Source organism: Rhamphochromis longiceps, linkage group LG2 (genome assembly GCF_057381845.1).
Source record: "Rhamphochromis longiceps isolate RC_006_pf linkage group LG2, R_longiceps_female_GT1.1, whole genome shotgun sequence".
NCBI lineage: Eukaryota > Metazoa > Chordata > Actinopteri > Cichliformes > Cichlidae > Rhamphochromis > Rhamphochromis longiceps.
Genome location: NC_140558.1, coordinates 14,692,528 through 14,753,475, shown reverse-complemented (window position 1 = coordinate 14,753,475; position 60,948 = coordinate 14,692,528). Strand labels below are relative to the sequence as shown.

The following is a 60,948-nucleotide window of genomic DNA, read 5'->3' as shown; positions in this document are numbered from 1 at the left end:
AAATAACACTGAATTGAGTTTGCAGGTAAAATACATTTTACCAAAAGATTCTCTACAATAGTGAGGAAAAATGCCGTTACGCAATAAGAGATGGGATTTAGTGGAGTATTTCACCAACAAACATCTGAAAACTTCTTGTGGTGGAGAATAAACCGGGTTTGAAGCATTTGTAAATCTCCTTGCTAAATTCTTTCCAGCCCACTAGAACAGTTCCTCTGTTGTTGAGGCTGGCTTCAAACTGATGTATAAAAGCAGCAGGATGTTGGATTTTGTGGCGGACGTATGTTAGTCAGATGCTTGTTAGATCACAATCCTTTAAGCTTGAAACGATGTAAAACATTTCCACTGATTCTCCTGGAAATGAAAAGAAAGTGTGCTCGAGGCCCAAGAAAGAAACTAGTGAGCAGGCAGACATCCGACAGATACTTTCTAGTACAAAGTCATCTACACACACACCCTGAAACACACACACATGCACACACACGCTGACACAGCTGTCATTCAGTAGGGAAATAGTCAGAAATCTTTACTAATGTCTGCAAACAAGCTGTTTCTCTTTTCTTCATTACAAAGTGAGCGTCGTTGGTGTGTGTGTGTGTGTGTGTGTGTGTGTGTGTGTGTGTGTGTGTGTGTGTGTGTGTGTGTGTGTGTGTGTGTGTGTGTGTGTGAGCAGTCAGTGTGCAGACACAGAAGTGATGCATGTTACATCCTGAACATGAATGCGACACAGGTGAGTGAGGGACGACTGAAAGGCTCCCATCACTGGGTCAGCTACAGGAAATGATGCAAAGAAAAGGCAGCAGCTTCTATTTTACAGCCTTCTAACGAATCACAGAGTTCTTATTGTGACTCTCTGACAGTGTGCACATGACCCGGGACACATTGTCAAAGCAAAATAATACAGAAATGGTTTCTGACATTTGATTCACAGGCTGGAAATATTGTTGTCACAGTCTTCAAGAGTATCCTGCGATGTTGGGCTCAGCTTAAGGGCCTTGCACTGTGATCCTGCACTAAACTGGCGGTAAATGTAAAAAACTGTGATTCCCACAAACAAATGAATGCAACAGGAAGCACAGAAGAGCGAATGAGACACATTTACAGCAGACCAAGGACATTTATGAAGCGACAGCTGCAGGAAACAAGTGTCCAAAGCAGGAAACGACCTCCCAGCGAAGTGGGTTCCTCAGGTGCGGCATGTCGAGCCAGCCCGGCAGGGTACCGCGAGCAGCTCTAGCTGAGAATGCACGTCTTTGACTGAGACTGGGCCGCGCTCGCTGCAGCAGGAAGGAAAGGAGAGAAGTTCAGTGTTCAGTCAGAGTTTGGAAAGCTGTGACGCCTGACCGCCTCCTACCTTGTCTGGCTGCCGCAGCTTTCTCAGCCTCCTCCTCCTTGGCTTTCTTAGCCGCCTCGATGGCAGCGACCTTGGCATCGTGCTCCTCCTTCAGGGCGTTCCACTCCTTCCTGTTGTTCATCAGCCGGTCCAGCATTGGGGTGATCTCCACGTGGAAGCGACTGAACTCCTGGGACGACACAAATCAGACACATCAGCGTTGCTCAATCCAAACCGCTAACGCTGCTTAAATGACACAGAGAGCCAGAGCAGCTCATGGGCCATATGCCGCTGCTCCACGCTTGCAGATGTTTATCTGGGTGGAAGCAGCAGCTGTGGGTGTCTGAGTGGGTGAGCTCTCACCTTGTACACAAAGGCGCAGACAAAGTCGATGAAGCCACACTGCAGCTTTGGAAGTTCCTCCGCTTTGTTCCTGTCCATCATGGGCTGAAGGAGAGAGAGAGAGAGAGAGACAGCTGATGGCCTCATCATCACTGTGGCCTCACACACCTGTGAGACTCCTACAGTGTCCAGCTCTGCTTCTGCAAATGACGTTTATCCACCTGCTGAACTCTCAGCGGTCAGCTCCTCACGTTTTCCTCCTTAATGACTGCCGAGTTACTGCACAGTCCTCAAACCATGTACAAAGCCCTGACTGTGGGCTGAAATGGAGACCAAGGTCTTGGATGCTTAGTATTTAAAAATACATTTAACCCTTTAAGACCTACCATAGAACCAAGTCCGCCAGAGCTTATATTATATTTTTACATGCTGTGGAGCCATTTTTGGGAGCATTTCAAGTTGCTATACATCAATACAACCATTATAGCCCAAACTTTAATAATATGTCTGCATTAGGTGCATAGTAATTACATAAATTGCAAAAAAGTGCAATAAACTACAAAAAAATTGAAAATCGTTTTTGTTTTTTTAACATATATTTCTAGTTAGAGAAATTTAAGAGGCTCATCCCTCAAAACTGTAAATACAAAAAAGTTGCACAAACTAGTTTCCCACCACAGGAAATTTATTTTGAGTGTCTTCATAGTTTTATTTTTGAAATACACCAATTTTTATACACTGCAGGAAAAACGAAAATAAATATTATAGTGCAAATTTGCAAAATAACAGCATATGCATCAAAATAAACTATTTCCAGCAGTGAAATATGAGTCCTAAGCATCCCAGAAACGACACAGAAAGTCATAAACTCAAACATAACTTTTTAAAACACAAGTATAGGCTCATAAGGCCCCGATCGTAAAAAAACTACATTTCCGCAAAATGACGTCACTTCCGGTTTCGGGCAGGTCATGCGGTCATGTGATAGTTCGCGCTGATGGACGTAGGAAGTGTTACAAACAGCTGATCGGATCGGCGAAGCGTGTTTCTGGAATATCATGTTTTTGTTGCTGCAAGTGATTTTTATGCAGTTTTTGCAAAGCTATATGTGGAAGGAAACTGTGACCTAGGACAAGCTGATGGCATAAGATGTAAGTACAACTCCTCCGGTTTCATATGCAAAAAAAATTATTGCGCTAGCTCACGTGGTTGCAGAGCTACCGGGATTTAAAAATAGTTACGCAAAATGGAGCGTGCCCGCTCCGATCGGCTGTAAAGGGTTAATAAAGGGCTAATTATACAAACATGAAATGATGCAAGCTTCTTTCAAACAGGCATCACCTTTAAAACAGAAGCTGCTACATTCAAACGTCATCTTTCGGGGAAATGCTGAGGCGAGCCCTGAAAAGGTCACGATGGCTGCTGGAAAAGCCTCTGCAGAGTCCTGTCAGACCACAGTGAGTCACATGACCTCTGTGGCACAGGAAGCTCTCCCAGCTGACACTGCTTAAGATTAACTCAGAGCACCGCCAGGTAAGCGTGGAGGGCGGTGCTTCAGGTGTCTGAAGGGCACGAGAGAGCAAGGCAGGGAAGAACAGGAAGGTCGGAAAGGATTTGGTCAGACACAGTCACGGCTCTCTCTGTATCAGCGCTCCACACGATGGCTCAGCACCGCCTGCTCAGCAGCGCCACAGGGATGCCAGTCTGTCCTTTCATATTTGCTCCCCATCACTAATGAAACCCCGTGGATTCGGTCCACCAAGTCCTCCCCAACTCCAACTTCAGAATAAACACATGGAAATAACTGAGTGGAAATGTGTTTGGAACGTTTCACTGTTCCTCCAAATGAGTCTTATTTTAAACTCCAGAAGAATCGAGTGAAGGTGGGGTGGTCCCATGCCCTGATGTGAGAGGAGATCCAATCCCTCCACTGGAGCCTTCAGGCACCATGTTTGCCATACATTTGAGGAACCGCGTACCTTCTTTCCTTTTATTCTAAATATTATTTTTTCTCACATTTCTGACAGGGAACAACAAAAACCCAACAGCTGTTTCTGTCTGTGACTGTGTCCATGTCTGTGGGCTGTGGTTAGTTTAGAGTGAGGACAGCAGAAGCTGCAAACATCTGAGCTCTTACGATAGGCTGCTGCTCGAGGACCGTCCTCTCCAAGTCTCCCTGCTCCCAGAACTCTGCAGCGACAGACAGCGCCACCTGGAGGAGGAACCACACAGGTCGGGTCAGAGCTGCTGCTTTGAAGGAGAACACACACACACACACACACACACACACACACACACACACACACACACACACACACACATGCTGGGACTGGAGGAAGGACAGCTGCTGCAGTTTACCACGGAGCTGATAGGAGGAAACATTTGATGGAGCAGGAAATGATCCTTTGTGTTTCACATCGGCTGCTAAATCTGAATCAGACTGCTACAGTGTCAGGCTGTGTCTCAGAGAGATGGAGGAGCGCTGATGAATAATATGGAAATTTTGTATTCAGCAGCGAGTTAGTCATCGAGCCAGTTTTGGGGAACAATTGTGGCAAAGCGAGCAAAGCCTGTAGACACAATCTGTGTGCGTGGGAAGCAGAGCGGAGTGAAACGTGGGAATTATCAGCCATAAAAATGTCAGCAGAATTTCACAGAGAATCAAGAAGCTATTGTCTGTGAAACATCTGAGCGAGAAGGCGTCCATCACTATCTATCTGCACCGGATTATCTGTTTAAATCACAAAGCAGGCTAAGAGAGTAACCAGGGTTAAATTACAGCGGGGTATCGAGCGTCTGCATGCCTCTGCTCACGATCGTCACGGATGTTTCCGTATGACAGCTGCTCAGCTCTGAGGGTAGATTCAGGTGATGAAGGAGCATCAGAATACACTGGGAACATCCTCAGTGCCAGCTCTCACTGTGTCCGTTACAGGATTTTTAAATAGCAGAAGGCTCTCAGGATCAGCGGGATGTTCCCCTCTAAAGGTCAGACGCTTGGTAAAAAGGGACACACCAGAGAGTGTCTGCTGATCCCGAGACCTCTGAGATCTGGACCCTGATTCTGATACGATCGGTTCAGTCTGCTGCACAGAACATGAACACCGCCCACGAGCACGTTTCGCAACACGAGCTGCATTAAGAATGTGACAGAAGAATCGAACCTGTTCTGAGCAGACGCCACATGGGCCTTTACCCAGAATGCACTTCTACTGCTCCTCCAAGTCACAGACATCAAACTGCTGCAGTTCATTCAGACCCCATCACTGATGCTCACAGAAACCAAGTTTAGTCTTTAGACTGTGCAGTACTTAGAAAGTTTGGCCCCGCCCCCTGCACGTCCACCTGAGCAGGAACGTTTCAATTAAAGTGTGTTTGTTTGGATTAGCTGATCTAAATAATTAATACACCTCATCCATGCAGTAAATCACCTGGAGGAGAGCCTGACAGCGTAAACACTACTCCACCTGCCACCTCAGAGGTGTTCGGCGAATCCTGGGGGGTCCCGGCTGGGAGCCACCGTCCCAGAAACTAAATGCATTATTAGTCCTGCTTTCTGTCAGTTCGTGCTGATATTACATACTTTACAGAAATGCTGAGCCTGCCAGGCGTGCCAAGCGAGCGAGAAGCAGCAGGTTGCTTTTGATGCACGAGGCCGTCAGGAACCGACGCCGAACGCTGCCTGGAAAAATGGCAGCGGTGACAAAACGTCTCTCTGCATCTACTTCATCATGGCTCGCCTCTCGCAGAGTGTGTGTGAGTGTGTGTCGAGTTACAGCAGAGGGCCCGTTTTACAACCAGAACTGAGACACTAGGGGGGCCTACCTTACTCTGGATCTCCCATGGTTTGGCGATGGCGGACAGGTCACAGGCTGTCATCATCATCGCCCTGCAAGCATAGCACGTGGATGGGTCAGAGCTGCGCGTCTGGGTCTCCTTGCTTGCCTGAGAGTGAGTGTGTGTGTGTGTGCGTGTGTGTGTGCGCTTCTGCATACATGACGATCTCTTTGCGCGTAGTCTCCAGCATCATGTATTTGGTCCAGTCATTCCAGTTCTCGTAGGTCTTGGACTGGTCTACAATCTTCTGGAACATGGTCCTCTTCCTGCACAGAGACAGACATTCCAATCAGCTCACAGGAACCATTCCGCTGTTACTGTAGTTATTCCAAAGCCTGGAGAAAGTGAATTAAGTCATTCTGTGGTCCCCTGCTGAATGTGGAAGTTTGCTCACTAACAAAGAAATAATCAGTCTCTAATTTTTATGGTAGTTTCATTTTAAATGAGAGCGACAGGGCATCAACCAAAAACCCAGAAAAGTCATTATATAAACTGATTTTCATAAGAATTTGGTCCAAGCAATTCTGGCTCCCACAGACAGGCTCTGTACCCGTGTCACATGCACTACATGATTATAATCAATCAGTTGAGTACTCCTGATCTCAGCTCATTGTGTGAACAAAGCACAGCTGAAAGCTGAAGCCAAGCTCCATGCAGGATCTCGCTTCATGGGGTGAGGATCATGAGAAAGGAGGTGGGTGGAGCTAGTTAATGATCTGAAGGCAGGCGGTTCCACAGGTATGTCTGAGATCTGCAGGGAACATCATAGAAGGCTTGGTGCTGATCAGATGAAGCCAAAATTTAGCTCCTTGGCATCAACTCAACCCACTGTGGTTGGAGGAAGAGACTTCATAAACATTAGAGACTGTTTGAATTCAGCAGGGATCAGGTAACTATCCCCCTGCTGTAGGTCAGGTTACTGAAGCCTTCACATTCCAAAGGTAACGTTGTGGAATGATGCTGCTAGCGTACTGACTTGAAGTACAGAGCCAGATCAGTGGCGATGATGGCGATGTCCATAAGGTGGATGACGAGGTCGTGCTGACGGCGGTTCAGATTCTGATAAATGTTCAGCGCCTGAAGCAGAAGAAAAAAAAAAAGACACTTCAAACAACAAGAAAGGATCCAAAGGTTGAGGTTCCTGCACCTGAGACTCAAAGAGCTCAAAGACGCCTCCTCTGATGAAGCAGAGGTAACGCTCAAACATCTCAGCCCCACTGCTGAAGATGTGATGGCAATCAAATCATCACTGCACACAAACAAAGCTTCACATCTTCATATTTAACGTGTGTGTATATACCTCATCTCTCAGCAAAGTCTTCCCAAACTCCAGATGGTGTCTTTCCAAGATGGAGGAGCCGTGAAGCTTCGCCAGAGGATTACCAGACCTGCACACAAAAACACACACACACGCACAATGGGAGGCTAGACTGTGATAAATCATGCATGTTGAGCCCAGGGTGGGCCTGGCTGCCTGTGTCCACTGCTAATGGTGGCTTTCATTAGCTCATCCATCAGCGGGAGGAGCAGAGCAGCTGGAGGCGTAGCTCGTCAATATCGACTCATTGATATTCTCTGTGTGTGACGTTGACTTCACTTAAAGAGCTGAGGTCAGCTCGGCAGCTCACGGGACAAGCGACTGTCGCTCGGAGTCGATAAACGCTCCTCAGAGTAAACAAAGGTCTGATTTCCAGAAAGTTTCAAAGAACGTGACTGATGCTCTTCAGCAAATCAGGACATGCCGCTCACAAAGGTGACACCTGCTCACTATTCAGGGTTCCCACTGCTGCCCCTGCACTTTGGCATCCTTACATGAGCAATGTGCAAGTACAGAGGGTCGCAGCAGTCTCACCTGCTCACCAAGACACAGATAAGGTGTAGCCACATGTATCAGCGTGGTGTTTGTTCTTAAACAGGCAAACTTTGATTTAGCTGTAAGTTTATATGTGCAGTGTTTTTCAATGTTAGGGTCTGCGTGTGACACCAGCCTTCAAAAACCTGTGGAGCAGCTTCAGAAGAATGTTCCTCACTGTGAATCATCTACAGAACATCATACCATCCACATACTCAACAGCTGGAGGAATCTCTGTGCGCAGGCTGATAAGGATAGATCAGGAACACTTCCAGCATCTATGAGTGGCTTGGCTACAGCTCAGTCATGGAGGGAAGACGGCACGTGTGACTACGATGGAGAAATGTGCTCCTTTAAAACTGATCTCAGGTCAGACCCAAACACGGATCCGCATGAAGAGGAACGGGAGCTTCCGGCTCGTTATCTGCAGTTTTCAGGCTCGCAGACCATCACAGACTCATGAACTGTCCAACTTTTACAGACACGTCACTACCTCCAAATCTTTCTGTTAAAAGGGAGTTTTTCCTTCCCACTGTCGCCAAAGTGCTTGCTCATTGGAGGTCATATGATTGTTGGGTTTTTCTCTGTATGTATTATTGTAGGGTCTACCTTACAATATAAAGCGCCTTGATCTGGCGCTGTATAAATAAAACTGAACTGAATCAAATTCATTATGATGTCGTCATGTTTTTCTTATAGTGTTTGATTTGAACATTTGATTGTTTTCTACGTCACAGCATCCTGACTTTTTGTAATTGTGGTTGTAGTTTTCTTTTAGTGGCTTATGTTTCATTAAGATTTGTTAATAAATGCCATATTTTCTGCACATGCTCCTGTCAGGAGATCTGCTTCTTAAACCAAACAGTAAAAGCTGCCTTCGTGCAGGGCCTCGAGTAGAAATCAGTGTTTGATTTGATCAAATCGAGCCAACAGACTGTACAGAAAATATGGATGTAATTTTAAGCCCAAAACATTGTTTCTTTGTAATGACCAGCAGAGGGAGACTCCTCTGTGAGAAAATAAGGCTCCTGATTGGCTGCTCTCTGAGCTCAGGAAACAGTCTCAGATGTTTTTAAGTCTTCTTTAATATAACGTGATTTTTTTCTGCAAATGACGGAAAACAAGCTAAATGCTCCACTGGTGACTACACCCATCTCATATATGCAGCATGCCAAACACCCCCACCCCTGCCTTCTTACTTCATCTGGTAGAGGTTGTTGGTTCCTCTGTGGTCGATATCGTGACAGAAGCCGGCGGTTACCATGGCCATGCACTCCAGGTCTGTGTAGTAACGCTTCAGATCACCTGTCTGAGAGTGTCAGCCACACAGAGCAGATGTTTATTCATGGAGTCGGCGTGCAGGTGTGCACTTGCACACAGACACACACACACAGATATGTACACACAGGGATTAACACCGATCCACACCCAGAATCATTGCATGTGTCTGCGCTATATGAATATAAACTATGACTCTGAGTGGTTTTCTTAATAACGACCCCTTCAGGCACACTCCATTATATCTGCCACAAACACACAACCTTGACTGAGAGAATGAAGAAGAAGAAGAACAGGGTGAGCAGAGGGGTGGGGCTGAGGGATACTGAGTGTGTGTGTGTGTGTGTGTGTGTGTGTGTGTGTGTGTGTGTGTGTGTGTGTGTGTGTGTGTGTGTGTGTGTGTGTGTGTGTGAGAGACCATCAGCAGGGTGAACATTGTCTGTCCAACGTTGAATCCGTGCCTCCAGTTGTGGTAGGTGATCTTCCTGTAGCCTTTACTCAGGGAGTACATGAATCTCACCAGGACCTGCAGAGGAAGCACAGCATGAGGTCCAGAGGTATTAATAACAATCCTTACATTTGAAATGATGCTAGTTTATCTAGTAGTCAGTCACTTTTAACCAATAAAAAGTGTAAGTGTGTGCATGGAAATGTCTGTTCTTAAACAGATCATGCTAAACTTAAAGCCCCTGAATTGACGTGCTGTGTGAACATTAGCCATCCAATTTTTCGTCATCTCTTATAATTTGATATCCCAAAACGCTCCTGTGGCGAGTATTGTGGTGATGACTTTAAACCATGTGCACGTCCAGCTGTTGCTGAGACAGAGTTCACATCACGTCTGTGGTCATGAAATCCTTTGAAGGACATTACAGACCACCAGTTGGATCCCCTGCAGTTTGCCTAACAGGTCGGTGGATGATGCAGTGAACATGGGACTTTATTACATCCTGCAACATCTCGACCGCCCGGGAACTTATGCCAGGGTCCTGTTTGTGGACTTTAGTTCGGCTTTTAATACCATTGTGCCTGAACTTCTCTCCTCCAAACTTTCCCAGCTCAGCGTGTAACCAGCTACCTGTCAGTGGATCACCAGCTTCCTGACAGACAGGAAGCAGCAAGTGAGGTTGGGGGAGATCACCTCTGAAACTCGGTCCCTCAGTATTGGTGCCCCTCAAAGATCTGTCCTCTCACCACTATTGTTCTCTCTCTATACTAATGACTGCACCTCCAAGAACTCGGCCGGTAAACTCCTAAAGTTTGCAGATGACACCACCATCATTGGCCTCATTCAGGATGGTGATGAGTCTGCATACCGGCAGGAAGTTAGCAGCTGGTACTCTGGTGCAGTCAGCACAATCTGGAGCTGAACAAGCTTAAGACTGTAGAGATGACAGTGGACTTCAGGAGACATCCCTCAACACTGCTCCCCCTCACCATGTCAGACAGCCCGGTGTTGACTGTGAAGATCTTCAAGTTCCTGGGTACCACCACCTCCCAGGACTTGAAGTGGGAGACCAACATCTCCTCCATCCTCAAAAAGACCCAGCAGAGGATGTACTTGTTGACACAACTGGGGAAGTACAGTCTTCCACAGGAGCTGCTGATCTAGTTCTACACTGCAGTCACTAAGTCTGTCCTGTGCTCCTCCATCACAGTCTGGTATTGTGCAGCCACTAAACAGGACAGGAGCAGACTGCAGCGGACTGTACGGGCAGTAGAAAAGATCACTGGCGCCCCCCTGCCCTCCATCCAGGACCTGCACCTCTCAAGAACCAGGAAACGGGCAGGGAAAATCATCACAGACCCCTCACACCCTGGACACAGACTTTTTGACCTGCTGCCCTCTGGCAGACGGTATAGAAGTCTGCAGACCAGGATGGGGCTTGCCAGCATGACCTCAGAGCTAACAGCTGTAACTGCACTGTGTTGAGAGCAGGTGACTGCTGTTTCATCACAACCAGCGCTCTGTTTCCTTTGTGCAGGTGTACGTAGACCCCTCCACCGATTGATGGAGGTCAGCTGCAAACTTTTCTCTTCCCTAAATGACACTTTACCGTATTCTTAGTTATATGTAACCACTAACATGATTATTGTGTTACAAGTAACATTGAAACCATCATAGCTGCTGCTGCTCCCGTGTGCATCGCACTTAAAGCCATGGATGGGGGCACACGGACCTCTCTGGGAATGTGAAACTTGTCCACCACTTTGAGTTCGTAGTACATCTTGACGCCACACTTCACCAGGTCCAGTTCGCTGTGTTCAAAGTCACAGAAGTGAAACTCGAAGATCTCGGCTTTCTTGGAGTTCGGCAGCACCTCGGACTGTCGAGGAAAACAAGAACAATGCATCAGATCAATGTGGGAATATTTTATTTGGTCATGACCCGGAGCTCCGCGTGGATTAGGAATAATAAAAATCATCAGAACAAACAGCTCCCTTCTCATCCTGCCCTGTTTTTCTTTTTGTGTGCTGATGGGAGCGTTTGGCATTTTTACCAGGATCTCCTGAAGCTCCTCCTCCTCGCACTCGTCCGGTTCCTTCCCCCACCTCTCTCTGGTGTTCTGCGGACAAACACACATCGTCAACAGTCACCTTGGATAAAATGGTTTGGCATCCATCAACTGACACCTGATCTGAGGTCAGAGCAAGTTGTCTCTCTGACAAATCACCTCATAGAAAACCTGACAGCTTATTCCAGCTTACAGATGATGCTCAGCTCCTGCTCCTGTCATCCACATCCACCAACAAAGCTTCAGAGAGACAGCTTTTAGCACGAATACTCAAACAATAAAAGACAGACATAAAAGAGAGCGCTTCATCTCCATCTGATTAGAATCACATTTATCCAAAACAATGCTGTAATTCAACGACTCTTCAAGTCTTCCACTAAAGATGTTCACTTACTGAAAGTTTCATTAATCAGAGCCAAAGAGATTAGTTTTAGAGGCCATCCTCATCTCTGAGGTGCTCCTGCCTGAAACAGGAGGAACAAAACTTGAGTGGGGAGACACAGACTCACTCACCAGGACGTTTTGGATTTCATCTTTGCGACACTTGACGTGGTAGAGCACCATGTCCTGGTAGATGTCCTTCCTGTTCTCCAGTTTGTTCATCTTATCGTAGGTGTCGGTGTTGAGCACCGACCAGCCCAGGAACTGAGTCAGAGACTGGGAGAGAAAACACTGGAGCTTCATTCACCTCACAATCCGCGTACAATTAAACAGTATGTGTTATTGCGATATAGTCTAGTGGGTAAAGGTTTGTTGTGTGTCGTGTGTAGTCCTGTATATATCTGCAGCCTCAGTCAGCTTTAAATGTACAGCAGCCGGCACCACAGGGCGCTCCCTACTGTAGGGTACAGTTCATTTAGTGATAAAATCAGGGCAACAATATTAAGAGCAGAGGTTTGTTGATGAGCTGAGGGTGTTTTGTGTTGCAGTGAGGTGGCCACAGAGACATCAGTAAAAGCCTCCAGGCCTGATTATAAATAATGCAGACGCTCTGAATGGCCTGCAGTGTATTTATAGTAAACCAGTGACACACACACACACACACACACACACACACACACACACACACACACACACACACACACACACACACACACACACAGTGTACCTCCATCAGGGTTTCATCCATCTCATCAAAAGGTTTCCCATCCTTCCTGTTATAGAACGTGGCCACACCCACAATCTCTTCCTTCTTGTTGACGATGGGCATGGACAGAACGTTCTTAATGGTCCAACCAGAGTCATCCAGCGGCTCCGTCTGAACATGAAAACACCCTGAGTTTAATTAGCGATGACAGGACAGCCTGCGTGCCCACTCTGAGCTGGTCTTATAAAGGAAAGAGTTATTTATTTTCTGTAATAATCTTTTTGTCCTACAGACCGTCTCAGAGTCAGGCGGTCTGCCTCCATCAGTCAGCAGACATCTGAGATGTTCAAATGACTGACTGCAGCTTTAAGCCAGTGTAACAGGCCCCACACTGTCAGCAGACCTGAAGCACGATCCGTGTGTGAGCTCGGACAACAGTACCCACCGCAGTAGAACGATTAGAATAAATGCACTCGGAGCTTAACAGCCCCCAGGAACATCATTTAAAGTAAGGAGAGCAGAGAATGTTGGAAATGTCACCGATTTATATGTTCATGATTAGTCTCTGGTGTACTGTTATAGTACAGGACAGACCACTGTAGTACCAAGGCAATTTTTTTGCATACTTTATACCTACACGTCCTTCGAGCTGGCTCGCACAGTGCAATCAAATTCCAGCATCTTCTTCTACTGAACATCTGATTACAGATGACAAGCCAAAGCGGTCTCACTGAGCCCTCAAACAGGAAGCTAAAACTACTTTGTCCTTACTGAAAGACTTCAAACATCATTATGGTCATGTTGTAATCTAAGATAATACTGAGGATGATCACTTTAGTCTGGAGTCTGTGATAACTGACAGCAGGTCAGTCCTGAAGTCGTTCAGTAACATCTTTGTGTTTTATGAAGCATCCTTGGAATGAAAGATGGCGTACAGCTTACCTGAAAGCTGAAAAACTCGTCCTCAGCTGCGTTCATTATGTTACAAATCTGTGGGAAAAGGAAGTAAAAAGATGAGCACGTGAGGGGAAGAAGCTTCACATGTTAGCAAAAGACTTCTGAATCATCTGGAAGCTTCAGAAGCAGAAATATCGATGAGAATGAGGAGAAATGAGCAGAAGGTGGGATGAACGTGCTCTAGCTCTGTGGAAGAAAGAACCACATGTTCAAAATCATCACCGTCAAGCTCTCAGCTTTTTCTCTCAATCATGGAAACGTAACTCTGCATAGGAATAAAGTTTTCACCTTGTACATAAAGCAGAAGGGGAAATATGAAGCGGGAGAGATGATGTAGGCGTGACAGATGATGAGGAGCAAAGACGACGGGAGGACGGGACAGGAGGAGGACAGACAAGGAGGAGGATTAGACAGACGAGCGGCGGCAGCGGGCTCGGCGGTTTGGGAAACACTTGCCGTGATTAATTACAACGGTTGCAGAAATTACAATTATACATCACCGCAGTGTGTGGCTGAGCACTTTTCATTTCCACAGCGGCATGCACGCTGACAACTGTGTAATAACTCTGAAGGCACTCTGCTCATCGACCCACCCGCACACTGCAGCGAACATGAGTGGAAATCAGATTTTTAAAGGACAATGATCTAAAGTTTTCACTGTCTCCACATCAGTGGCAATGATTTAAGACTTTATTGTTTAAGGAGTTATTAACGTGGTTCTGACAAAGAACACAAAGTACAGTAAAATTACAAGATGGACGTAATGTTAACGACCAACATTAGAGACTTTAAAAAAAAATTTATTCAGTTCCATTCAGTCCCCTTGGGGTGCTTTATATGATAAAGAACCTACAATAATACAGAGAAAACCCAATAACCCATCATGACTCTGTATAAGCATTTGGCGACAGTGGGAAGGAAAAACTCCCCTTTAAAAGGAGGAAACCTCTGGCAGAACCAGGCTCCGAGGGGGACAGGAATAATAACTAATAAATAACAAATAAATGTCCTCACTCAGGAATGGCTAAAGACAGTCTGAGTTTGTGGGGAAGTGCAACTTTTCAAACACTGAATCTTTTCTTCAGCTCAAACAAGTTTTTACTGCCTTTAATTAAACCTTTAATGAACCGAGCTGGCACCGTTTGTACTCATCCGGCTCTCTAAACACTCATTCATTCTCACATTTGTGACCTCCAGGGTGTCCAAGCTCCAGCCGTCATCACGTGTCCACATGACCTGACAAACTGTCCCAACTCATCGTGAGGCACAAATGCAAAAGCCTCAAATTTAAATCTCAGTACAGTCCTTGCCTATGGTCCCCTCGAGGCCCTCTGGGAGCTGACATTTCTCACAAGAGACAAAGGAAGAAGGGCATGTTTGTTTCTTTAGACAGAAAAGCTGATCAGGAATATTTTATGCAGTAATATGACACAAACTTTAAACACAAGTATTGCCAAAAATATTTAGATGGTTCACTTCAGGCTCCAGATCATTAACCTGCGTTTTTTCTAATGACCAGCAGGGGGCAGCAATTCAGGCTGTAAAAAACAGTCTATGAGAAGCTAAACTTGCTGCACACTTGATTTACAGCTTTGCTGATCAGTGTATGGGCTCCATTCGTGTCTTAGTTAAGAAGATCTGATGCTTACTTTGTAAACGGGAGTAAAATAGACGTAAAGTAGAAAAGCTTTAGGGTTGAGATGACAGCAACCTCAGTTTCTCGGTCAGATCATCACTTCTGGTTTTAAAAGTATTAAAATGCTAACTTGGAGCTTCTGAATGAGTTCTCGTGGGGTAAGAACAGCAGAAACGTTGGAAATTGATTATCTTGTGACAGTTAATGTGAGCTCGTAGGAACAACAGATACTGACCAGCCCAGTTTCTGCTACATAGGTGGGTAAACCGCTGACCAGGGCCCAGTGATCTGCTGGAGGACCCCTGGAAATGAAGACATGCCACACAGAAGGTTAAAATGCCACAATCACCTTTAATAAAAGCGAACAAAGTGTACATTTCAGTGGTAATACTCAGTTTACTGTATCATTGTTAAGCAAATGTCATGTAAAACGAGCTCAGGTCAAATAACGTCTGTTCAGCCTTCGGTTTGCACTGTGGTGAAGTTACTGTGAGCTGCATTGTTTGCACAGCGGTTATTAATGTTTACAGAGCAGGGTGGGATCACGGAAATCACAGCCTTATATGGCTGAAGGGAAAATATATCAGTGGCGCTGTGAGGCTTGGCTGTGAGGCTTCGCAGAGCTCCCGAATCCGTTTTTTACCCTCAGGTAAAATCTTTATTTTTCTCCCACATAGAATGTTATTACTATTAAAATCAGCCTTCTCAAATGTATTCTTGCTTCATTTAATTTAGTGCGTTTAACTTCACTTGTTTTATATATTAACTTACTTGTATTGAGTCACCTGTGCTCTCTCAGAGGACCGCTGCTCATGCTAGTAAGGACAGACTCGCCAGGCTGTTCATGTTTATCATTATACTGTCGTCACTCTTCCACGTGTTGTGTTCAGATTGTGATTCCTGTGGATGTGTTTTTTAGGACTCCAAGTATTCACGTTTGAATTAAGCCACTCTTCCTTCCTTCCTTCCATGAGAGCAGTGCAAGGGTCACAATCACGTGACCCCTGCACTGCTCTCATACACAACCATATCATCTATGTTAAGAGATCGCTGCATCCGTGCTCAGATTTCCTTCCTTGCAGACACATAAGTGTGACCCGACGTAATGCTAGTGGTCAAATCTCTGCAGCGGCACTAATATCTGCTAATGTCACATCTGCTGAGACTTACGGTATGACTTTGATGTCCTCTTTGCCATGGAGGATGTAGTCAATCACTTTGTAGAAGATGATTTCCTTGAGAGGTCAAATAAGATCACAGTTAGTTTGCTGAAACTCTCTGCACAGACTCAGGTGTGAAATCAGGTGTAAACTCCACACACAGATAGAAAAAAACCAACAACACTTTAAAGCCCACTGTGTGTGAATTCTGATAAACTAGAGACAGATAGGGGAAAAAGATTAGAGGAGAAAGACTTTGATAGGGCTGGAAGCATTATTTCACTCAGCGTGTGTCACAGAAATGAGCTTCTGATTGGCCTGCTGATGGAGATACAAGAAGCTGGCACGTTTTAACCTGCTGGAGGTGCTACAGTCACTGTGATTGGAAGCACTGAGTAACAGATGAATGCCACATGGACTTGGATCTCAGAGTTTGGTCAGGACCTCCTCACCCTGCCATCAGGAGTTTTGGGTCCATCATAAGGAGGAACCTCTCCCATCAAAACAGGCCACAAGTCAAAGAACTCCTGCACACATAACAGAGACACAGAGAGAAAAAGGCATATTTAGAGGAGAGAAACATTAACGTTATTTAATGTTATTCTGGGAAGATGTGGTGCTTTTGTTCAGTCTTCAGAACATGCCCAATTTCACAGATCACAGCGCAGCTTCTACTGCTGTTTGTTATTAAGTGTGTTATTCATGAAATCCAGTATTGTAAGCAGACGGCCATCTGTACAGACACACAACATGTGTTTGTTCTCTGAGAGCAGGTGCTGGGAATCAACTGGCAGCTGCTTGTAATTAGGTGACAGCCACAGCCAGTATTTATGGCACCATGTTAGTTATTACAAATACATGGAGAAGCTAAGAAGATACTTTAAATATACTTTTGTCAGCAGAAGAAAAAAATCAAGCAGATCAGATAAAGAAAGCCCAAGGAGTCTGAAAATATGCATTCCCAAAAGATGAAGATAAAAAACACAATGGATTCCATAAAAACAAAGACTGGATGGACGCAGCATAGAAACAGGGATGATACTCTTAAACATGTTGGTTCAGCAGGTCCTGGTCCTGAACCCAGACCATTCACATTACAAATACCAGGATGCTGGACAGCTTGCTAAAGATTTCTGGCTCCTCTGTGACTCTGGCTGTGAGTGTGTTGTTGCCTACCTTGGTCTTGGTCATGTCCAGCAAACCCACAGAGTAGCGGTCACAGTTGAGGAAAGCTCGGACTGTGTACAAGGCTTTGTGGAACTGCCTCTCGATGTCTGTCATCTCCTCAAACACCTTGCTGGCTGACCACAGCAACACCTGGACAGCAAAATCAAACAGAAACCTGAACCAAGGACAACCACGCACTCATCTCTGCTGCTTCTCTTCCTTCTAATGTCTGGTGCTTTTTTTTGTTCATCACCACTAAAGAAAGTGGCTTTGCATAGATCTATCCTTACCTGTCCTCTCCTGGTCTCACAGTTGTGTAGGTAGCTCAGGTGGAAAACTCTCAGTGCCAGGTTAGCAAAGTTCAGATATTTGTTCAGGGTCTGGGAGAGAGTAGAACATGAGTGGTGAGGATTTTGAACTGCACGCTCTTACATTTCTTATTACACCAGCAATCCTAAAAAAAACCCTCTCCTCCAGCTGATCATCTCAAGGAATTAATTTGCAGACTTGGAGCTTGTGTCCATGTTTTAATGAAGAGCTATAATAATCCTAACCCAGAACACACAGTTCTGATGAGTTGCTGTCAAGAAACTTGCAGAAACGCCTCATTTTTATCTTCAAATGCAATGTTTAAACGGTCCCTGTTAGTTATGACAAAAAGATGCCTCATTATGTCTCTCCTGACATTCATCATGTTTGGAGCAGCAAAAAACCCCCAAAATTAAGCAAAAATCGACTTAAGAATAAAAAAAATCACAAAGACTGCACCAAAGAGTAAAACAGTGAAATGTGCATTATTAAGTCTCTCTGTTAGTAAATGGTTTTGTAATTGATCAACAAACGGATTTACTGTGCCTTACAGAAACCTGGTTACAGCAGGATGATTGTTAGTTTAAATGAATCAACACCCCTGAGTAATAGTAACTATCAGAATCCTCGAAGGTCGAGGAGGAGGAGTGGCAGCAATCTTTCACTCCAGCTTATCAATCAACCAAAGACCCAGACAGACTTTTAATTAATTTGAAAGCCTGATGCTTAGCCTCATACACACTAGCTGCAAAATTCAAAAAACATTTTTACTTGTTGTTGTTTCTGTTTCTAATTTCTACTTCTTTGACTTTTTATCTTAATGAAGTGCATGCAAACCTTCGGTCCAACTTGGTCACCTTACAGATCTTACAGCTCTTCATGATGCAAAATTAGTCCTGAATGCTAACAAAACCAAAGTAATGTTGTTTTCCCATAAGTGAAGCTCCGAACATCAACTCTGGAAAGTGATACCATAGAGCTTGTTGACTCAAACAAATGTCTTTGTATTTGATAAGGATCTCAAATTACATACTTGATAAAAAACCTCAAATTTACTTTACAGTTTTTTTATAGATTAAAATCGTGTTTCTCTATTGCAACTTGCGTTAAGCTTGTTTTTATCGCTGTTGGATTAAGCGATGCTGTCTATCGATTTGCCTGTCCCATTACCTTAGCTCAATTAGACCCCATTACCGTGCTGCCCTAAGATATAGAACAGGCTCACACTTCATGACTCATCACTGCACTTTGTATAGCCTTGCTGGATTTACTTCACTCAATAGTTGAATAATGAAGCATTGGTATATTTTTATATACACAGTCATTCTAAGAAAATTGCCATCATATATCTACACCAAGTTCATTGCCCTCCAGAACACCTACAATCTCAGAGCCAGGAGCTGGCTGCGGTTTAAAGTAGAACTTGTGAGCACAGAGCCAGGAATGTCAAGTCTGTCTTATTTCGGCATGTGGTCTTGGAATTATCTGCAGCTCAGGATGAGGTTGGAATTTCTTGTCCCTTTATCTAGTTTTAAACAAAAAACTGACAGAGGTCCTAGTCACCAACTGTACCTGTAAAATTTAAATGGCTTGAATTTGGAACTGTTTTAAATGTTGTAATGAATTTGATATATTTTACTGCTTCATATTTAGTGGTCAATGTGATCATTTCATACATTGTTGCAGTTGTATATAAACTGGCTTGTTTTGCACTTTACACACTGCTGCTTCTTACTTAGTCATACACCACCACAAAAACAGCCACCTCATGAGCTTTCTGTCACTTTATTATTCAGTTACACACAGTTTTTCAGTCTGTTGATGGTTTTCTGATAAATCTGCTGTGTCACAGTTAAACTACATGACGTATTGTTCACATCGGTGGCACCACAAGAACGCGATTAGATCCGAGTGGAGCGTGGTTTGGGGTTAGGGGGACGCAGCTGGCTCAACAGCCACCGTGAATTGTTCCTGGTGTGTTTGAATGTCTGTGTGATCCAGAGTTTTGAATTTTCTAATTAGTTTTTATTTTTATTTCATTTTGACTCTTGACTCTAAACTGTTTTACTTCAGTTTAGAGTCAAGAGTCAATGTTCTTGTGTCAGTTTAGTCTTTATCTGTCAGAGGCAGGGTTTATGAAAATCAGTGCTGCTGTTACAATAAAAACACTTTTTGAAAACAGCAACTCTCTGTCTCGTACCAAAACTGAGCATATTAACTCTATATGCTTATTTTCATTCTTTTTAGTTTTAGTGAACTATAATAAGTTTGGTCTCGAATGCTGCAGCTGACCATGCTTCTCTGATCGAGCCAATGGACAGTGAGGAGGACACATCATCAAAAGCAGGTGGAGTATGTCCATCCAACAATAACCATACCTGATGGAGTCAGGACCTCTGGAGTTCATGTGAGTCAAAGTTTCATGTTTTTCTGGTCACATCTGTAACATCTGTAACTTCGACTCCTTGTGTTTGTGATTGGTCTTAAATGAAGATCATTTTATTGGGGATTATTCTGGAGGTACGCTCGATAGTGTTCTTTATCAGTTCTGTCTGGTTTCCTCCACATTAACACTCAGTCTAGTCCTGCTGCCAGGTTTTCTTTTAGTCCGGGTCTATCTGGCTCCAGGTCTGAGAAACTGACCCTACATGTTACTTGTTAAGACAAAAGGGGATGCAGCTACCTAAATATCACTGACAGAATGAGACAAAGCGGAAGAAGAAAGTCTGCTGAGGGACAGGCGCTGTTACAGGTTACCTCTTCATCCTTGGCAGTGAAGCACGGGCCATCCAGCTTGTTAACAGCCATCATGACAGCCACCATGTCTTTACCGTTCATGATCGGGACGGCGAGGACATTCTTCGTCACGTACTCGGTCAGCTCATCCACAAAGCTGCTGAAGTGTGTGCTCTAGGAGGAGAGAGAAGAGGCAGAGTGGATATTTCACTGTATCTAATTATCATTGCTTTCTCGCTGCACTTTTCAAAACTCCCAGAGCTGCTTTGATGAACGCTCTGATGATATCCATAAATGCTGTAAGTGAAGCCTCTCCGTTATCCTCAGATGCCACGCGCTCTCAGCTGCGCTCCATCTATGCTTCATCTATGCTTCCTCCTGAGCAGCAGGGGTCATCAATTGTTCCTCTGGGGGTGTAACACAGGAAAAGCAGCTCATTAGCTGCCAAGCTAATCATATGATTGTTGGGTTTTTCTCTGTATCTATGAAGCGCCTTGAGGTGACTTTTGTTGTGATTTGGCGCTATATAAATAAACTTGAATTGAATTGAATTGAAGAAGGAACAAAGACCTGCACAGGGACCCATTTGGCTATGACGAGGTCTCTGTCTTTTTCTGGATGTTACCTGAGTGAGGCAGGAAAGGGATCAGAGCGCATGCAATTGTTTAAGAGGAAATATAGAGAAAGTTTGATACTTGTCTGCTTTCTGCTGAAAATACACTTGAAATCCACCCATCTATCTTCTAGAACAGGGGTGGTCAACTCCCGTCCTCGAGGGCCGGTGTCCTGCAGGTTTTAGATCTCACCCTGGGTCAGCACACCTGAATCAAACAATTAGTTCATCTGGAGAACTTCAAGACATGCTGAGGAGGTCATTTAGCCATTTAAATCAGCTGACATGTCTAAAATCTGCAGGACCCTAGAGGCCTGGAGTTGCCCACCCCTGCTCTCGACCAACCAAGTGCAGTAGGATATAAAATCAGGTGTGACAGTTAAAACTGAATAGATGCTGAAGCTGAAAACCATGTGAAACCCTTCTTCTCCCCTAAAAACACAGCGTGGAGTTTTCTTATCCAAACACTTCCACCGCAAACTGAAACGTCTTCAGGTGCATTCGCTGTTTAGATTCTAAAAGAAGGGCACAGAAACCCTGCTGTGGCTGATCCTGGATCAGCTGCTTCATCTGCTGCCTGACAAACAAACCCACTGCACAGATAGGGCACTTTGCCAGCTTGTTATTAGGTGACCTTTGACCCTCTTAAGCTCGCAGAGCTCATCACCCTGCACATGGATCATTTACCCATTTTTAGATGGAGACACAGTATCGTTTATGCAGCTCTTACGCGGTTGCTCTTCCAGTTTGGCTCTTCATCCCAGAGCACACACACCTGTAAGTACAGCTCTGCAGGTGTGATAAAAGGTGTGCAATAGTGCTGAGTCTGTGGAAGCAGCGGCCTGTGTGACCTCTGCGACTAATCTGGGATTGCTATTATTCAGGACAGATTAACCTGTTTATGTGGAGCCTGTCCACCTCCCTCACACACACTGATAAATAACAGGGTACCACTCTGAATATAATTGCATTATTCTCGGTCTCACTTTGAAGGAAGAAGATGATGAATCGAGAGTCTTGCCTGATTGGCTGATCTGCAGTTAACTGGGTCAGGATGGAACCAGTGAGCACAAAGGCAGCAATGCCAGTCCCTGCATTTCATACAGAGCCACCCCGTGCGCATTAACATCACAAAGCCAACCTGTTATCTGGAAACACTCGTCGGTCCTTGGCTGGGGGGAGAAACTGAGGCTCTGATTGTTCCTGTCAAACTGTCACGTGTTTGTGTGAAGCTGAACACCGTTTCACAATGAAGAGCCAACAGGCTGCTGGGAGCACAACTGCTGCAAATAAACCGGGCACAATGAGCTTGAGCCCACTTTGTTCCTCCGTCAGCAGCACGGCCTTCTGAGGTCAGTGAAAGGATGCGGTGGAAGTGATACAGAGGAGCGCCTGTGTAATGTGGGCCGCTGCCCTACGTGGCGTGAATGTCTCAAAAAGAGCTGCCAGAGGCGGCTCCTGCAGGCGGACCTGCAGGAGCATGATGCAGACACGAGAAAATGCTGGCCAGCTATTTTTAAATGTCAGAGGTATTGGCTGTAATGAGATTGAGAGGAATTAGCAGCATAAACCGCATGGAGTCATGTCACCCTCTGGTGGACACACCGAAGCCGAACGGCTCTGATAGAAAATGAAACAGGTCATAAAAGCATCAGAAACACAGATGATTGCAAACATTCAGGGAACCTCGAGGCTCCTGTCTGTTAGTGATGTGTCGGTCGCGAACAAAATGGCTCTTAGAGCCGGATCTTTGACGTGAATGACGGGAGCCGGCTCCTTATTGCGAGCTGTGGGTTTTTTTTTCTTTCTCTCACCCTCTCTCTCACACTTTTTTCCGCACAAGGCTCACATGCGGATGAGGGGGGAGGGGCGGAAGTTACACTCTCAGTAGCACAGGAGCGGGGGGGGGGGGGGAAGAGAGAAAGAGACCTTTCTAATGTCACATTAGAAAGGTATCCGGTTGTTCAGTCTGACGTCAGTAGCCGTGTCTGGGTCTAAACTCCGCTGCAGGTCCATATATCAAACGATCACTATGGCATTACTGAGAGTTGAAAAACTGTCTAAAGTCTTTCATCTTTAATAAAATGATCAGCGTTCTGCTCTACCAGGTGTAACAATTGAGTTTAGCATCCAGGCATCCATGAAAACGGAATTTATGACATTTAACGGAGTTAGAAGTTAGCAGGAATCGCTAGCTTCTATCTAAATACAATATAGCATGTCCTGACTGCGGGATTTTGGAAACAAATTCAAACATACAGCTCTGTTATCACTTCCAGCATAAATGAAGACAGAAAACTAAACAGCAGTGACGTTTGTAGGGTTACTGAAGTTGGGCTAGCTGGTATATAATGATGTCCTACGTTACCGCTAGCGACACAGCTATGTTAGCATAATATGAACAAGCTAACTTTTTTTCCACTCGATAAAAGTTAACGTGAGTGTTGTCGGTGGTCAGGAACAAATGTAATCGCATGGCAGGATGCTGTAAAAGGACAAAACTTCAGCCAGGAGAACAACTGAGATAATCCATCCACAATACGAGGTTAGTCATTCATATACTGCTGCATGGGCTGGGCTGTAGTTACACCCTAAGGTTTTAAAAACTGAGCTTAAATAAATGATTAGCGGTAATAAAAGCCGAGGGAGGTCAACAGTGATCGCTGACTGTTTTAGGAGCTTTTTGAGATCAAATATAAGAAAATACAAAACATTAAACATGTTAACACAAAAGCCATATTAAACGCAGACTACTTTAGACCCGGAAGTAGGATTCGTCGCGTCATCACTGAACAACCGGATAGTAATCAGCCACAACTATTTGCAGATGATAAAGGATTCAGAAAGTTTATTCATGCAGGTCCATATGACAGAGAATATGCATCTTCTTTTTGTTTTCATATTTTAATTTATATTTAATTGTGTTGTGGTTTGCAGTGTTTTGTGTTGTTTCACTTTAAATTTGTTAAAGGAAAAAGCTGAAAATTTAAATAGTTAAAAATTGAAATGTGAATAGTTGGTTTTTGTATTATATGATTTATTTATTACATTTTATATGGAGTGAAAAAATAAAAGTATATTTACGGTGGCCCCTACAGACAAAAGACAAAAACTCCAAAACATGTAAAAACTCAGAAGCACGTAAAACCTCAAAACACGTACAAAACACAACAGAAGTGTTCCAGGATGTTAGGCGCAGTGTTGAGCTTTTGTTACCTAGTGGCTACACAAGCCAGCAAGTACCAACAACCGGATTTGGTGTGTGGTAGTAACAGACAAATGAACATTTTTTTAAATTATTTGAATATATATGAGTGCTTGTGTATAAATACACAAACAATACACATATGCTTTCAATTATGTAATTTAAGTGATCTAGGTAGCTCTGTTTTGGAAGTTCAGTTCATGCTAGAAATGTGTTTTGGAGTTTGTACGTGTTTTGTCTCTAGGGGCCACCGTAAATATTTATATATAAACATATAATAAACTTTATTTATAAAGCACACTTAAAAAATATATATATATATAAATAAAACCACTTTTTTTACATTAGTAATTCCTTTTGTGCATAATTTTATATTATTGTTAATAATAAATTAATTACAGCAACAAAACAACCTGAAGAGCCGGTTCGGAGCTGAAAGAGCCGGCTCTTTTTAGTGAGCCGAACCGAAAGAGCCGGTACTCTAAAAAGAGCTGGAAATCGCATCACTACTGTCTGTGCTACTGACTGTCCACGCTGTAGTTTGCTGCTAAATTAACTGCTATTACTACAAATAACTGGAGTCATAACTGCATTAATTCCCTCTGTTTAAACCAGTCGTGAGTTCTTTTACATGCTTTCATAAAGTGAACGTGTATCTGAGAGGATTTCCTCTTAGCTAAACAGCCACATGCTGCTTTTAGGCTCTAGATGTTTTTGGGGACTTTACTTCATATGTGATGGCACAAAGATGAAGGTTTCCAATCGACCAATCAATCCCCCATAAAGAGTACTTTGGGGGGGGTTATTACCTGTGACACATCAGAAATGTTGACCATCTTCTTGCTGGTGGCCACGTGGCCCACGATGCCCATATCCAGCGGGTACACGATTTCACTGTCGGGTTGCACGAGGCACTCGTCAAAAATGGCGTCTTTATGAACGTTGAACAACCTGAAGGTAAATTTGGAGACAGAAACGTGACCCAGGGTGACCAGGCCCTCTCTGACCTCACTAAGTGCTGGAAAGAAGGAAATCCCAGTGTGCTCCGTCACTGGTTCCTGAGGAGGAAGCTTGACCTCCGAGATAATAAACATGTCCAAGCTTCATGCTTACATTTAAAATCTTTCAATTGCCCCAGGGGGACAAATAAAGCTATCAGCATCGCTGCTACCTGCACTGCTTTCAGACACTGAAGTGGGTCTGCAATCACCTGGTGGCGAGCTCAGCGACGCCGTTCCTCTGCCGGTACATAAAGAGACTCATGCGATCCACCCGCAGCATGAAGCTGAGGTGCTTCATCAGCCTGAAAACGGACTTCTCCATGTTCAGGTTATCCTGGATGTCACGCACCAGATCGATGAGGATCTCGCTCTCATCCACCATCGTCAGCTCATGAAACGTGCTAATGTTTACTGCCGTCTTGCGGTTGGGATCCAGCAAGTCCGAGATGATCTTAGGCCGGAAGTTCATGTCAAAGTACTGCTTGGCAAACTGCGGGTTGGCATCGAGGAACTGCTCTGCTGCTGCTGCATCCACCATGATTACTGCTGACAGGGGGCAAAGCTGATTGGAGGAGTGCTTCTACGAAAGACAACAAGTAGCAGATGAGTTTAATACTGAGAGAAATATAATTTCGTGCAACAGAAGAAGAAGAGAAACTGGATTTGTTTCTGGGCTGAAGCCAAAACAATGAGCTAAAAGATGCTGAAGGGCCTTTGGCTTTTCTCAGCATTTTACTCTCAGATATGACAAGAATACAGAATGTGGTGTGAAAAGCTGGCATCACCATCCTTGCTCTGCACATACTTTTATCAATCAAACCATAAAATAACATAACAATGTAAAAACAGTTAGCAAGAATAAGGCGGCTGTACCTGTGAAAGTCCTCCTGCTGTCTCCGGCTAATCCGTCTGTGCTGCAGATGTCTGAGAGGAGAGAAAGGATTACAGGGATGGTTTTAAATGGTCATGTGTGGACATAAGCCTGTGTCCAATTACATCTTGGGGATTATATGCCTTCCAGTGTTCAACTTCTTTCTGTGTCTCAACAAAACTCTGCTAACACTCGCTGATCTTCTTCAGGACCAAGAAAATTAATATTTCTCCAGTTTTCCGTTTACTGGACGGTTTTTGGTTCATGCATCCAACCAAAGGCCTCATAACACACTTCATGAGTCAGCCACACGCACATTTAAACTACCACTCAGCATCGACTGACCAACGCACATCATTTCAGAATAACTTTGCGAGGTTCAGTTTTCAGTTTGAGCCTTGAAGGACTGAATGTTCTCAAGTATTTTAGTGGAAAAAAAACTCTCAATCGTCTCTTTCAGTGTAACCACATTCCTCTGAAACGCACTCAGACGTCAGTGTGTCTCAGCATAAAGAAGCAGTGTACGTATGACCTGACACACCAGCAGCACACGTGCTGTGCCGGCACACGGAGTCCTCGGTGTGCTGCAGGACAGTTTAAGGTTAATGGGGACGTGAGACCAACGAAGACAGGCCGGACACAAACTATGTGAGTAAGTCTGAGCGTGCTCAGATACACAGATCACATGACCCGTGTGACATGCAGTGAGTGGAAAAGCTGGACAGTCAGGGACGTGTCTATCTTTCCATTTCTCTGATTTCTTATCAAATGTTCAAATTCACACGCGGTGTGCTGGAAAGGAGAAACAGGTCCCTGAATCACCTGCGTGTACTGCAGGGCGTGTATGCACGTGTGCCACTCGTTCTGTCTGAGAACACGTCAGCGAGCTGACGGCGGACGTGTGAGCTCTCTGAATGCTTTGTGTTGGGTATCATGTTTCCTCTCTGACCTCTGACTCTGGGGTGAGAATTTTGGGGGACATCATTTGTCTCCCCAAATTCTGCAGCTTTCACAGACAGCGAGTTTGAACTCTGAGTCTGCTTTAACTTTGCGATGCCCACCCAGTGTGGTCACGACACAACCCCCGTCAGCCTTACACAACTGAGGACAAAATGAAAAGAAAGAGCTGAACCAGGTTTGCTGTGAGTACAGTCGTGATGACTGACAGATATCCGTGTGTTTGTAATAAAAGCATCCAGCTCTTCTGGCCTGACGACTGTAGGGTGATATTTTTCACTTATCCTTGGACTCCAGGCGATTAGCGCATGCCTCACACCCACAGACTGTAAATAACAATGCAAACTTCTTGAACTCATGCCAGATCAAATAGCTGTAAGAACCTGTAACAGGAGCTGTACTGCCCATCCCCACTTCTAGTGGGTTGAACCTGAGATTCTGCCGTGTTTGAATCCAGGAGGACACAACTGTAAGAAAGAGGAACAAATTTTTAGGAGCTTCAGTTCACAGACCAACGAGACAAACGAGGTGGATCAGAATACTTTAATATCAAAGGAAATTCATTTGTCATTATTAGGTAACAAAAAAACAAAAACTAAAAAAAACTTCCACTAGAAAACAGGGAAAAGGGGCGGAGTCTAGTGATGTGTCAGAACAGTCAATGGTCAGAACAGTAGGAACCTGTAGATGAGTGCAGGTGAAGAGGCACAAACATCATTTCTACATGTTTCTGAGGGAGTGAAGAACGTCCACACACAAGTGTTTCCAGGGTTCATTGTCCTGCTGGAGCTCCATCTCAGCCTTTGGTCGCTGACAGTTCACCTGGCCGTGCTTCGCCAGTATCCTGGCAAACACAGGTGTGAGTTTTGACCTTTTCTTTAAGAAAAGGTGAAGCTATTAGATCTGCTGCCCCCTCCTGATCGGGTCTCGGGACAGTCAGGCTCATCAGTAACTTTGCGCATGTACGCAGCTCGTGTGACGTAACACGCTCCGTTCCACGCCATCACGCACGGAGTTGCGGCGGGGCGGAAAACAGATCCGCTGCGGGATTGGAGCGGACGGTGAGCGGCAGGGACGGCTCATATGGACTCGGTACCGGCACCGGGATCCAGCTCAGGTGAGTCCCCGCGCGAGTGAACGCCGCCTTGCTCCCGGTGTGCTGCGGGTTCGCGTGCGTGCGGCAGCTCGCGCTCAGGTTTGTTCCTGTCCACGCTTACACTGTTTACAAAGGAGCCATTCACGCCGGTGTTCACACCGGCTCCCCTGAGCCCCCACGGGAAGTGACAAGCCTTTGAAAACGGCGTCCTCGTTTCACCGTGACGCTCAGTAACGTTCTGCTCATCACACAACACAGCGCGCCGCCGTACTTCGTGACGTCACCGCAGTAGTCCGCTCGTGCCACGCTCTCACACCGGCTGTCCAGGTGAGGCAGAGGCACGCGTGCACCTGGATCAGTCAGCGCAGGGAACACCGGGACCCTACGTGCCTGCGCGTGCACACCGGCAGCGTGCACCACCTGTAACCCGTTTAGCACATCACACCGTCAGATTCCGCTGCTGCTCACGGAGGGTGGAGGTGCTCAAAAGGCCTTCATCATGATGATGTTGGTGTTTTGTGTGAGTGAGTGAGTGAGAGAGTGTGTGAGAAGGAGTGTACTACGTTTACAAATCTTTGTGGGGACCAACATCCTGGGGACAAAGTGTCCGTCCTCACGAGTTTGAAGGTATTTTTGACACTCAACATGTGGTTTTAGTGTCATTGCTACAGTTGTTGTTACGGTTATAGTTAGGTTCAGACTCAGGGTTAGAGTAAGCGGCTGGGGAAAGCATTATGTCAACTAGATGTCCCCGCAAAGATACGAAAACACGAATGTGTGTGTGTGAGAGCGAGAGTGAGCATGTGTGTGGTGGGAAGCGGAGTAAGTTACCTCCATCATCACCAGTCAGAGGGCGATGGTTAATCATCGTGGTTCAATAATGTCACAAGATACCGATAACATTAAAAACAAGAGACAGATAACGATAAAAAAAGAGAGTTAACCATTAAAAATAAAAGGGAGATAACGACTTAAAAAAAGAGAGATAACGACTAAAAAAATTAAATGGAGAGATAACAATTCAAAATAAAAGACAGATAACGACTAAAAAAATAATGATAAAAAAGAGCTAACGGTGAGAAATAAAAGAGAGATAATGATTACAAGTAAAAGGGAGATAATGATTATAAAAATAAATGAGAGATAACGCAAAATTTAGAGCAGCAGTGTCTGTAACATTCAGGAGGAATGGTCAACAGCCTGAAGGAGAGAATTCTTCAAATTGCAGATGAATATCCAACTGTGACAAACATTGTTCTGCATACAGGGTCAAATGATGTGTCCAAACAACAGTCGGAGGTTCTGAAACGGGACTTTACTAGATTACTAAATACTGTAAACTCTCTGAATGCAGCTGTATTCATCAGTGGACCTGTACCGCCCGTCAGAGGAGGAGACGAGAGATTCAGCAGGTTGTTTACACTGAATAAATGGCTTATATCAGCATGTGCTGACCACTCAGTGCATTTTATCAACAACTTTAATATTTTTTGGGAATGCAGGCATCTGTTTAACCCTTTAAGACCTACCATAGAACCAAGTTCGCCAGAGCTTATATTATATTTTTACATGCTGTGGTGCCATTTTTGGGAGCATTTCAAGTTGCTATACATCAATACAACAATTATAGCCCAGATTTTAGTAATATGTATTCATTAAGTGCATAGTAATCACATAAATTGCAAAAAAGTGCAATAAACTACAAAAAAATTTAAAATCGTTTTTGTTTTTTTAACATATATTTCTAGTTAGAGAAATTTAAGAGGCTTATCCCTCAAAACTGTAAATACAAAAAAGTTGCACAAAATAGTTTCCTACCACAGGAAATTTATTTTGAGTGTCTTCATAGTTTTATTTTTGAAATACACCAATTTTTATACACTGCAGGAAAAATGAAAATAAATATTATACTGCAAATTTGCAAAAAAGCAGCATATGCATCAAAATAAACTATTTCCAGCAGTGCAATATGAGTCCTAAGCATCCCAGAAACGACACAGAAAGTCATGAAGTCAAAGATAACTTTTAAAAAATCCAGTATAGGCCCTGACGCCCTGATGGTAAAAAAAAAACTACATTTCCGCGAAAATGACATCACTTCCGGTTTCGGGCAGGTAATGGCGGACATGCAAAAGTTCGTGCTGACGTCTATTCCAACGTAGGAAGTGTTATGAACAGCTGATCGGATCGGCAAAGCCTGTTTCTGGAATATTATGTTTTTGTTGCTGTAAGCGCTTTTTATGCAGTTTTTGCAAAGCTTTATGTGGAAGGAAACTGTGACCGAGGACAAGCTGATGGCATAAGATGTAAGTACAACTCCTCCGGTTTCATATGCAAAAAAAATTATTGCGCTAGCTTACGTGGTTGCAGAGCTACCGGGATTTAAAAATAGTTATGCAAAACAGAGCGTGCCCGCTCCGACCGGCTCTAAAGGGTTAAAGCAAATGGATTTAATTTTAACAAGTCAGGGGTGAAACTGTTCACCTCCAACTTGTTTTATTCCATACGTCATCCATCTGTGCTTGGTGCCAAGGCTGAGATAAACGAGGAGTTATCTCATAAAGAGGAACAAACAGTACTCCAAGAACAGACAAAGCCCAGCAGAAACCTTGAGGAGGAGCTCCATTTGCCCCCACCCGGGAAGAGCCTCAGAAAGGAGAGACAACCCCTCCTAACTACAGTTTTATCAGTGAGGCCAGGGTGAGCAGGAGAGGAGGAGGGGTTGCTGTCTTATTTAATGAATCATTTCAATGTAAGCAGCTATCTCCTGGAAGTTTTCAGTCTTTTGAATATGTGGCTTTACAGCTGAAGGCCCCATCCAAAGTTGTGTTTCTTAATGTTTACAGGCCTCCCAAATACTGCACAGACTTTTTTAATGACCTCAGTGAACTGCTGTCTGTGATCTGTGTTGATTTTGACTGTGTAATTATTGTTGGGGATTTTAACATCCATGTGGACAACCCTCAGGACAAAGGGACTAAAGACCTGAGTAACACTCTGGGCAACTTTGGGCTGACTCAGCATGTAACAGAGGCCACACATAATAGAGGACACACTCTTGACCTACTGATCTCCAAGGGCCTGAGCATTTCAGAGGTTACTGTGTCTGATGTGGGCGTGTCTGATCATTACTGTGTTTTCTTTGAAAGTAAAATCTCAGCCCACACAAATATATCAACAACAGTGATCACAAAACGGTGTATAACTGAACACAGTAGTGCAATTTTTAACCAGGTCTTCCCATTAACACCTGACCTGTCCAGAGGGTCAGTCAATGAGCTCGTCAATAGCTTCAATGCTAAAATGTTAAATGTAATGGACACTATTGCTCCCATTAAGGTGAAGGTTATCTCTGGAAGGAAAAAGTCTCCATGGAGAAACTCCACACTAGTGAAAAATGAAAAAAGAGAGTGTAGGAAAGCTGAGCGCAGATGGAGAAAAACAAAACCTCCAGGTTCATTATGACATCTATAAAGAGAAACTTCACAATTATAATTTACAACTCAGGAGTGCAAGGAGGTCCTACTTCTCTGATATCATCACTAAAAACAGCCATAATGCTCGGGTCTTATTTTCTACAGTTGACAGGCTAACAAACCCTCCTGTGTCAGTTGCAGCTGAACTTCATTCGACCATGGCCTGCAATGACTTTGCCAAATTCTTCACAGAAAAAATCCAAAAAATTAGACAAGCAATTGGTACATCAACAGCAGATCCAGAATATGTGCTGTGCCCACCGAAAAACTGTTTAAACACCATGAAACAGTTTCACCCTATTAACAGCAAAGACCTGGAGGACATCTTAGGTCAACTGAACTCCTCCTCCTGCTGTTTATATGTCCTGCCAACAAGTTTTTTCAAAAAGGTCTCAAAGACTTTGGAGTCAGACCTGTTACAGATCGTCAACTTTTCTTTAATATCAGGCATGTTTCCAGAACCACTAAAAACTGCTGTAATAAAACCTATACTGAAAAAGGACAATCTTGACAAGACACAAATGAACAACTACAGGCCCATCTCAAATTTCCCACTCTTAAGTAAGATCATTGAAAAAGCAGTTTCTCAACAGCTCAATTACTTCTTAACCCTTGTATGGTGTTCGGGTCTGTGAGACCCGTGTTCAGTTTTTTTCAAAAGAAAAATTAAACAATTAATTATTTTTTCACGTGTAAATGTGTTGTGTCTTTCCACTCACTCCACTTGATTATAACTGATTTATTTATAACATTTTATATAAAAGAAAAACGAGAAGCACATTAATTCATAAATGTGATCTAACAAAGGTAAAGGGAAAAAATTAACCATGTTTGCTGTTCATATGTCTTGTAATTGGGATGAAGTAAACATCTGTTGAGTAATTTAACATAAAATTGTTTGATAGTGTTAATTTGGAAAGCCAAAACTCTAGCGGGTCCACCAGACCCATGAACACTGGCTGAGTAACAAAAATACGAACACCACACAAGGGTTAACACAGAATAACTGCTATGATGCCTTCCAGTCAGGTTTTAGACAGAACCACAGCACTGAAACCGCTCTGACCAAAGTGTTCAATGACATATGTCTGAATACAGACAGTGGAAAAATGTCAGTCTTAGTTTTACTGGATCTCAGTGCAGCATTTGATACAGTTGACCACAACATATTACTCAAACGACTGGAGAACTGGGCAGGTCTTTCAGGAACTGTACTAAACTGGTTCAAAACATACTTAGAAAATAGGAAATACTTTGTATCAATAGGTAACTTCACATCTGAGCAGACAAGTATGACATGTGGAGTTCCCCAAGGTTCCATCTTGGGACCCTTTCTGTTTAACATTTACATGCTCCCACTGGCACAGATTATAAAGAACAACAAAATAAACTACCACAGCTATGCAGATGACACACAAATATATATCACAATGTCACCAGGAGACCAGGCTCTTGGTAAATGCATTGAGGAAATTAATTACTGGCTGTGCCACAATTTTCTCCAGCCAAACAAAAACAAAACTGAGGTAATAGTCTTTGGCGCCAAAGAAAAACGATTACAGGTCACCAGAGAACTTCAATCTATACACCTAAAAACCACAAACCAGGCCAGAAATTTGGGTGTAGTGATGGATGCAGACCTAAACTTAGAAAAACACATTAAGACAATAACAAAGTCAGCTTACTATCACCTCAAGAATATTTCAAGGATAAAAGATCTGATGTCTCAACAGGACCTGGAAAAACTAGTCCATGCATTCATCTTTAGTAGGCTTGACTACTATAACAGCATCTTTACAGGTCTACCTAAAAAATCAGTCAGACAACTACAGCTCATTCAGAACTCTGCTGCTCGAGTCCTCACTAAGACCAAAAAAGTGGACCACATCAGTCCAGCTCTGAGGTCTTTACACTGGCTGCCTGTCCGTCAGATGATAGACTTTAAAGTTCTGATGCTGGTCTATAAAGCTCTGAATGGCTTAGGACCAAAATACATCAGTGACCTCCTGACCCAGTATGAACCTTCCAGATCCCTCAGGTCATCTGGATCTGGTCTTTTATCAGTTCCCAGAGTCAGAACCAGACACGGAGAAGCTGCATTCAGCTTTTATGCTCCTTATATCTGGAACAAACTCCCAGAAAGCCTCAGATCAGCTGAAACACTCAGTTTATTTAAATCCAGGTTGAAGACTCACCTATTCTCAGCTGCATTTGAATAAAGCACCAAATCCACACTTTTAAGCTTAAATTTCAAAACTTACATTTAACTACTGATTTTATCTATTGTTCTGATTTTATCTGTTTTGATTTTATATACTGTTTTGTTTGTTAATTAGTTTGTTTGTTTGCTTGTTTTAATCAATTTTAAATCATGCTTTTTATTTGTTTTTGTTTCTAATGTCTCTGTAAAGCACTTTGAATCACATTGTTGTTGAATTGTGCTATACAAATAAACTTGCCTTGCCTTGCTTCTGGGTTCGGGTGGCGTTTGGGTGGTGACCCTAAACTCTGCAGCTTTTACTTGGAGCTGTTGAACGTTGACCAGAGGCAGATGTATTGGGGCGTGGTGTTCAGTTTGAAGAAGGGCTGCGACTCACAAGGACTGAAAATGCAGAAGTGTTTTATCTGTGCTGTGATGCAACATCAGAGGCAGGAAATCAGCAGAAAGTCATAAACGCACACACACTGAGCTGATCTCAGTAACCTCTGACCTCACAGCTTGAACTGTGACCACATTCAGCACACACACATTATTAGAATAAGACATACTCTCAGGTAAAGGTACCGGTCGTATCTCAGGGATGTTGAAGTGTGCTTACACGGTGGGCTGGACCGGTGAAGCAGTCCTTCCTGTCTCAGTAATGACTGCACGTCTCATCCCTGACGCTTTCTTTTGGTAGCTCATTCGCCAAACTGTCCTAGATTAGCCCAAGGTTTCAATAAATCAGAAAATGTTTACCTATAACTGGCAGGCGGTGCTAGTTGCATGCTCTCTTTACACAGAATGCATCTTTAAAATCCTTGATGCTGGTTTCACCAACTGGTATTCCAGGAAAGTGCAGTCCAGCGTTTGGCTAACGTCAGTGGCTCACAGCTCCTGTGGCTTTTTAACAAGTCCATCAAATTCCCTGACCACTTCGGGGGGCTGTTACAGTCAGTGGTTTGAGGTGAAGCTGAGAAGAATAATGGCTTTTTTCTCAACCTGAACACAGATAAAGGCTCAGCCATGCTTCACGGGGAGGACAGCTGTACGGCAGTAGAAGATGGTGGTGAGGAGGACCAGCACCGGCCTCTTATCCTGGAAAGAATTGAGAAGGAAACGGGAAGAACCTGGAGAACGGTTTTGTCTCAGCGGCTCAGGAAGCACTGCTCCTGCACGCCAGAGAAGGCCAAATCCAGAATCCTCAGCTTCTTCCCGGTTCTCCAGTGGCTGCCGCGCTACAAGCTCAGGGACTGGATCCTGGGGGATGTTATGTCAGGAGTGATTGTTGGAATCCTATTGGTTCCCCAGTCCATAGCCTACTCCTTATTGGCCAACCAGGATCCCATATACGGCCTGTACACATCTTTCTTCGCTTCCATCATCTACGCCCTCCTGGGCACTTCCAGGCACATCTCGGTGGGGATTTTTGGAGTGCTCTGTCTGCTCATTGGCCAGGTGGTGGACAGGGAGTTGGCCCTGGCGGGATACCTCCCGGAGAGCAGCCTGAGTGGGAATGACAGCAGTGTCCCGTTGGCTGGAAATGACAGTGGTGTGGTGGGATGTGACCGGAGCTGCTACGCGATTGCCGTGGGGGCCACAGTTACCTTTACTGCTGGGATTTACCAGGTAAGTGTGCAGGGGCACATGTGGGCTTTAATGACTGAGCATAGAACGACACTACCTTACTTCTGCTCATCTCTTTCAGGTGCTAATGGGCCTTCTGCAGGTGGGCTTTGTGTCTGTCTACCTGTCGGACTCCCTCCTCAGCGGGTTTGCTACAGGAGCCTCCTTGACCATCCTGACGTCTCAGATCAAGTACCTGCTGGGCCTGAAGATCCCCCGTCCTCAGGGCTGGTTCACTCTGTTTAAGACATGGTACGGCCTGCTGAGCAACCTCGGGAACACCAATGTGTGTGACCTCATCACCAGTCTGGTGTGTTTGGCAGTACTCATACCTACGAAGGAGCTCAATGACCGCTTCAAGTCCAAGCTAAAGGTAAAAGTGTGGCGATATAACACTCCAGTAAAACTAAAATTAAACCTCCTTTTGGCACCGTCGGCCCTAAGGATGCTGTTGGTGGCTCACCTGGTCATTTTGTGAAATAAACTCAACTGTTGGTTTGTTTCCTTACCGAACACATTTCCCTTTGTAAATTTATTATTTATTTATTATTATTTGTATAATTTTCCTTATTATACAAATATTCATTCTATGAAAACAAAAAGCACCCTGTTTCTACCTGTGTGGTTTACTCTGTCCTCGCCCTCACCTGTCCTTCTCTAGGCTCCCATCCCATTCGAGCTCTTTGTGGTGATAATTGCCACCCTCGCATCTCACTTTGGCCATTTCAACACCAAATATGGGTCAGGTGTGGCTGGGGCCATCCCCACAGGCTTCCTCCCTCCTCAAATGCCCATGTGGTCTCTGATCCCCAACGTGGCCGTCGACGCCTTCTCCATCGCCATCGTGGGATTCGCCATCACCATCTCACTGTCGGAGATGTTCGCCAAGAAGCACGGCTACACGGTGGATGCCAACCAGGAGATGTATGCCATCGGGTTCTGCAATATCCTGCCATCGTTCTTCCACTGCTTCACCACCAGCGCCGCACTGACCAAAACCCTCGTCAAGGAGTCGACCGGGTGCCAGACGCAGCTGTCAGGGCTGATCAGTGCTCTCCTCCTGCTGCTGGTTCTTCTGGTGATCGCGCCGCTCTTCTATTCCCTCCAGAAGTAAGAAAAGCAGGACGTCAGTCTAACCTCTAAATGATTGCTAACTAGTCTTCTTGCAGACTGACCTCCTGATGAGGTCGTTCGAGTCTCGATCTTAAGTTTTAATCGGAGCAGCTTTTATGGCTTGTGCCGTCTTTACCCCATCACTCCTTCAGCTCTTCCATGCTGAGGACGTTGATGCAGGTAGAGGCCACAGCTGTGTGTAAGCTTCTGATAGGCTGCGGTGATCCTCACCTCTCTCCTCTCCTGTTTCTGCTCAGGTGTGTTCTTGCTGCCATCATCGTGGTGAACCTCCGCGGTGCTCTTCGAAAATTCACCGATATTCCCTGCATGTGGCATGCCAACCGCATCGACGCCTTCATCTGGCTGATCACCATGGCAACCTCAGCGCTGGTCAACACGGAGATGGGGCTTCTTGTGGGGGTTTTGGTGTCGGCTTTCTGTGTCCTGGGCCGAACTCAGCGGGTCCAGGTCCTGAAGCTCGGCCGGGCTATGACCAGGGAGCATTACGAAGATCTGGCGTCTTACAAAGGCCTCCAAACGCACCCCGACGTGGCCATCTTTAGATACGAAGCGCCAATCTACTATGCCAACCAGAGCCTGTTTAAAAAGTCTCTGTACAGGTGTGTAGGACTTGACCCTGTGAAGGAGAAGAGCCGCCGTGTCAAGTTCCAGAACAGCAAACTGCAGGAAGAGGCTGCCGGAGTCCCAACTAGCAAAACGGACGAGAAAGAGGCCGAAGCTCCTGCAGCCGTCACCCTGATGATGGACACAGCCTCCCGTTACTTACGCAGGATAGTGATCGACTGCAGCGCCGTCTTGTTCCTGGACACTGCCGGAGTGAATGCTCTAAAGGAGGTCCGCAAGGATTACGGAGAGCTGGGGGTGGCGGTGGAGTTGGCTCAGTGTAAGACCTCTGTGCTGGACACGTTGGAACGAGGAGGATACTACTGCAACCAAAAAGGAGGCGACGCAGGAGAGAACCGCACGATCTTCTTCACTATCGAAGACGCCGTCCGCCACGTCGAAAGCCGCAGCACTCCTAACGGAGACTATAAGTCCTAAAGAGACAACACGTCTATGTTTACATGTCTGCAGCGTGTGGCTGCACAGATGTGCCTTTGTAACAGTTTTCTGAAGTCCTACCTTCATCTCAGGTTTCTGCATCCAGACAGGTGATCAATCACCACAGTGTGAACGTCCATGTACCGATAACTCACCTGTGGACTGTATAAGAAGAACCAGCCACCCACGAGGAAAGAATACCCAGACCCTACCTGACAGCTTGAGTCTGTGTCTAAGGCAGACTCAGCAAGTTTACATCTGCATAGTACAAGTGCTGCACAGTGTAAAATATGTGTTTTATACTGCACGTGGGAAATATGTGTTTCATAATGCACAGTACTGCACAGTGAGTACAAGTACTGCACAGTGTGAAGTTCAATTCAATTCAACTGTGCAGTTGGAAGTGTTCCCAACTGCACAGTACAAGTACTGCACTCTGTGTACAAGTACTGTACAGTGTGAAATATGTGTTTCATAATGCACAGTACTGCACAGTGTGTACAGCACAATGTGATATGTGTTTTATACTGCAGAGTACAAGTACTGCACTCTGTGTACAAGTACTGTACAGTATGACACTGGTCATGCCCTAGTGTTGTTTATAGAAACCAGAGCCGTATTCTGACTTAATTTTTAGATACTGAGTTGGAACGATGCACGTGCACATGTTCAGGATGACGACTGGGGTTAGGATTTAAAACAGGTGTAAATGATTTAGTATTTTTTTTTGTTGGTTTTTTTTATAAGGTATAAACTGGATTTTTTGCCACAATCAAAAACGATCGTAATCGTCTGCTGTTTCGTGTTTGGGTCCATCAGTCCAATCATGACTGACGCCTCAGGGCAGGAAGTTTGAAACACATGTAGAAAAAAGCAGCAGCTCTGCTGCTCTGAGGAGAGACATTGGAGGTATCTAAATGCTTTAGATTTTTAGATCAGAACCCTGCTGGATAAAAACATAGATTCTTCATATGTGCTTAATAAGAAGCAGCCATCCTGTGCCTGAACATGAATGTACGTGCAATGACCCGAGGAAGCATTTGTCTGTTAGCACTGATCACAGGTGTATGCATGTGCTTCCAGATCCTCTGACAGACGAATATTCCTCCGGTGAGGATGAGAGACTCTTCCTGTTTAACTGTTAGCTGCAGTCACATGACCTTGGCCTGTGCCTTCTTTCTGTGAATCGGGTAATGAATTAGGCAAAGTTCGAGTTGAAGAAAAACAAAAGTGCAGTGTGAGATTTCGAGGTTGCTGTGATGTTGATTCGTGGGGGTCAGAGATCATGGGTTGTGCCTTAGTTAACCTGACCCCCCCCCCCCCCCCCCACACACACACACACACACACACACACACACGATGAACATAGCCTCCCGTTACTTACGCAGAGTAGTGATCGACTGCAGCGCCATCTTGTTCCTTGACACTGCCGGAGTGAATGCTCTAAAGGGGGTCCACAAGGATTACGGAGAGCTGGAGGTGGCGGTGGAGTTGGCTCAGTGTAAGACCTCCGTGCTGGACACGTTGGAACGAGGAGGATACTACTGCAACCAAAAAGGAGGCGACAACACACACACACACACACACACACACACACACACACACACACACAGCAGAGAGGGGTTTTGATGTACTTTCTGTAGCTTTAATGAAACCTGCCTCAATAAACTTGGTAGCATTATTATTCATAGAGCACTTAATTATTAGAAAGGCCGAAGTTAGTTCTTAAGCAGATGTATTCTACAGTTTTTTATTATGAGAAAATTTTTTATGTATACGTGTTTCTGAGTATGTGCCTAAAGCTTATGCACTAAAATTTTGTACATGAGTTTTACTGTAAAGCAGCACAATCCTGGCAGCAGTTTTACTCTTTGCGCTTTTCAAAGCTGTTTTATTAACTTAAATATCCAAACTCTCCATCCTGCTTCCATCTCAAAGGGTTTAATCATGATAATCAGATAATTGAGCGGCTTATCTCAGCTGAGACCAGAAAAGTTTTTTTGCTCTTGACCTTTCAACCCTGCTTTGTTTAATGTATGTTCACAGCACCAACGTTAAGTTTTAATGCTTGAACCTTTTAACTAGCTGATCAGGGTAAGAACAGAAGTTTGTTCTCAATGCAAAAGTGTTGCTGAAATGGAGCGTGCTGATATGCAGTGATGGAAGATTTTAAACTGAGAAAATCTTTGTAGAGTTGTTTTTATACTGGGTGTATGTGACAGGACGTGGCGTTTCCAGCCTCTGTCCTTGCTAATTTAAAGCAGTAGTGGTATATATTTTATAGCTGTTTTTACAGAGAAAATCAAAAAGAATTATGGATTAGTTTTGCTGCAGAGTTGTAAAAGTTGATCACACAGCTGTTGATGGAGGTGAATATGCTCGGTGACGCGAGAGTTTCATGTCGTTCTCCCTGAATGCTTGCCCGAGCAGCTAAACACACACGCGGTGCTTTTAGAGAACAAAGTCCTCGCTTCTGTATCTAAATGTTAAACAGAAAAACATGACGTAAGCTCCCATTTATTCCAATCAGCTTATTTAAGTTTATTGTGTATCCTGGTATCAGAATGAAGCTGTGTTTTACTGGAAAATAAAATCCTGTCTGATTCCTCTCTTGTTTTTCTTCATTACTGCATTTACATAGCCAGCTCTTATTCTGTAACAGTGGTTTTCTGTGTGACGATTTCCTTCATTAAACCAAAGTTAATGCACTTGATGAGTCCAGATGAGAAAACAGAAGACCTGCAGTATAAAAAGCAGTTTTAAAGTAGAGGGAAAGTAAAGAGAGACTCGTTTGGTCTGTGGGGAGTTTCATGGTACTGAACAATAATTGTAGAAAAGATGGACGATGCCACAGCACTTCCTCCCATTGCACAAAAATGAAGCCAAAATACCCCTCTTGTGGGAGCTGCCGTGTTGCGCTTTTGGAGCTGGAGTCTGGCTGGTAGAGACTTGAAGTGAAGTATCTGTGTGACCCTCCCGCCCACACACCCACTGGACGTGACCGCAAACACACCTATGGGCTCAAATTGTGGTCATAAATATTTTTTACTTGTAAATCAGGATTTGTATGTGTTTTACACACACAAATTTGTATTTGGTTTACACATACAAATTTGTGTGTGTGTAAAAAATATTTGTGTGTGCACATAGCAAAAAGATACATGTGAAACTCTGCACTCAAGTTTCAACTTACAAGTACGAATTTTGACCCTATTTTTCTTCCTTTCAGCTGATTGGTCAATGTCATGTCAAACTGACACAAACTGAACTATCCAATCAGAGAACAGATGGGTTTGGCTGTCGAAGGGATGCTTTACTGAGTTCCAGGTCCTTGAAGGGTAATACAGTTTGAAGCTGGAGGATCTTTATATAAGCTAGGTCCTTTAACTTTTGGTAGCTGTTGAAAGGATACAGTTGTAGTATACCAGTGTTCAGAAATACCATTATTACTTTAGTATTACTATAACACAAAATCACAGTTCACCCAGGACCACTGCTATGAGTCATACTACTAAGCATCGGACGCGGCATGATCTGTGCTCACCGCTAACTAAGAGTGAAGGATCCTGAATTTGTTGCGCTGGCTGTTGAGCTCTGCTCGTATATTGTTTTTTGTGGTCTAGGTGTACTAGATGCACCTGATCCTTGTCGTTTCAAAACGTATCTCTCTGACTTTATGTCCTCTACGAGAGTTTGTGTTGTATTATGTTCAAATGTTTAATAAAAACGTATCGCTCATTCATAACAAGGAAAGCTTTGTAACTCTCCCGATTAGAGAAGAGTGTGTCATTTCCACATGCTTTTCCTCCGAGGTCGACCTCCCTTGAAAACGCTCTGGAGGTCCCTGTGTAAGCACGTCAACCTGTGAGAAAAAGTTTACTTGGACACCCAGATGTTTTCCTTCATGGTGTGGCGAGAAGAGACGTGAAAGGGCATTTATCCTTCAAGGACCTGCAGTTCAAAAAAGCGCCCCTTCGACAGCCAAAACCATCTGTTCTCTGATTGGATAGATCACTTTGGTCAATGTCATGTCAATCACAATCAGCTGAAAGGAAGAAAAATGGGGTCAAAATTCATACTTGTAAGTTGAAACTTAAGATAAGATAAGATAAAACTTTATTAATCCCTCGGGTGGGTTCCTCTGGGAAATTCGGTTTCCAAAAAGCACAGCACCGACAGAAGTTACAGAGTTACAGAATATTTTATATACACACACACACACACACACACACACACACAGACAAATATAAATAAAATATACGAAGGGGGTGAATAGAATAAATAGGAATAAAAATAAAAATACAAGTGAATTGCACATTTCAAGTATTGAGGTCTATTGCACCATTGACTATTAACAAAAGTATTGCACAAAGGTATTGCACAGTGAAGTGAAGAGGCACTACAGCTTAGTTGTTCCCCCCTCCTTTGTCCTCCTGTTTCCCCTCCAGAGAGGAGTTAAACAGTCTGATGGCGTGTGGGACAAAGGAGTTTTTAAGTCTGTTGGTTCTTGTCTTGGGGAGAAGCAACCTGTCACTGAACAGACTCTTCTGGTTGTTAATGGCCATGTGCAGAGGATGCCCAGCATTGTTCATAATGTCCAGCAGTTTTTTTAGTGTCCTTTTCTCTGCCACTGTCACCAGAGTGTCCAGCTTCATGCCGACCACAGAGCTAGCCTTCCTGATCAGTTTCTACAGCCTGGATGAGTCCTTCTTTGCAGCGCTGCTCCCCCAGCACACCACAGCATAGAAAAGTACTCCAGCAACCACCGACTGGTAAAACATCCTCAGGAGCTTCCTGCAGATGTTAAAAGACCTCAGCCTCCTGAGGAAGTACAGTCGGCTTTGGGCTTTTTTATACAGGTGCTCTGTGTTGCATGACCAGTCCAGTTTATTGTCCACCCACAGCCCGAGGTACTTGTACTTGTTGACCACCTCCACCTCCTCCCCCTCTATCTGAACCGGCAGTGGACCTTCTCTGGACCTCCCGAAGTCCACAACCAGTTCCTTTGTCTTTGAGGTGTTGAGTTGAAGGTGGTTTGTGTGACTCCATGCGACAAAGTTCCTCACCAGACTTCTGTACTCCTCTTCCTGATCATCCCAGATACACCCCATGATGGCCGTGTCATCTGCAAACTTCTGAATATGGCATAATTCAGAGTTGTAGCAGAAGTCAGAGGTGTACAGGCAGGCCCGGCCCTAACCAATCTGGCGCCCTAGGCAAGATTTTAGGTGGCGCCCCCCTAAATCGGCAGTGTAGTGTATGTACTCACAAGAAACCGAATAGCTTTGTCTTTGACCTTTTTTTTTTAATTAAAGAAAGCAAATTCACAATCAGAATAATTAACAAGATAAAAAAATATATGAATAAATAAATGAATACAAAAAATAAAAAATGAATATATGAAATACAATAAATTTTACATACATAAACACAATAAAACGTGTCAACAAGTTGGATAAAATAAATTAAAAATACAATATAAATAAGGCAACAGGAACACCGCTTTATGCTGCTGCAAAACTGGTGGGTTGTGCTGCTGAGGTGGAGGCAACAGGAAGACCGCTTGATGCTGCTGCATCATGGCTGGGTTGTGCTGCTGATGCTGCATCACTGGTGGGTTGTGCTGCTGAAGTGGAGGCAGCAGCGGTAGATGTGGTAGATGGCCCAGGGGTGGGATTTAGAAACTTCAACAGTGCATCTGAAGAGAGGAGTATGTGACACCACTGAGTATTAAAGTCTAATAATAAAAGCATATGATTCCAGGAATAAAATGAAATGATATAATATAAATGAAAAACCAAAGAGATATATGTATGATGTTAACTGATATGCAAATTAGATTAGATTCAATTTATTGTCATCATTACAGTGAAATGCTGAATAGCAGAATGCAAAGTAACAGTATAATATCATATGAGAATGTTATGTTATGATTATCTTTGACCGAATCACAGCAGTGCTCATATTAAAAAACAGCATTCCCTCTCATGTGATATTGCTTAATTAACATTAATGATGTGCACTTTAACAACTAGGCTTACAACTATAATATATACAGGGGTGGAAAAGTGACTATTACCTGCAGGGTAAACGTTAGCTAACAATGTAAACAAAAAACACCTGCTTAAAAGATGAATACAAATGAGGAATGGTGGGAAAGGTGGGAGTACTGTAATTACCTAACGTTACATTATTATTTTCCATAACAATTTAGCCCCCCCCACAATATTAACTGACGTTAAAACAGTTAACTAGCTATTTATTGATTAGCAATTAGCGAATCATGTAACATTAGCTTAATGCTAAAAATTTAGGTTACTATCACATTCAGACAAATAATTTCATGTAGGCTAACGTTACCTACCTCTGTCTTTTTCTCGTTTCTCCTCCTCTTCTTTTCTCTTTTTTCTTCCCTGGGCACCTGACAGTTTTGGCCGTTTTGACATCTTGTGTTGATTTTTTGATGTGGTGACGTCCAAAAGGAACCATGATACGGGAAGGGAGGGGGCGCACCATGCGGGGAGGGGGAGGGGGGGCGTAATGTTGTAACAAATAATATTTCTATTAAATAAGCTTTACTTTGCATTTTAATTAACGTGGGATTATTTTTTGTATTTAGAAATAATAGTACCAACTTTTTTTTTTTTTTTCAACATTTGTGGCACTGGCGTGGCGCCCCCTGATGGACGGCGCCCTTAGCATTTGCCTATACAGCCTATGCCACGGGCCGGCCCTGTGTACAGGGTGAAGAGAAGAGGGGACAGCACAGTTCCCTGTGGTGCTCCTGTGCTGCTGACCACAGTGTCAGACGTGATGTCCTTCAGCCTGACGTACTGTGGTCTGTCGGTGAGGTAGTCGGAGAGTTTCACACATATTTTTTGGCTATGTCCACACAAAAATCGTTTTACACACACAAATTCTTTTTAAAAATTGTTGAAATCTCCCAATTCTTTTAATCTTTGGGCTGAAGGAAGGACAATACTCGGTGTATAAATGCTCAATCAACAATTCTTTATTTCCATACAATTCAGCACTTATGAGCATAAGCCATCATGATGGGGAGACATGCATGAAGAGGGTCACAGCAAATCTCAAAATGGTGGCAGATTTCACGGCCTCTTATAGCTTCTGGCGACCCCCACCTAGTCATAAAAGCTACATCTTCACATGTTTTTCTAATTCTTAGCGAGACTGGCTCCTGACCTTGGCTCCCTGTTTTTCTGCTCTACAGAAGGTGGGGGTATGGAATGTGGTCTATCTCCCCTGTCCTAGACACAGAGTCTCCTGCATACAACCTTTCTCTTCATGATTCAGCAGTAAAACATGTCAAGAACACAGTGTGAGACATTCACAGCAGATCAAGGATACAGAGTGATGCACACTTATCTAATGAACTACTAAATGAATATGTTCTTTTAACCCAAAAGTATAATGAGACCTAAACTACATACACAGCACACCATCTAAACTAAAGGATAATATATGTCCTACAGCTGTTATCATAATTCAACTACCTTGACTACGGGCATAAAATAGCATATGTTTTACTAATAATCTTCACAAAATACAAATCCTGATTTACAAGTAAAAAATATTTATGACCACAATTTGAGCCCATACATGCCACCCTACACTTTTTACGTGGCCCGGCTGCTCCTGTTTATCTGCCAATGGGTTTATGGCGACTTATCACTCGTTAAATTAGGGTAAATATAACCACGTCACTATTATGAAAAAGACACACCTTATCATCTTATAGTTCTACAACATCTAAAATCACTCTGTTAATTACTTAGCTAGATTAGCCCCTAGCATATGCACTGTGTTGGCTTGGTGCTAGCTAGTTAGTGATGCTACACACCTGTTTTTGAATGATTCATCACTCCTTAGTTTTTGTTATCCATTTTTAGACAGAGATGAGATCAGCTGCACACCCCATAGAATATATAAAAATATAATGCTGTCCTGATTTTAACATAAATGGCTTGTATTTGTATAGCGCTTTACTAGTCCCTAAGGACCCCAAAGCGCTTTACACATTCAGTCATCCACCCATTCACACACTGGTGATGGCAAGCTACGTTGTAGCCACAGCTGCCCTAGGGCGCACTGACAGAGGCGAGGCTGCCGGACACTGGTGCCGGGGTGGGGGTGGGGGGCTAGTGAGGGAGACCATCAGGACCAAGCTGGGTTTCCTGGGTCCGGAGGTTTGGAGAATCTTCCTCCCTTTCTTTCATCACAGCTGTCCTGTGCCAGATGTTCTGAGAGAAGCATCATTTCAGAAACATCAGGAAGACTGACGCTCATCCCAAGGATCATGGAGGACTCATTATCTTCACCACCAGCTCCCTCAGGAAATATTCAGAGCCCACCCCAAAAGATGTATGTTGGATGAACATGTTGGATGATCTGTGTGCTGTCACTGGATGGTGCTGAGATTTGAATCTGAGCGCAGCTCCTGTAATCACAAACATCACAAACTGTAAAATATAAAGTTTATCTCTCAAATCTTAAAGGATGTAAGCTGTACGGAGTACTGCAGTGCAGTAACTGCACATGTAACTTTGTGAACATACAGGGGCGGAGCGTGGGGGTGGCTTACTGGGCTTAAGCCCGGGTTGTTTTGTCAGAAGCCCGGGGTATTTTGGAGTGTAATTTTTTCATAGTTAGATGCCTGGCTGACAACTGTATAAAACAAAAAGTACACACAATATTCGAAGCACATAGTGCACACTGTGGGAATTTACGACTGTGCGTGAATCCCCCCTGATATTGGTATGATCCGAGCTCAGGCACTAAGGAACTGAGCGAGAGGGCGGGGCAGCTGCTGCCTGTGAGTGCGCTGTTGGAGAAACGGAGCCAGCCATACTAAGGAGAGCTTAAGTTTGACCAGGTACCAAAGCAAATCATTCCTACTGTACAAATAATGTAAATATGACGGTGCATCACGAAAGATTGATATCAAACTGATCACTTGACCAATATTACGTTACTTGCTGTTCAAGTGAATCAACAAATGGCGAAATGAAAAGCCGAACAAATGCTATTTTTTTTAGAGAATCTTAGCTTAGGTGTGTTTATTTTATATTTTCAGTTCTTACCCTCCCCGACTAAATCGGTTTCAGTTATGTACTGAAATATAAGAATGGACATTAGAGGGTTCTTTCAAAGAAAAAACTCAGGTAAATGTTATTTTATATATTATGCTTTGTATGTTGTTCAGTATATTTCTATGCAAAACAAGAGGGGTTTCAGTACACAGCAGGATATTCACATTTGTAACCAGATATTTACATACACTTTAGGGAGAAAACATAAAACATTTTTACTGTACAACATCAATTTAGAGTAAACTTTTGTTTTAGATAAATATTGAAATATATTTTGAATTAGTTAAATGTCAGAATAAAGAGAGACAGAGCTATCTATTTTTATCACTTTCATTAAATGTAGGAGTACATATACACTAAGTTTATTGTTAATTAATAAGAAACTCCAGACGATTCCATTCTGAGCTGAAGAAGCTTCTGATAGGTTAGTAGAGTCCATGTGAGAAACCATGGATGGACAGATCGATCCGCACTGCAGTAAACGCCAGGACCGCCTCCTACAACGCAGGTCTCGCCACTGGCGATATGAGCGCCTACAAAGCGGCCTCATACGGCGTGCGGCGCGCGGTGAGAGATGCCAAACGCCGGTACCGGGAACATGTAGAGTCCCGCTTCCACCAGGGCGACACACGGAGTATGTGGCACGGACTACGCACCATTACGGACTACAAAGCCAGGGACACTGCGCCGATCAACGCCGACTCTGCATTCACCAACGAGCTGAATCGGTTCTACGCCCGTTTCGAGGTTAGCTAGGCGGCTAATGCTATCTACCGCCTGACTACCGAGGACAGTGACGTCATCAGCGAGAGACCGGTGACCAGCATCGCGGAGCATGACGTCCGAGCGGTACTGAGGAGAGTGAACACAAGGAAAGCGGCGGGGCCAGACGGCATCACCGGCCGTCTGCTGCGCTGCTGTGCTGACCAGCTAGCAGGTGTGTTCACTTACATCTTCAACGAGTCCCTGGCGAAGTCTGTGGTCCCCACATGCTTCAAAAGATCCACCATCATCCCTGTGCCCAAGAACAGCAAACCCTCATCCCTGAACGATTACCGGCCAGTTGCACTGACCTCGGTAGTAATGAAGGTGTTTGAGAGGCTGCTGAAGAACATCATCTCCTCCTCCATCCCAGACACCACAGATCCGCTGCAGTTCGCCTACAGATCCAACAGATCCACAGAGGATGCCATCGCCCACGTCCTACACACCACTCTCAGCCACGTGGACAAGAAACAGGGTAACTATGTGCGAATGCTGTTTGTTGATTACAGTTCAGCGTTTAACACAATAGTGCCCTGCAGACTGTTCACAAAGCTGAGGGATCTGGGACTTAACAGCCGTCTGTGTGCATGGGTGTTGGACTTCCTCACTGGCAGAACTCAGGTGGTGAGGGTGGGCAGGTGCTTCTCCAACAGCATCACCATCAACACAGGAGCACCTCAGGGATGTGTCCTCTCGCCACTGCTCTACTCCCTCTACACTTCAGACTGTGTGGCCACCCATGGCTCCAACACCATTGTGAAGTTTGCTGACGACACAGTGGTGTTGGGTGCCATCTCCAACAACGATGAGGCGGCCTACATGGATGAAGTGAAGAATCTGGCATCGTAGTGCCAGGACAACCACCTCCAGCTGAACGTCAGCAAGACCAAGGAGCTGGTGGTGGACTTCAGAAGGGGTCAGCACAGAGACTACAAGCCCATTATCATCAATGGAGCTCCAGTGGAGAGGGTGCAGTCCTTCAAGTATCTTGGTGTCCACATCTCCTCAGACCTGACATGGGCTGCCCACATTCAGGTCCAGACCAAAAAGGCTAGGCAGCGCCTGTATCACCTACGACAACTGAGGAAGTTCAGGGTCTCTCCAAAGATCCTCAGGATTTTCTATACAGGCGCTGTGGAGAGCATCCTCACACAGAACATGACATCGTGGTTCGGGAACAGCTGTGTGAAGGACCAAAAAGCTCTCCAGAGAGTGATCCGTACAGCAGAACGCTGCTGCAGGATTGCTCTCCCCCCGCTTCAGGACACCTACACCAGGAGATGCCGGACTAGAGCAGCGCAGATACTGAAGGACCCGTCCCATCCTGGCAACAAACTGTTCCAACTTCTGCAATCTGGTAGAAGGTTCCGCATCTTCCGGGCAAGGACAGAGAGACTCAAGAGGAGCTTCTATCCCCAAGCCATCCGTGCCCTAAACACACACACCCGCCCTCTCACATCATCTATAATTGACTGAGACAGGACTCTCTTCCAGACACTCTAAACCAAGGCACAATGTACATTTCAAATTCCTTTAATTTTAAATATGTTTATATTGTCTATCCTGTAAATTAGTCAAATGTCTATTCATATTAATGTACAGAATTCACCTGCTTGCTGCTACTACTGCACATTCACCCAGTGCATGCATACATGCATACATGCATACATGCATGCATGCATGTCAAGGAGCGTGTCAGGCTACATTTCACTGTGTGTTATACTTGTATAACTATGCATGTGACAAATAAAGAACCTTGAACCTTGAGTAAATTGGTGGCACACCTGTGGATGCATATAAGGCAAAACACAGAGCCTGTTTCTTTGACATGGGAACATCAAGCGATGTCAACCAAAACACCTGGAAAAGAACTGTGGAGCTCCATAAGTGTGGCTCAATTTTGAATACAATTTGGTGCCATTTACAATTAGTAGTAGTATTTTTATTTATTGTCATTGTCAAGAACAATGAAATTGCGTTTGGGGCTTCCATACAACCCAAAAAAAGAAGAAAATAATAAATACCCCTTAAAACCCAAGTGTACATATTTAACCCAGTGTGACTCCAATGCAATAAGACAATCCTTAGCAATAATGTTCGTAGAAATTCAGACAAAGACCTGAGAAACATGACAAAATACAACAATGCACCCATTCAATATTATTGTACTGTGAGATATGATATCAGATATGATAGTTATCTATTTAAGAAAGAGGGGGGGGGGGGCAGGAGGGGGAAGAGAATAAAGATATGATGCACCAATGCAGACCAGTTCATTGCTATTAAGAAGTTGGATATGGTTATTGTCCGTGAGAGGGGGGCAGAGAGTTCAGGAGCCTCACAGCCTGTGGATACAGGCTGTTGGCCAGTCTGGATGTTCTGGCCTGTATAGACCTGTACCTTCTCCCTGAGGGCAGCAGATGGAAAAGGTGGCGCGCAGGGTGATGTTGGTCCCGCAGGATACTGTGCACCCTCCTCAGACAGCGAGTGGGGAAGATATTACTGATCTCTGGCAGACTTGTTCCAATAATTCTGCCAGCTTCTTTCACCACCCACTGGAGTGCTTGCTGATCGGCCTTGGTGCAGCTGGGGAACCACACTAGAAATCCATACGTCAGAACGCTGCTGATGGCACAGTTGTAGAAGTTCAACATCAGAGATCTGGGAATGTGTGCGCTCCGCAGTCTCCTCAGGTAGTAGAGGCGCTGTTGGGCTTTCCGTGCAACTGAGGTGATATGGTTGCCCCAGGACAAGTCCTCGGTCACAGTTACCCCCAAGAATTTAAAACTGCTCACCCTCTCCACCGCCTCACTGCCAATGAAGAGAGGCAGATGGTTGTTATGACCCCTCTTCCGGAAATCTACAATGATCTCCTTGGTCTTTTTGGTGTTTAAGACCAAGTTATTGTCGTGGCACCATGACTCTAGTTGTTGCACCTCTGTCCTATAGTTTGTCTCATCATTGTTGGATATAAGTCCGAGCACTGTAGTGTCATCTGCAAACTTAACAATGAGATTGGACGCGCAGGAGGAAATACAGTCATGGGTGAAGAGAGTGTATAGCAGAGGGCTCAGAACACACCCCTGAGGGGCACCGGTGTTGACCACAAGGGTGGAGGAGGTGTTCTTACCCACTCTGACACTCTGTCTACGGTTAGTGAGGAAGTCCACAATCCAGTTGCACAGAGAGGAGTTAAGTCCCAGTTGGTGGAGTTTGGGACGGAGTTTGTATGGCCGGATGGTATTAAAAGCCGAGCTGTAGTCTACAAAGAGGAGCCGTGCATAGGTGTTCCTGTGTTCCAAGTGCTTCAGTAATGTGTGCAGCACTGTGGTGATCGCATCCTCGGTTGACCGGTTCTCCCTGTATGCAAACTGGTGCGGGTCCAGGGATGGTGGAAAAGCAGCTCTGATGTGTTTAATGACCAGTCTCTCCAGGCATTTGGCGGGAATGGGGGTGAGTGCCACAGGTCTGAAATCGTTCAGACATGTGACATTTGACTGTTTTGGGATGGGAACGATGGTTGCTGCTTTGAAACAGGATGGTACCAGTGAACAGGACAACGAGGTGTTATATATAGAGGTGAAGACGTCCGCCAGGTCCGCAGCACAGTCTTTTAGCACCCGGCCCAGCACTCCATCTGGCCCGGCCGCCTTCCTGGTGTTAATGCTCCGGAACACACACCTCAGCTCATGAGTGCTCAGGACTGGAGCAGGATCGGTTGAGGGGAGAGGGGACAGGACAGGGTCGGTGTTCTCCCTATCAAAACGGGCATAAAAGAGATTTAGATCCTCAGCCAGAGTAGAACTGTCGGCTGAGGGTGATGGTGTTCTTCTTTTGTAGTCCGTGATAGCCCTGATGCCCTCCCAGACCTGCCTTGGGTTTGTGTTGTTCTCAAACCTGGCCTCGATACGCCTCCTGTGCTGCTGCTTGGCAGTCTTGATGCCTCTTCTCAGGTTGGCCCTGGCAGCACTGTATGCCTCCTGGTCCCCGGATTTGAAAGCGTTGTTCCTTGTTCGAATAAGTTGTTGAACTCCGTGTGTCATCCAGGGTGGATTATTAGGGAACACACGGAATCGTTTCCAAGTTGTTACATTGTCCACACAGAAACAGATGTAGTCCAAGACAGTGGAGGTGTAACTGTCCAATGCGACACGATTGTCAGTGTCCTGCACCTTGAATACCTCCCAGTCTGTGCAGTGGAAACAGTCCTGAAGCATCGGAATAGCATCCTGCGGCCATGTTCTCACGGTTTTGGTTGTAATCCCAGTGCTCTTGATCTTTTGTGTGTATATTGGGTGTAGCAGAAGGGAGAGATGGTCTGACAGACCCAGGTGGGGATAAGCCTGGGCTCTGTACGCATTCGCCATGTTGGTGTACACCTGGTCCAACGTTCTATCTCCTCTGGTAGCACACTTCACATTACGGTGGAAATTGTGAAGTACAGATTTCAGGTCCGCGTGGTTAAAATCCCCAGCCGCAATAAAGACACTGTCCGGGTGTGCTACCAGGCTGTTATTGATGCTGCTGCTCAATTGTGCTAACTAAATTAAGAAATACAGATAGTTTCTCTCTTTACTCTTAAAGTTAACAAATATGTTTTTTATATTTATCAATCTAAAAAAATAAACATTTAGTTTGATTTGATGTTACAATTAAAAAAGTGTTTCTGTTTTTATCTGAAGAGTTTGTAAATATCTGTATATTTGATGATTGTCAGCACAAAGAGAGAGAGAGAGAGGAAGAGGGGAACAGAGAGGGAGATGCAGAATGAGGACAGAACAGAGATGGAACAAGAGCAGGTGAGACACACATGTTAGTCAAATGGTTGTTTACCAAAAGTATCACCGTATCATAGGTACTCATGTATCTCGTACCTAGTGTTTCTTTTTAGGTTTGTTATTTTTCAAATTCTATGCTTATTAAGTTTTGCAGGCTTGTTTGCACAACAAGGCTAAATAATTATATAAACTTTTCTCAATCTAAATAGTGTACTTTGGTAGAATTAAAAAATTAGTGTAGTGCAGGTCTATGATGATTTTTAGTGCTACTATCATCTAGTTCTGATTGTGGTTCTGTCTTGGTTAAATCCCAAGTAGTCCTGATTTTGAACTGTTGTAGTCCTTAATTCTGGATCAGTTCTGGGTCTGGTTGAATTGGGGTTTAGTCCTCGTGTCTTGATACAGCCCTGACCTTGTTCTGCCTTGCTGCTTAATTAAAAAACTATTTTAAGGTGTCCTGCACATGTGATATATATTTTTTCCCTATATGAAGTCATTCTGTTTTGAACAAAACTCAAAACAGAGCCAATTAATCTTTCAGTCATTTCTACCCCCCCCCATCCACTAACACGTCAGAGGCGGTGTTTATGACCTATACTGCAGCCCGACACCAGGGGGCGATAGAGACATTTTGGCTTCATTTTTGGGCGCTATCCGGTCTTTAAGTCTGACGTCATTAGCCGTGCCTGGGCCCAAACTCCGCTGCAGGTCCCTAAGTCACACGATTACTGCGGCATCACTGAGAGTTAAAAACTGTCGGAATCCTTTCATCTGTAATAAAATGATCAGCGTTGCTGCTCTACCAGGTGTAACAATTAAGTTTAATATCCAGGCATCCATGAAAACCGCATTTATGAAATTTAACAGAGTTAGAAGTTAGCAGGAAGTTAGCTCGCTAGTTTCCATCTAAATATAATATACCATGTTCTGACTGAGGGAATTCTGAAACAAATTATGATGTACAGCTCTGCTATCACTTCCAACATAAATGAAGACAGAAAACTAAACAGCAGTGACGTTTGGAGGGTTACTGAAGTTGGGCTAGCTGGCATTTAATGATGTGCTACGTGCTAGCGACACAAGTATGTTAGCATAATATAAACAGTGAAGCTGGACTATGAATGCTAACTTTTTTCAACTCAATAAAAGTTAACGTGAGGGCTCCCGTAGGTTCAGGCAATTGCATGGCAGGAAACTGTAAACGGACCGAACTTCAGTCGGGAGAACAACTGAGATAGTCCATCCACAATACCAGGTTAGTTATTAATATACTGCTGCATGGGCTGGGCTGTAATTACATCGTAAGGTTTTAAAAACTGAGCTTTAAAGTGATCAGCGGTTATAAAACCCGAGAGAGGCTGACAATGATCACTGACTGTTTTTAGGAGCTTGAGATTAAATAGAACAAAGCATTAAAACATGTAAAAAACACAAAAGCCACTGACCCAGAACATGGAAACCAAAGAGTGATGATGAGTATCCACCTGTCCCAGAGTCCAGTGACAGGTCGGCCTTGTTACACATGCGTGGAGGAGATCATGGATATACGTTTCTGGAAGGATTTCAGCATCCATGTTAAAGTGAAATGCTAAACCCAGTGTGATTCTATCGTGTGTCTCAGTTTTTAATAAAGAAGGTTGTTCACAGTCGGTCACTTCCTAAAGCATCGTGCTTTATAAAGATGTAGGTGAGCACCAAGAGCAGCAATGACCTCATTTGGCCACCAAAGGGCAGTCTTCACCAGGAAACCTCACAATGATGTGCTGAATATGAAAAATGTTTAAAGAATGTTTAAAGAATAGCATGTTCCACTCCTTTACCACCAGCTCTCATGTCCTGCAGACTTTGTCTTTGACTTTATCTGAACCTTTGACCTTTGGATGCCCCAGGACATCCATTAAAATCCTTCCTGCTGTAATTTGGCAGAAAGGTTAAAAACGACCTAAATGAAAGAACTGCAGAGTTTGAGCTCGAGTTGAGAGCGGCACAGTGGCAGCGTGTATCATCAGACATCTGACCAAACTAACAGATACTGAGACCAAAGATATTTCCTCTAAAGTTTTAGTTTAGTTTAAATTTCCAAGTTCACAAAGTCATTTCAGTTAGTGAGATTTTTCTAGTCTAGTTTTTATTATTTTCGGTACATCAATTTTTAGTTTATGTATATTCGTTTCCTTTAACTTTATTACTGCTGAGAGCAGGAAACAGGTCTCATTTAAGGAGTCGGAGCAGCTTCCTGCAGGGGTGACGATGGTTGAAATCACTTTGACGGCTTGCTGCTTCTCACGGTTCACCCCACACTCACTCAGTGTGGGGTGAACCTGCGCTGATGATGGAGCAGGAAATTTCTTTTTCACGTTCAGTCTTCTGATTCTTATTATGATCATGTATTTCCAAACCAACTTTCCTAATCAGGTCTATAAACAAATTTACTCCACTGAAAACTCATGAGTGTTTCTGGCTCCAAATGATGGACTTTAATATGATTTTAATGTGATCCAAACTTAAGCCCAGGTTTCCAAACTGCTCTCACCATCAAAGCTTCTCTAACTTTGTCCATGAAACATCAAAATCTGATTTTAAAACCTCGGTCTAACTACTGATCTGCTCCTCTGGGTCCAAACACTCAAACCAGAGTTTCATTTTGTGGAAGAACCAAAAGTCAGTTTGCATAGTGAAAGCACAAACAAACAGGAACCCTGGGAAATTAACAGGAAGCGAATTATGATTTATTTTAAATGGTGAAGACCTTCATTTATTTCACATTTACGGGTGGGATTTCCAGGAGTGCTGAAGAGGAGCTGGAGGAGAGTGACCTCTATCCTCCTTGAGCTCTGCAGTTAAACATTCCAGACTTCCATATTTTCTAGTATCATATTCACACCATCCATCCATCCATCCATCCATCTTCATCCGCTTTGTCCGGGGCCGGGTCGCGGGGGCAGCAGCCTAAGCAAAGAGGCCCAGACCTCCCTCTCCCCAGCCACCTCCTCCAGCTTCATCCGGGGGAATACCAAGGCGTTCCCAGGCCAGCCGAGAGATGTAATCTCTCCAGCGTGTCCTGGGTCTGCCCCGGGGCCTCCTCCCGGTGGGACATGCCTGGAACACCTCACCCAGGAGGCGCCATGGGGGCATCCTTGTCAGATGCCCGAACCACCTCAGCTGGTTCCTTTCGATGTGGAGCAGCAGCTGCTCTACTCTGAGCCCCTCCCGGATGGCCGAACTTCTCACCCTATCTCTAAGGGAGAGGCCAGCCACCCTTCGGAGGAAGCTCATTTCTGCCGCTTGTATCCGCGATCTCGTTCTTTCGGTCACTACCCACAGCTCGTGGCCATAGGTGAGGGTAGGGACGTAGATCGACCGGTAAATTGAGAGCTTCGCTTTTACACTCAGCTCCCTCTTCACCACGACGGACCGGTGCAGCGTCCGCATTACTGCAGCTGCAGCCCCAATCCGTCTGTCGATCTCCGGCTCCCTTCTCCCATCACTCGCGAACAAGACCCCGAGATACTTGAACTCCTCCACTTGGGGCAGGAACTCATCCCCGACCCGGAGTGGGCACTCCACCCTTTTCCGGCTGAGAACCATGGCCTCAGATTTGGAGGTGCTGATCCTCATTCCCGCTGCTTCACACTCGGCTGCGAACCATTCCAGTGCGAGCTGGAGGCCCTCACCCGATGAAGCCAACAGAACCACATCATCTGCAAAAATCAGAGATGAGATTCTGAGGCCACCAAAGCGAAAGCCCTCTGCCACTTGGCTGCGCCTAGAAATCCTGTCCATAAAAATTATGAACAGAACCGGAGACAAAGGGCAGCCCTGGCGGAGCCCATCACCCACCGGGAACGAGTCCGACTTATTGCCGGCAATGCGAACCAAGCTCTTGCAACGGTTGTATAGGGATCGAATGGCCCGTAGCAATGGGCCAGACACCCCATATTCCCGCAACACCTCCCACAGGACACCCCGAGGGACACGGTCGAATGCCTTCTCCAAGTCCACAAAACACATGTAGACTGGTTGGGCAAACTCCCATGCACCCTCAAGTATCCTGGAGAGGATAAAGAGCTGGTCCAGTGTTCCGCGACCAGGACGAAAACCGCATTGTTCCTCCTGTATCAGAGGTTCGACTAACGGACGAACTCTCCTTTCCAGCACCCTGGCATAGACTTTCCCAGGGAGGCTGAGGAGTGTGATCCCCCTGTAGTTGGAACACACCCTCCGGTCCCCCTTCTTAAAGATGGGGACCACCACCCCGGTCTGCCAGTCCACAGGTACTGCCCCTGATCTCCACGCAACATTGCAGAGGCGTGTCAACCAGGACAGCCCTACAACGTCCAGAGCCTTCAGGAACTCGGGGCAGACCTCATCAACACCAGGGGCTCTGCCACCAAGGAGTTGTTTAACTGCCTCAGTGACCTCGCCCCCGGAAATTGGCGGGTCATTCCCCTCATCCCCAGACTCTGCTTCCTCCTCGGAAGACGTGTCAGTGGGATTAAGGAGGTCCTCGAAGTATTCCTTCCACCGCCTGACAATTTTCTCAGTCGACGCCAGCACTGCTCCGCCAGCAGCGCTCCGCCAGCACTGCTCCGCCAGCAGCGCTCCGCCAGCACTGCTCCGCCAGCACTGCTCCGCCAGCAGCGCTCCGCCAGCACTATACACAGTGCAGGTAGAGCACCGCTTTCCCCTCCTGAGATGTCTGACGGTTTGCCAGAATCTCTTCGAGGCAGTCCGAAAGTCTTTTTCCATGGCCTCTCCGAACTCCTCCCACACCCGAGTTTTTGCTTCAGCCACTGCCCGAGACGCATTCCGCTTGGCCTGTCGATACCTGTCGGCTGCCTCCGGGGTCCCACAGGCTAACCAAGCCCGATAGGACTCCTTCTTCAGCCTGGTGGCTCCCTTCACCTCTGGTGTCCACCATTTGGTTCGGGGATTACCACCACGGCAGGCACCAACCACCTTGCGGCCGTAGCTCAATGCAGCAGCTTCGGCAATGGAGACGCTGAACATGGTCCATTCTGACTCAATGTCCCCAGTCTCCCTCGGAATGCTGTTGAAGCTCTGCCGGAGGTGTGCGTTGAAGTTCTCGCGGACTGGGGCCTCTGCTAGACGTTCCCAGCACACCCTCACTACGCGTTTAGGTGCACCAGGTCTGTCCAGCGTCTTCCCCCGCCACCTGATCCAACTCACCACCAGGTGGTGATCAGTTGACAGCTCAGCCCCTCTCTTTACCCGAGTGTCCAGAACATATGGTCGCAGGTCTGCTGATACGATTACAAAATCGATCATCGACCTACGGCCTAGAGCGTCCTGGTGCCACGTGCACTTATGGACACTCTTATGTTCGAACAGGGTGTTCGTTATGGCCAAACTGTGATTAGCACAGAAGTCCAATAACAGAGCACCGCTCGGGTTCAGATCAGGGAGGCCGTTCCTCCCAATCACGCCCCTCCAGGTCTCGCTGTCGTTACCCACGTGAGCATTGAAGTCTCCCAGCAGGACAACAGAGTCTCCAGGTGGAGACTCCCCCCCCAGGGACTCTAAGAAGGCTGGGTACTCTGAACTGCCACTCGGCGCATAAGCGCAGATGACAGTCAGAACCCGTTCCCCGACCCTAAGGCGCAGGGAACAAACCCTCTCGTCCACCAGGAAAAACCCCAACGTACCGGCAGCAAGCCGAGGGGATATTACGATACCCACCCCAGCCCGCCGCCTCTCACCAGGGGCAACTCCAGACTGAGACAGAGTCCAGGCCCTCTCCAGGAGACTGGTTCCAGAGCCCAAGCCATGTGTAGAGGTGAGCCCGACTATACCTCTCAACCTCACGCACTAACTCAGGCTCCTTCCCCACCAGAGAGGTGACATTCCATGTCCCTATTGCCAGTCTTGGCAGCCGGGGGTCAGTCCGCCAGGGCCTCCGCTCCTGGCCGCCACCCAGCACACAATGCACCCGACCCCTATGGCGCCTCCTGCGGGTGGTGGGCCTGCGGGAGGATGGGCCCATGTCTCCTCTTCGGGCTGTGCCCGGCCGGGCCCCATGGACTAAGGCCCGGCCACCAGACGCTCGCCCTCGGGCACCCTCCCCGGGCCTGGCTCCAGGGCGGGGCCCCGGTAACCCTATCCCGGGCAGGGTAAACTGTTCCCTCGGTGTCCTTTTCATAAGGGTCTTATGAATCGCTCTTTGTCTGGTCCCTCACCCAGGGCCAATTTGCCATGGGAGACCCTACCAGGGGGCAAAAGCCCCCAGACAACATAGCTCCTGGGATCCCTGTGACACACAAACCCCTCCACCACGATAAGGTAGCGATTCAAGGAGAGGATCATATTCACACATATCTAGTAAATGTATGTTATTTATGAATAGTAAACAGAGACCTTTGGCCAGCAGAGCAATCTGTATGGATGTGCTGCTGTTTGCTGCATGAGTTTGTTTGTGAGCTCAGACAAGGATGGGGCAGATCCCAGCGCTGCTATATTTCACTGAGGTTTGATGAGGAAGCAAGCAGGCGTTTTATGTTTGCTGTCAGATTGTTTTATTACCACATTCACGCATTAGCGACACTTACTGTCTTCCTCTCATTTAATTCTTTTGTCAGCTGACAGATTTGTCTGTTTCCAGGAAACCACAACTTACTTGACTTTTCCAGCTTTTCCATGCTTCACCTGTGGAAACTCAAACCTTTCAGTATCCTCACATGACAACAGCAAATTCTTTTTACTTTTTTAGAATTGAAAACATGTAAATACTATGTACGAGAGGCAACGACACAAGTGTTGCTGTATTTTTATGAAATGGAAAGTTTATGCATGGAAAAACATTTTTTTCTCATGTGTGAAGCAGCCAGAAAAAATAAGAATAAGTTATATTAGGTATAAAAAGGCTTAGTGTATATGACAACAAATGGACATGTTAATGTGATCAAATCCCCCTGTTAGTTTGAATGGATGCAACTATATTTAAATTTGATATTGCTCTAACAAAATGTAAGTTTCTAGATTCTGTTAACTGAAATTGATTTTTTCCTGTATGATGGATTTCAGTTGCTGATATTTTCATACAAGTTCTTCAAATGAAATAAACTTTCCATCTTTTATAACATGTTCTAGATTTTTTTTCTGATAAATATCTGGAGTCTTCCAAATGGGTGTTAGCTTACATGCGATAAGTGAAGATTTTTTATTTTTTTTATTTTTTAAATTCCCACCAGGCTGTCAGAGGTTTTTATGCTAAGACTTTTAAAGCAGTTATAGTGGAGCTGATGAAAGGCAGATTAGAGATTTTTACTTTTCCATAGAATGCTTGTTCTAGGTCTAACCACAGGCTGTCTAATAAGCTTGGTTTAATCCATTTTGAAACATATAGTAATGTATTGGATAAGAAGCAGTGATAAACATTTGGGGGGTCGGCAACCTTTCTAATGAGGAGTGCCATTTAAAATTTCCTCAGAAATCAGTGTGCCATATGATTGCATTAGCAATAAATTTAATAACACTCTATATTAACGGTTACACACTATATAGAACCACTTTATAGAATTATATTTGTTCGCAGATGTTGGCAGCTATCAGCGAATATTTATCAGCCATTTTGAAAAAAAAAAAAAAAAGACACTTTTTATCCATAACAAGAACTCCATAACAGCAAATGGACTGTACAACAGAAAATGCAAATGCTATTCATGGTGTCCTCACAACAATGATAAGAAAAATAAACTGGGCCAATATGGTATGTTTGTTAATACACTCTGATCTCTGGTCTCCCACTCAGAGACACAGCTCTCCGGGTGTCCAGCATTCAGACGGCTGCCTGAGGACACTCATGTGAGAGAAAATCTGCTCACACAGATATGTAGAGCCAAATACTGTCAACAAGGCCTCTGCAATGTTCTGGAGACAGTTAAACTTGTCAGGTAGTGATGTCCAGCAGGTGAAAATGCAAGCTCCATGAACACGCACAGTGCTTCGATGTTATATGTATGATTTCTATACATTTTACGTTACATAAAAAAAACTTTGGTTGTAAGATTCAGATAATTATTTAATAAAAGAGAGATCTTTTTAATTGAGAATAAGAAAGTATTTCTTTGTGCCCCCCTTTCCCTGTTAATGCCCTACCTGGCCCCCTGGCAAATCTTTGCTAGACCGGCCCCTGCACAGTTACCAGCTGTCAGCTACGTAAAAAAGGATCCTGGTTTTATTTGTCTCTCAGAAACAGTTCATAACTTCCCTTCAACTCATTCATGTCACCTAAAAGGTAAACTTGTTTCTCCATCACCTGTTCAGCTCTGATGATTCAGTAAGGACATCTCCTGGTTTCATCTTCATGTTTCCCTCTCACCAGATATACAAACCGCTATCATGACCAGCAGCTTTTACAGCTGTGGCTCCAGCAAACATCAGCTGATAGTAGAAAGTAATATTAAATAAATTCTAACAACAGCTGATCAAGTTTAAATGTGCTGCTGTTGTTTAGCGCAACATCGGCTGGTTTCCTCTTTCTGGCGCAAAGTGGGTGATAAACAAACAAGAGAGAAAAGCTGATCAACTGATCATTGATCAGTTTCATGATTGAAGAAGAAACCGGAGAGGGAGGGGGAGAGAATGAGAGAAGAAGAGGCAGCTGTGCAGCGTAGCGACAGAATAACTCCAGCTTTGTGTCTTTTTCCATTCTAGCTGAAGTACGGGACAAACTGTCCCTTTTCACCTCAACACGAAACGCGTAATATTTTCTCTGAATACGGGACGATTCCGTCTTTTTACGGGACGGTTGGCAACTCTACTAACTAGCCTTATGAATTAAAGTTCAACATCAGTAACATCAAAGCACCCACCCAGCTGTATAGAAACTCTGTCATGCTAGCTAGC

General features: G+C 44.8%; 2 protein-coding genes across 2 annotated transcripts; one reads left to right on the top strand and one right to left on the bottom strand.

Annotated features, from left to right (window-relative positions):
• Positions 1-392: 392 nt before the first annotated feature.
• On the bottom strand, positions 393-25,957 carry pde6a (phosphodiesterase 6A, cGMP-specific, rod, alpha). The gene is made up of 24 exons (XM_085381069.1): positions 25,903-25,957; positions 25,239-25,609; positions 24,838-24,979; positions 20,232-20,384; positions 17,456-17,545; positions 17,175-17,315; positions 16,451-16,525; positions 16,009-16,073; positions 15,074-15,140; positions 13,188-13,235; positions 12,267-12,416; positions 11,672-11,815; positions 11,144-11,209; positions 10,823-10,969; positions 9,061-9,168; positions 8,564-8,673; positions 6,813-6,900; positions 6,489-6,589; positions 5,671-5,778; positions 5,501-5,564; positions 3,813-3,887; positions 1,697-1,780; positions 1,355-1,523; positions 393-1,277 (listed from the first exon to the last, which is right to left on the bottom strand). The coding sequence occupies exons 2-24, from the start codon at positions 25,565-25,567 to the stop codon at positions 1,234-1,236; spliced, it is 2,568 nt and encodes an 855-aa protein (XP_085237195.1). The 5' UTR covers positions 25,568-25,609; positions 25,903-25,957; the 3' UTR covers positions 393-1,233.
• Positions 25,958-27,819: 1,862 nt separating this feature from the next.
• slc26a2 (solute carrier family 26 member 2) lies at positions 27,820-40,040 on the top strand. Its single transcript, XM_085418238.1, has 5 exons — positions 27,820-27,974; positions 34,642-35,258; positions 35,338-35,628; positions 35,917-36,365; positions 36,626-40,040. The coding sequence occupies exons 1-5, from the start codon at positions 27,941-27,943 to the stop codon at positions 37,428-37,430; spliced, it is 2,196 nt and encodes a 731-aa protein (XP_085274364.1). The 5' UTR covers positions 27,820-27,940; the 3' UTR covers positions 37,431-40,040.
• Positions 40,041-60,948: the final 20,908 nt, after the last annotated feature.

Excerpts from the sequence above, each read along its gene's own strand:
- slc26a2 (XM_085418238.1), top strand. The coding sequence starts at position 27,941 with ATGGACTCGGTACCGGCACCGGGATCCAGCTCAG. Across the intron at positions 27,975-34,641 it reads GGCACCGGGATCCAGCTCAG|ATAAAGGCTCAGCCATGCTT; the intron begins GTGAGTCCCCGC and ends ACCTGAACACAG. Across the intron at positions 35,629-35,916 it reads GCTTCAAGTCCAAGCTAAAG|GCTCCCATCCCATTCGAGCT; the intron begins GTAAAAGTGTGG and ends GTCCTTCTCTAG.
- pde6a (XM_085381069.1), bottom strand. The coding sequence starts at position 25,567 with ATGGTGGATGCAGCAGCAGCAGAGCAGTTCCTCGATGCCAACCCGCAG. Across the intron at positions 8,674-9,060 it reads CAATGTTCACCCTGCTGATG|ACAGGTGATCTGAAGCGTTA; the intron begins GTCTCTCACACA and ends TGACACTCTCAG. Across the intron at positions 1,524-1,696 it reads TCTGCGCCTTTGTGTACAAG|GAGTTCAGTCGCTTCCACGT; the intron begins GTGAGAGCTCAC and ends GTGTCGTCCCAG.